General features: G+C 49.7%; 3 protein-coding genes across 9 annotated transcripts; 1 reads left to right on the top strand and 2 right to left on the bottom strand.

Annotated features, from left to right (window-relative positions):
- Positions 1-43,340: 43,340 nt before the first annotated feature.
- CHRD (chordin) lies at positions 43,341-52,580 on the bottom strand. Of its 5 annotated transcripts, none has more exons than XM_082750905.1 (23): positions 52,065-52,579; positions 51,717-51,820; positions 51,100-51,232; positions 50,826-50,954; positions 50,634-50,733; positions 50,423-50,510; positions 49,920-50,061; positions 49,661-49,801; positions 49,493-49,575; positions 49,269-49,416; positions 49,011-49,117; positions 48,768-48,887; positions 47,995-48,151; positions 47,451-47,671; positions 46,854-46,967; positions 46,258-46,530; positions 46,074-46,167; positions 45,902-45,958; positions 45,510-45,613; positions 44,954-45,056; positions 44,341-44,495; positions 44,071-44,170; positions 43,341-43,810 (listed from the first exon to the last, which is right to left on the bottom strand). In XM_082750905.1, the coding sequence occupies exons 1-23, from the start codon at positions 52,210-52,212 to the stop codon at positions 43,758-43,760; spliced, it is 2,874 nt and encodes a 957-aa protein (XP_082607031.1). In that variant the 5' UTR covers positions 52,213-52,579; the 3' UTR covers positions 43,341-43,757. The 5 variants fall into 5 exon arrangements, 4 of the variants coding, with proteins under 4 accessions (XP_082607031.1, XP_082607032.1, XP_082607030.1 ...); XM_082750906.1 differs by having other exon boundaries at positions 51,100-51,229; positions 52,065-52,578; XM_082750904.1 differs by having other exon boundaries at positions 48,768-49,117; positions 51,100-51,229; positions 52,065-52,580.
- Positions 52,581-54,337: 1,757 nt separating this feature from the next.
- On the top strand, positions 54,338-65,864 carry THPO (thrombopoietin). Of its 3 annotated transcripts, none has more exons than XM_082750910.1 (6): positions 54,338-54,464; positions 55,825-55,983; positions 56,219-56,346; positions 56,646-56,732; positions 58,528-58,695; positions 65,462-65,864. In XM_082750910.1, exons 2-6 carry the CDS (start codon positions 55,971-55,973, stop codon positions 65,471-65,473), a joined length of 408 nt encoding a protein of 135 aa, XP_082607036.1. In that variant the 5' UTR covers positions 54,338-54,464; positions 55,825-55,970; the 3' UTR covers positions 65,474-65,864. The 3 variants fall into 3 exon arrangements, with proteins under 3 accessions (XP_082607036.1, XP_082607035.1, XP_082607034.1); XM_082750909.1 differs by lacking the exon at positions 65,462-65,864 and adding an exon at positions 58,950-60,158; XM_082750908.1 differs by lacking the exon at positions 65,462-65,864 and adding an exon at positions 58,938-60,158.
- On the bottom strand, positions 62,982-66,914 carry POLR2H (RNA polymerase II, I and III subunit H). The gene is made up of 5 exons (XM_082750911.1): positions 66,279-66,914; positions 65,049-65,132; positions 64,872-64,965; positions 64,251-64,334; positions 62,982-63,307 (listed from the first exon to the last, which is right to left on the bottom strand). Exons 1-5 carry the CDS (start codon positions 66,349-66,351, stop codon positions 63,190-63,192), a joined length of 453 nt encoding a protein of 150 aa, XP_082607037.1. The 5' UTR covers positions 66,352-66,914; the 3' UTR covers positions 62,982-63,189.
- Between the last annotated feature and the right edge of the window lie 2,500 nt (positions 66,915-69,414).

The raw sequence follows: 69,414 nt of genomic DNA, 5'->3' as shown, positions 1-69,414 counted from the left end.
TACAAAACTTCGTTTGGAGCCCCAGCAAGCACTCACCCACAACAAGACAGCAGCCGCGGGAGAGGCTCTTCCCATCAGCCGTCAGAGTAATGCACGGGGGCGTGTGGGTCAGATGCCGGTGCCCAGTGGGCTGCCCTGGGGGGCAGGGGCAGCTGTGGCCTGAAGCCGGCTGTTGGACTGCAGCAGAGGCGTGTGCTGCGGGCATGGGCGTGGGCAGCCTGGCCAGAGGCGTAAGGGCCCCCCAGCCACAGAATGAAGGCTCAGAAGGAAGCAGCACCCCTGCGGAGCACACCGTGGCCAAACACTTAGCCACACCCCTGCCCTTGGGGACACCGAAGGACCTGAGGAAAGGCGGCTGCCCAAGGGCTCCGGCAGAGTCGGGACCTTGGCTGTGAAAGGTGGTGAGTCTGGGTTTGGGTCCGTGCAACCTGGCGCTCCAGTTGGAGCAGTGAGAAGTGATAGTAGAGTCCCGTCCATGGAGTCCTGCCAAGTCCACCCCCGGCATCCTTCCACTGCCAAGGCTGGAGGAAAGCTCGGGACTGAGGAAGGGGCAATGTCGGGGTGTGAAAGTATCGCCCTATCCTGGGGCCCCGCCTGCCGAGTCAGAGAAGAGCCAGGTGGGTCCTCAAGCCCCTGGGAGCAGGCCTGGTGCTCCAGAGAGGGCCTGCACCCTCCTGCTGCTGCGTGGGCTGCAGAGCTGGGGTCAGGGGCCCATGCTGACAGCTGACGGGGGCACGTGCCTCAGAGGCAGAATACTCATGTTGCCAGTTTCCCCCCAAGCCAACGGGTGGCTGAGGCATGGACAGTCTCATGGGACACCTGACTCCCAGACTGATCATCCATTACCCTGGGCTCTACTGTGCTGGGAAAGTGTCCCAGGCCCCAGAAGCTCCTCCTCCTCCCAATACCACTAAAGGAGCAGGGCCAGAGGTGGTAGCAGCAGGTGTGCCTGGAGGGAACCGCTTAGGTGCAAGCTGGCTCTCTGGGAGGAAGAAGGCGCACTGTGCTCTACAGCTCACCCCTCAGACCTGCTGGGGTGATTTCAGCTGCTGGTGCCAAGGCTCAACCATACTGCCTCAAACAGGAGACAGGATTTAGTGACTTGAATTGCCGAAAGCTCTAGGGCAGACAGAAGGTCCATAGGACTTTGATCCCCAGACCCCTACTCTGTTTTCCAGCATTTCTTTCCACCACCAGTGGCAATCCTTGCCACTCACATGTTGAATAGGATAACTGAAAGGGAAAACCCCTCCCTGTCTTCCAGCATTGCACGTACCCATCCAACAGCATTAGCTAGAGCTGGATCCAGGCATCTTTCCTTACTTTCTCATCTCCTGACTTTCTCTCTGGTGCTCAAAAGAAGCCAAAACCCTTGGGCGCCTGGGTGGCTCAGTGGGTTAAAACCTCTGCCTTTGGCTCAGGTCATGATCTCAGGATCCTGGGATCCAGGCCAGCATGGGGCTCTCTCTGCTCAGCAGGGAGCCTGCTTCCTCCTCTCTCTCTGCCTGCCTCTCTGCCTACCTGTGATCTCTGTCTGTCAAATAAATAAATAAAATCTTTAATAAAAAACAAAAAAGAAAGAAAGAAAAAAAAGAAGCCAAGACCCAAATGAGGTTATGAGCTATTGCCTAAAGTAAAAAAAAAAAAGTTAGTTTGTGATAATTGTCCTTAATCCTAAACATTGAGCAAAATGCTCAAATTCTATTTGTAATGATAAAAACCTGGGTGTGGCAGAAGGTTCCTTCTGACTCCTTCGGAGGCTGGAGAAATTCTCAGAGCACAGAAAAGCAGAGCAGAGCTCCTGGAGCAGAGGGAAGACAGAGTTTCACGTGACCAAGTAGATTTATTCCTCTTAGGCCTCAGCTAGCTTCCTATGGGAGCCAGTGCTTAAAGAGGAAAGATTCAGAATAGTTATTAGAGCTCATTCATTATTTATGCTTCTTAAGCATCTCTGTTTATTCTTAGAGCAACTGGGCAGAATAATTCTCAACTTAGCTTTCTTGTTATGTTTGTGAAACCCTAAATTGAAAGAACTCCACCTGAAATGCAAATTAAAATGACAATGTGATACCCCAATAGAAAGATAGATAGATCTATCTGAATATCTAAAATTAGAAGGCCGCCTTCTACCAAACACTGTACCAAGTGTCTGAATTCTCCCCAACCCTGCTCAGGACTGCCTTGGATCCCCGCCTGCCCATGCTCTTGTCCCACGTCCCCTGCCTCCTCCGGGCTGCCCTCCCTCCCTTCTCCACCAAGTGTCCCAGTGCAAGAGGCTGGCCTGATCTGTGACCCACCGTGATGCAGTAGTAAAACTAGATGATGGGCATTTAAACAACTCTTTGGGCTCTCCAGTAAGAGATTGTGGTACTTCCCACGACTGTTAGTTCCATTTTGTGGGCACATTAAAGGGGCATGAGACCAGCCAAGAGGGTGTTGGTGGTGGGCATTGTAGACCTCAAGCCAGAGAGCTTTGCCATCAGACTGACCTCTGGTGACTCGGAAGACCCTCCTGCCAATGTGGCAATTAGACGCAAAGCTGTGTTCAAAATACAAAAATTCTTGTGTATCTGAGGAACTGTCAGCCATCCCTTACTTTCCATTCATCCCGGACCAGTCATTCAGGGTGGAAATTCTTTGTGAGCACTTATATTTCAGAGTGTCTGTAAATGGACACCAACTTTTTTATTTTTACCACAGCCTTTAAGCGTCATCAACAGTTGATACCATGAAGATAAGCAGGGACCTCCAGATCACTAAGCTTGGCTGATATCACTTTAACCATGTCTGTTTCAAATTGGATCAGCTGCTACGGCTCCCCGTTAGTCTGGAGAAAGTGGCTTTGCAAGATCTGGAGACTCGAAAATAAAAACAAAAAGCAAGTTTCACTGTCTCTTCTTCCAGGGCAGTTTAAACCCCAAATGACAACATCAGACTGTGGTTTGCCTTTAGGAAGCTGTCAGAACAAAAACACTGAGCCATTATTAACAGAACAAAGTAATAAATTTATGCTGGATTTTATTCAGACTAAACTGAAAAGAAAAAAAAAACCTTATCAAATTGTACACTTTAAATATGAAGTTTATTGATTATCTGTTACACCTCAATAAAGCTGTTTGTTTAAAAAAAGAACCCCAAGGGCGCCTGGGTGGCTCAGTGGGTTAAGCCGCTGCCTTCGGCTCAGGTCATGATCTCAGGGTCCTGGGATCGAGTCCCGCAGGGAGCCGGCTTCCTCCTCTCTCTCTCTGCCTGCCTCTCTGCCTACTTGTAATCTCTCTCTGTCAAATAAATAAATAAATCTTAATTTAAAAAAAAGAACCCCAAGAGTGGGAAAAAGAGATGAGGAGTTAAAAAGTACAAACTTCCAACTATAAAATAAATGAATCATGGGGATGACATGTACAGCGTGGTGACAATAGGGAATAACATTGTCTTGAATACTTTTAAGTTGCTAAGAGTAGTTCTTAAAAGTTCCCATCACATACACGAACACACACAATTGTGTGTGTAGTTATGGATGTTAACTAGACTGGTTGTGGTGATCATTTCACAGTATATACAAATATTGAATCATGTTGTACACTTGAAACTAATATAATGTTACATGTCAACTGAATTTTTCAAAAGTTAAAAAAGAACCCCTAATGTCCACTCACTATACCTGCCCCACTTTCCCTCTTGGAACCTTGTGTTTAGGATCTTGTTTTATTCTCTTTTTAAAGATTTTATTTATTTATTTGACAGACAGAGATCACAAGTAGGCAGAGAGGCAGGTAGAGAGAGGGAGAAGCAGGCTCCCTGCTGAGCAGAGAGCCCATTGTGGGGCTGGATCTCAGGACCCTGGGATCACGACCTGAGCCGAAGGCAGAAGCTTTAAACCACGAGTCACCCAGGTGCCCCTAGGATCTTGTTTTAAATTTCCCCTTTTCTGCCCCATCGTTCCTTCAGTTTCAATAATCTGCCCAAATCAGACAGGACTCTCCTCTCTGGGCTGGGCAGTAATGTCCTTCCGTAGCAATGAGGAGACAGTTTCAAGACTCAGTGTCCAGTCACAGGATTCATACACCCTATATGTCCTCTCACGGTACCAGGCAGTACCCAGATACTAACCCCACCAATCTGGCCCTGGGCCAAATCAGTTGTGCATCTCAGAGTTTGGATGGTTCTTCTGGTGACAGTAAACAGAAAGGAGTCTTTTCTGGAGAGCATAATCAAGCTCTGAACAGCAGCCATATACCTGCTCCAAGAACAGAAAGTATTACTACACCTGATACTACTTTCCCCAGGGCAAAAATTGTGACACCTGATGGTGTATTTCTTGCATCATTCAAAGTCAAATGGAAACATGTCCCCTATTCATGAAAACTAAAAAAGTAAAGACTCCTCCTAAACAAAGATGGATTTATAATGGGGAAGTACAATATTTCCAGTATACTTCTTGCTATACACATTACAAATAGAAACAATTATCCACTCTGCTAATTCCATCCGCTTCCTATAAAAAGGACAGATTCCGAACATGTGGGTATCAGGAGCCCTCAGGTCAATGGAGGACGTTTCCCAAGGTCCACCAGAGCCCTCTCCGGGCTGGTTTTCACCTTGGCAAGTCCCCCTCCACTCAACCCGTTGCCCTCCACCGCGGGGACCTGAGCTTAGCCCTCACCCAGCCCCGCCCCGCCCCGCCCCGGCTCCTGCTAGCTTTGGCCCCGCGCCTCTGGGAAGGCAGTTTACGGAGGCCGCCGGCAACCCCAGGGCTGCTCTCGGACCTTTTCTCAGTGCGGATCCTGCGACCCTCCTGCAGTCCTCATCCTTCACCCACCTCTGCCCTTCTCCCAGTCTCCTTCCCCTCGATTCCTTATTTTATCCTAACTTGGTAAGTAGGGATAACTTCCTAAATTCTCTCCCTGGCTGGCTTTTCCTCTCTGGGTGCACAGGTTCTGAGTACCTTTTTCCTCTGCTTCAAGCTTTCTGTTATTCAAATGACTCCCAAATCTACATAGCTAACCCTAAGCTCTCTTTCTCAGCTTGAGTCACAGATGGTGGAACATAAATAAGATACATTCCTAAGAAATTAAAGACAATATATTCTTTTTAATCTGCAACTCACAGCCATGAAAGGGTCCCTTGAGGGATCAGAAGCTGGAGAATGCCTGATGGGGTCATTTGGAAGAAGGAAAACACAGAACAAAACGTGGAAAGGAGAGCACCGTGCCAGAGAAAGGGAACCAGGTCAACTCAAAAGGGGAACTTCGGAGAAGAGCGGTGTTTGGTCTCTATAAACCAACCCCTGCCCACATAAATACAATCACAGCCAGTCAGACACTCACGCATCTCCCTCCAGGCAACTTGATGTATCCGGGCTTGGGTCAGAGAGACTAGGCATTGTGCCACGCCTGCCAGAAACCAGAGTGCCCACACCCACCAGACCAGCCTCTGCCACACCCTGTTCCCAGGTCCCACCCTCCCCTTCCCCTTTGGGCTGAGGGATTCTTCTGGAAGAAGAGAAGAAGAAAAATGCAAATTAATCTATTTCAGAGATGGGGACAATAGAATTTGAAACTCTAGTATCCCTCTCATAGATGTTCCAAAGGAAGAAAATAGAAGAGAGGGGAGTTTTTATTTATTTTTATTTTTTTTAATTGTATCTATTTATTTGACAGAGAGAGACATGGGGAGAAAACGAACACAAGCAGGGGGAGTGGGAGTGGGAGAAGCAGGCTCCCCACCGAGCAGGGCTCCATCTCAGGACCTGACTGAGCCACCCAGGCACCCCAAGAGGGGAATTTTTAAAGAAATGTTAAAACTGCAAAATGGAGCAGAAAATACTGTGATACTGTGTTCCCATCAGTCAATATTGACAACTCCCACTTTTTTTTTTTTTTACCAAATGTGCTTCAAGTAATTCCTTCAAAGAAATAAAACCAAAGGTAAAGCTGATGGTCCTTCTGACACCAATTCCCCGCCCCCTCTTTGCTCCAGATGGCAGCCATCACCATCATGAATTTGTCTGTTTCTTTCCAGCCCATTATATATATACAAAATATATGAGGTTCTTGTCCATGGCTTTAATTTTACTTAAATGATAGTATGTGTACCTGAGTTTCTGCAGTACGCTGTTTTTCACTCAACAGTATGTTTTAGCCCTCTCCAGTTAATTCTCTTGGATGGCTATAGAATATTTCCTTGTATTACTGACTATACCACATTTTTTAAAAGAGTACTTTATTTATAAATGGACTTATGGGGTAGCTCCAAATTTTTACTATCATGCAACAATGAAACAATGCAATGATACGTGCTTTACACATGGGTAAGAATTTTCCAAGCCTACATCTAGAAGTAGAATTGTAGGGTCATAGGATATACACAAGCCCAATTCTACTAGATTCTGTCAAATAGCTCCTCAATTTATACTCCAACAAGCAGCATATGGCCGTCCCCATTTTCTGTCAATCTCACCAAGACTTAATATTTTCAGACTTTAATTTTACTGGTCTGATGGATGAGAAATCACACCTCATCAAAGTTTGTATTTGCATGGCCCTGATTTCTAGTAAGTTTGACCATCCTTTCATAGCCTATTGGCCATTCGAGATTCCTCTTCCATTATTTGTCTCTTTGAATCTTTTTTTTTTTTTTGAGCCATTACTGTCATATAACATATTAGATTCAGGGATACAATTAGTGATTTGATATTTATATATTATAAACTGATCACCACCCTAGGTCTAGTTAATATCTGTCATCACACAGTTACAAATATTTTTTTCTTGTGTTGGGAACTTCCAAGATCTACTCTCTTAGCAGCTTTCAAATAGGCAGTTCAGTATTAATTATGGTGGCTCTGCCGTACGTGACATCCCAGCAACTTATTTATAGCTGGAAGTCAGTACGTTTTGACCACCTTCACCCATCCTCTCCACCCACCCTTCACCCCCCTGAATCATTTTTCTATTCTATTTATAGTGGGGGGATTTTGATACAAAAGTTTCTAATTTTAATCTAGTCAGATTTTTTCAATCTGATGCGAGATACTTTAAAAAAAAATGGAGGAGTATTCGTCAGACCTGAAAAGCTCAAGTCCTCCGACCTGAGAGGCTACCCAGAGCCCTAAGCAAGGTGATAACAATAAATGTCCATGTAGTTGGACACAAGGCAATCTTCTAAATATGATCATAGGAGGGTGTTGTGTTTGGGGTGGGAAGGGCCTGTGGTCTGTACCAGTGTTTGCGCTGAGACCAAGGAGCAAGAGGGAGCTCTCTGGGTACCAGGAGATCTTGCGCAGTGACTAGTTTGGAGCTGTCTGTGGGCCGGCTGGCCTTTGAGCCAGTCCTGCAAACAGAATTCTAGAGATTCATTAGGGAACATGCATGGAAGGCTTCTGTTTTGTTTAACACAATAACTAACAATTTAGAGTTCACAAAATATTGTTTACATATTAGGGCGAACCATCTGAAATTGCCATTTTTGGACAGTAAGAAATGATCGAATGTTAGGTATTTCCTAGGATTCCATCAAATGCACGATTTCCTTTCATACTCTCAACTCTGTGAGATGCACACTATTATTAACTTGTTTTACACATGAGCAACCAGTGGGGCAGGGACCTTAAGTCTGCCTGTGAGGACCTTGTAAGACCTAATGGCCCAGGTTAGTTAGTCAGCCTGGCTGCATGCCAGTCTTGCATGCAGGACTCTGAGCAGCACTGCCCCCATCTGGGCAATAGGAAAAACACTTCATGTGCTCGCCCCCAGGAAGATGGCCATCTTTCTTCTAGGGAGGTAGGCTCAAGATAATGGGTGGCAAGAACTGGCTTTCGCCAAGAGAAGTTGGCCCTGACATTCTGACAGCCTGCTTCAGGCATAACATACGAGCTGGAGAGGTGTGTCCAGGCCAGAGAGCCCGGTGCACCAGAGACCATCCCATGAGTGAGTGGGGAAGAGGGGGGATGGCTGTGTGTGTCCCACGGCCAACCACTGTGCTCAGAGCCCTAAGTGACTGGTGTACTGTTTCCTTGCACCAAGAGCCTTCCGGGAGGGACCCTTCCGCCTGGATGACAACTCCAGCAGGCCCGATGTTTTCCTTCTTAGGAGAGGGTCCGTGGTCACTTTGGGTTGCAAACACAGACTCAGTTCAGAAACGAGAATGCTAATGCCAGGTATTCATCAAAACCCTGGACTTATTTTTACCTTCTGTGCTCTCCTCCCCCAGCCCGGGCCTGCCCAGCTGGGAGCCTGACATGGGGACAACGTAGAGAACTTGGCTTCTTCTCTCTTTTTCCAGCGGCCTCCCTAGCCAGTTGCCATGGCTACGGCTGCTGGCGGGCTCTGGGAGCAGTCGGGGAAGGGGCAGCAACAGCTGTATATTGACTTCAGGCTTTTTTGCCAGACAGATGTTAAGCTCTGCCTCTCTCTCACCGCGTGCTTGAATGCCCTCCCCTGAGCCTCCCCACTTGGCTCTTTCTCCAGGAGCTCGCTCAAACCCGGGGATGTGTCTGAAGTTCAGTCTCATTTCCGGGGGTCATCTGAGACCCTTTCCTCAGCCCCCAGGCATGCGGCTCCAGCCTTTAGCTAGTTCCTGTACCCCATGCTTGTTGCATCCCCCAGAACTCTGGGTAGTAGGCTGGTCCCCACGTGATAACAGCCGCCCTACCAAAGCAGCTAGTGAGAGCACCTTCCAGATCTCCCAGATGGGACCAGAGCCAGGGCAACCCCACCTCAGCTGCAGGGGTCACACATTTGGCTCTTGGAATAGCACTGCTGTCGACACTCACCCTCCCTAGATCTGAGGTGTGGGACCAGGAACTCGTGGTGTCCAAGATGGCAGCCCGATCAGCTTTCTTCAAGGAAATGCTCCTGCCTCCTCTATCTCTACCTTCTCAGAGTCTCAATGTGAACAGGGGGTTTCAAAAGTCTTGGGACAGAGTCTTGCTATTTCCTTAGAAAAATCTCTCCATGGGGTGACTTGGCATCCCACTTTGGATTTTCACCACCATAATACATATTAGTGCCTTATGAAGATTTTAGTTTTAAGGCCCTGTTACATTTCTATACATTGATTCTTTGTGTTTATAAGTACAGATAGCATTTTCCATTTTAAAGATGAGGAAAACTCATCTCTAGGGCTTAAAGATGGAATGCCAAGGTCACCCCAGCGGTCAGTGATGGACAACCAGGTCTGACCGGTGTCATCTGGGAGGTGTGTGCTCACTGGCCCCAAGCCCAAGCCCAGATGAAGGATTTGGAGACACGGAGGGGAGTGTTCCTTCATTTAGGCCCCAGGCCCCAAGTCACCACAAGAGGCTCCTAACTACTATAGGAGGTCAGCTCCTGTGGCCTGGCCCCGCACCCATCCCTACAGGACACATTCTGGGACCTAGTTTCAGAGAGAGGGCTGGGAGGACTTGGGTTGTGGGAGAGACCGGTAATTGTACTGATCTGGCAACTACCCCATCTCAATGTGACTTCGACTCGAAGTAGGGAGCCGGAAGAGCTGACTCACCTAGTCTAGCATCCAAGCCAAACACTGTGAGGAAAGGGCCCAGCTCAGCCAAGACTGTAACTGCGGGAGGACGGGGCTCTGTGCTGGGATCCCAGCCATGCCTCTGCCTCAGTGTTTTCTCAGTTTGCTTGGGCCTCCTTTTCTCAGTGATTCTCTGAGACTCAGAGCCAGGCATGCTGAGACTTCAACAGGTGGTCCAGAACCACACAGAAGGTGTTGAGAGGCGAGCGTTGGCGGGACTGACTTAGCTGGTCCTTATAGGAGCAGGAGGAGGCAGCCCGGGCCACCTCCCAGGATGGGCTCCATTTGGTCTCCAAGGAGGTTCAGTCTGTTGGGAGTTTCCAGGGCAGGGGGCTAGTTCCTAAGCCACTGTCCACCCGCAATGAAGTGGTGACTGAACACGATGACATAGAGCACTGAATAATTTGGAAAGATATTTACAGTATATTATTCAGTGAGAACTATGTAGAGCAGGATACTACCTATATCAAAGCAGACTTCTTGGGCACCTGGGAGGCTCAGCCAGTTAAGGGTCCACCTTTGGCTCAGGTCATGATCCCAGGATCCTGGGCTCGAGCCCCGCATCAGGCTCCCTGCTCAACGGAGAGCCTGCTTCTCTCTCTGCCCCTCCTCCCACTCATTCTTTCATTGTCTCTCTCTCAAATAAATAAATAAAATTTTATCAGAAAGAAAGAGAGAGAGAAAAGAAAGAAAGATGGATGGATGGATGGATGGATGGACATAAAAGCGGCCTTCTTGCTTGAACAAGGACTTCTGAAGGACCAGCCGGAAATGTGCAGTTTGGGTGCTGGGCTCCATTGATCACTCTCCTTACTTATCCTCAGGCTGACCCAAAGTGTAGGGTTGAGACATGGTCCAGCCCCTTCCACGTCCTAGATTCAGAGCCACTCACCTTCATTGCCCCTCCGTCCTCTGCCAGGGATCTATTGGCCAGTCTCCTACACCCTCCAGATACAAAGGGGATTGTCATATCTGGCGCCATTGCCCCAGACAACTGGGCCACTCACTGGGCATCCATCAGTTGGATGCTCCCTTTGGTGATTCCAGGAAGCCCCATTCAATCTCACCCTCACATCTGCTGGGGACTACATCCCTGAAGCCAGAATCTGTTTTGATACTTCCTCAATGAAGTAAAGTCACACACACACACACACACACACACACACACACACTCACACACACATGCGCGCGCGCTTGCGCTTAAACTAGGGCAATCCACCTTTAAACAAAACAAAACAAAACCACGCGTATAAATATTGTTTTGTCTTTGTTTCTACATGCAATTGGCTCGTAATAGGTATGTTACTCTGCCACTAAGATTAAGCTTAATTCATACTTAGATCTGAAACATTTCTCCAAGGAAACGATCCACAGATCTGCATTTCTGCTGCCTTCCTGCAGAGGTGACCTTCCAATACTCAGTGCAAGTCAGCCTGGCTTCTTCTAGCCACAACCTGGGCATGCCAGAAGAGGGGCGAGGTGGGGCTCACATCACTAAAAACCTGTAGGGAGATTTCCCAGCCGAGGGGAGAGAGGTCAAACCGCTATCTACTCTTTACAGAACTGTTCTGATTGTAACTCCAAAATTACAGGGTTTGGATTCTGTTGGGTGTGTTTATTTTGACTCTTATTCTCCTCATCAGAAGGAAGGACTGACTTCCCCCAGATATGTATTTAAGCCTGTATACGTATGCTTAGAAAACATTTTGGAAGGAAACACAACGAAATGCCTAAAGTAGTTACAGCAAGGCCTTAGGATTCTTATTTTATTGTTACCTGTGTTTTCCACAACGAATGTGTTCCTCCTCTACTTTGCCAAAGAAATCGAGCCCATTGGCCTGAACGGCCTTGAACTCCTGTTGACTTCTCTCCTCGATATCCACAACCATCCCTGTGTCCACATCCCCCTCCCCCCACTTCTCCCCAAAATCAGAGACCAAGGGGGAACTCTCTTGCTGTGTCCTTACTGTCTCTGTGTTCTTACTAAACCTACTATGTAGAACTGACCTATTAATATATTACAAAACTGTGGTCAACAGCAATACTCCTGATAAATAAAAATAGCTCAAGAAATGGTAATGAAATGGTTTGGCCTTCTAGTGCCTCAGTTCCCTCATCTGTGAAATGGGGTCATGATCGTACCTCCCTCACAGAATTGCGGTAAGCATTAAATGAGTTAGAGTTATGTTAAGCACTTAGAAGAGCATCTTGCATGTATTAGGTACTCTATAAATGTTTGCTAGTATCAGTATTCCTAGTACCAATTAGTATTATTGGTATTAGTATTAGTACATTCCTACATTTCTTTTTTTTTTTTTTAAGATTTTATTTATTTATTTGACAGAGATCACAAGTAGGCAGAGAGGCGGGCAGAGAGAGAGGGGGAAGCAGGCTCCCCGCTGAGCAGAGAGCCCATATGGGGCTCGAGCCCAGGACCCTGAGATCATGACCTGAGCCGAAGGCAGAGGCCTTAACCCACTGAGCTACCCAGGCACCCCTCATTCCTACACTTCTACAGAATCCTTGATTCATTAATTATGACCCCCTCTCTCCTACACGTTAAACCTCTCTCTCTTCAGATTCCCTCCCTGAGTTTATTCAGAGACAACTCTGTCCAAACCCCAACCCAGCCTGTGATTTCGGTGACCTGTCTCTCCCCACCCTTCAAGTCCAGGCACCTGGGAAAAGCGGGCTTTGAGATTGTCTCCATATTTGCTCACTACCAGCTCACCGTGGCTAGGATACAGTGCAATCTGTGTCCCCCCCCCACCTCCCCAATGACCACAATTATCCTTCTTTGACCAAATTCAAAGGACCCTATTCAGTTTATATCTTCCCAGACCCTTCTTCCTTATCTGACCCACTCTCTTTCCTAAACTTACTGCCTCACCTCTCCTGTTCACTCCCTTCTCTGGACTCGTCTCAGCCTCCCTGGCTGGATTCTTTCTCTCTACTCAGTCTTTCCATGTTTGGTCCTCCCAAAGGTCTGTCTGCAGCCTCCAGACCTCCTCATTCTTCAGGTCTTCCCCAGGGAAGCCTATACACTGTCACACTATGCACTGTCTTTCTCCTACACAACTAAATCCACACTGTGGCCCTCTTGGCCTCACTTCTAAGCCATAGACCCAGATATCCTAGTACAAACTGGATAATTATGCCTGGAGGTTTCACAACACTGTCTAACATTAAACGCAACACCTTCTCAAGTCGATGTGTCCTTCAGGGAGCCCTTTCTAGACACATCAAATGTCAGGTGGTGACTCACCAGCCCCATCCCCCAGGGGGAGCGACTTGGGAAACATCCTTGGCTTTTCCCTCCAGTCATGCCTCAAGTCCAGCTGGGTTCCTTCCTATTCCTGGCTTTTCTGAAGTCGAGCTACTTCTCTCCACAGGAGACCACATCAGATGCAAGCAGTCAAAGCATTGTCTTGGTCTCTCCATCCATCCTCCTCCCAACCTTCCTCCTTTCGCACTCCCCTCTTTCTCCTTTTACACATTCAGTCCATCAGTCAGTCAGTCAGTCAACAAACAGTTGAACATCGACTCTATGCTAGGCCTGAGGAATATAAAAAAGGAAAAAGACAATACCCCTGAGGGAGCTCAGGATTTAGGGGGGGGCCCCAGCATCATGAAATACGCACACACAAGGAACTCTGAGTCATCCTATCTGAACCGACAGTCACGTAGATCTGTATTATTGTGATTTTTTACTGTAACAGTTCCAACAAAGAAGTAAAGACACTAACATATCTTACTTTCAAGACCCCAACCCCCAGTTCTATGGAATTCTGATATTTATCTTTCCCTTGTATGTTTATACTCTATAATATATATGTGTAACTATATATAATATCCATGTTTTCAATCTCATGTAAAATTTATCACACTCTGTATGTCATTTGACAAAGTGGGATTTTTTTCCTCAGCGTTACATTTTTGAGATTTTTCCATGTTGATACATGTAGCATTTTCGCTACTCTGTAGTATCCCCTTTAATTTATTCGTTCTCCCGTTGAAGGATACACAGACGATTTCCATTTTTTCCCTAATATGAGCAATGTTGTAATGAATTCTCACCCATATATTATACATTCCTCCCTGTGCGCACGTGAGGATTTCTCTAGAAATTGAACAGCTGAGGGACAAGCCCATCTGAAGTTTCTTAGACATTGCCAAATTGTTCTTCAAAGTAATCACACCCGTTTACTCTCCCTCCAGCAGCCTGTGAGAATTTCTGTTTATGTCCTCTACATCCTTGTAAATGCATGTAGTATCCCTTTTTTATTGTTGTCAATCTACTGGGTGTGTAATGGCATCCCAGGTAGTTTAAATTTATATTTCCTCACTTATTAGTGAAGCTGTCCATTCAGACCTCCTCTTCTCTTCATTGCCTCTTCATATTCTAGGCATATTTTTCTGTTGTATTGTTGATCTCTTTCCTATATGATTTGTAGGCTGTCTTTAGAAATTCTAGATACTAATTTTTTGTCAGTTCTTTGTGTGGCAAATACCTTCCCCGCCCACCCCACCCACCTCCCACACCCCCCACCTCAGGCTTATCTTTGAGTTTATTTAAGATGTCTTTTTTGAAAAGACAATGTTTGTTTGTTTGTTTGTTTGTTTGTTTTAGCGAGAGGAAGAAAGGGGGAGGGGCAGAGGGAGAGGGAGAAATAGAATCTCAAGCAGGCTCCACTCCCAGCACGGAGCCTGAGGTGGGGCTGGATCCCACAACCCTGAGCTCTTGAACTGAGCCGAAATCAGTCGGACACTTAAGTCTCCGAGCCACCCAGGGGCCCCCAAAAGACGTTGTTTATTTAAAGCAGGTAAAATGTGATTCATTCCTTTTATGATTTATGTTTGTCTCCTATTTAAGAAATCATTACCTGCCCAACGGTCGTAAAGAACTCTCCATATTTCTTCTAAAAGTTTTAAAGATGCGCTTTCTGGTTATTTATTTTGACTAGGAATCTAGTTTGATGTTTTTCTGTATGGATAATCAATTTTCCAAGCATTACTTATTTTTAAAAGTAATTTATTTCTCCTGTGGATTTGAAATGCCAGCTAGTATTTCCATATGTGCGTGGGTCTCTTCCTGGGCTCTCTGTTCTGATCACCACCCCACTCTCTAATTACTATTCCCTTGTAACACCAAGTCTAGGTTAAGCCTTCCTTCCATCCCACCTCCTTGTGTTCTTTTCCAAAATTATCTACTTCTTGTTCTTCATATGAATTTTAAGATGGGTTTGTCAAGTACATAAAAAAAAAAAAAAACTTCATTGGGATTTTAATGGAAATTTGGTTGAATTTATAGATTATTTGGGAGACATTGGAATATTTAGGCCACTGAATCTTCAGATCCATGAACATAAGTCTCTTCGTTTATTTTCAGGTCTTCTTTTGTATTCTTCCCACAATGCTTTATAATTTCCTCCATAAAATTCTCCTGTCTTCTGTTGGATTAATCACTGGGTACTTCATACTTTATCTCCATTATGAATGAGATCTTTTTCCCATTACATTTTCCAACTGGTCATGATTGATGAACAGGAATACCACTGATTTTTCTCTGTTGACCCCGTGTTCAACAATATTGCTGAATTCATTTAATACTTCTACTAGTTTACCTGTAAATTATTTTTGAATTATCTATGTAGACAACTGCAGTCTGTAAAAGAGAATACTTGGCATTTCTTCTTTTCAATTCTTACACCTCTTCTTTTTTTTCTTTGACTGCTGCATAAGCTAGGCTCTCCCATGTGGAGAAGGAGTGAGGAGAGCAAGCACCTTTGTTTTATTCCTGAGTTGACAAGAAATGCTTCTGAAATTTTGCCATGTGAGTATACTTGCTGTGGATTATTGGTGGATAACTTTTATCATGTTCAAATAGCATCCTTCTATTCCCAATTTGGTAAGTTTGATCATGAATGGGTATAAAATTTTATCAAATTTATCAAATTTTCTCTGCCTCTGTTAAGACAGTTGTATATTATCTCCTTTAATTTTTTAATACAGCAAATCACATTAATAAACTCTCCTAGGTTAAACATTCTTACGTTCTGGGATAAACTCTAACTATACTTAATTCATCTTCCTAGTATTTTATTTATGACTTTTGCATCCAGGTTCTTAAGTGATGATATCAGTTCTGTGTCATTGCATAGCCGTTATTTCAAATTAACTTATTAAAACTATAAGCACTTATTATCTCTCAGTTTCTGTGGCTCAGGAATATGGGAACAACTTAGCCAGTGGTTCTGTCTTGGGGGTCTCTCATGAGGTTGCAGTTAAGATGGTTGGCCAGTGCTGCCGTCATCTGAAGCTTTGACTATGGCTGGAGGATCCACTTCTAAGATGACCCACGCACATGAACAGCAAATTGGTGCTGGCTGTTGGCAAAAGTCTCAGTTCCTCACTATGTGGCTCTCTCTATAGGGATATTTGAATATGTTCATGACACAAACTTTCGCAAGGCAGAGAGACTGGAATGTTTTTGGTTTTGGTTTTTTTTCATGAATTAGCCTCCAAAGTTACACACTATCACTTCCATCATGTCCTGTAGGCACACAGACAAGCCATGATTCAGGGTAGTGGAGTACTACAGAAGGATATGATGACCGGGAGTGAAGGTCATTGGGAACCATCTTGGAGGTTGGCTACCAGTGAGATTGGTTTATCATTTTCTTTTCTTGACCGGACCTTGTTCGGTTAGTATCAAGAATATAATCAACTCAAAAAATAAAATCCCTGGTTTAATTCTCTGAAGCAGTTCTTTGCAGCTTCAGGGAAGGAAACCTTCCTATATAATTCATGTCTTTTGAAGGGGGAGATGTTTGATTAATATATAATTATTATTGGTTATTTCAAACTTTCTATTTCTTCTTGGGTAAAGTTTGATATTCACCTTTTTTTATTATGTTCAGTTAACCAGCATGTAATACATCATATGTTTTTGATGTGGTGTTGAAGATTATTCCCATTTTTTTCAAAAAGTATCCATTTCCTCCATGTTTTCACTTCCATTGACATAAAGTTGTTCCACCCTTCTCCCACTACTTTTTTAAATTTCTATTTTTGATTAGGCCAATTTTTGTTTCTCATATTGTCTATTTGTGACTGTTTCCTCTTCTTCCTTGACAAGTCTTGCTGAAAGTTTATCTTTTTGTTATTTTTTTTCTTTTCTAATGACCCACAATTTGGGTTTTGTTTCTTTGTTTTCTATTTCATTAACTTACGTTATTTTTTACTATTCTCCCCACTCTCCGTAGGTTAACTCTGTTATACTCTTCTAGCTCATTATACCAATTGCTTAATTAATTCTAAATCTGTCATTTGTATAAATGCCTTAAAATTTAGAAATACTTCTGTTTTATCCTACAAGGTTTGACATGTAGTACTTTTGTTATCATTTACTTCTGAATATTTGGTTATTTCCATTGTGGTATCTTAACTCATTTATTTAGGAGTGACTTTTTACAGTTCTAAACATGTGGGAGATCTCATACTATTTTTTATCATTAATCTCTGATTTACTTTAATTTACAAGGAACACAATTTGCATGATGTTGACTGACATCCTCTCTCGTGTGGGTATGCAGTTATTAGTTCATAATTTTTCCATGAGTACCTTAAGAATATATATGCTTTAAGTTTGTTGCACATATTAAGTTAAGCTTAATAATTTTGTGGGGAAAATCATCCATACACTTATTAGATTTTTGCCTAACAGATGAAGCAAATGTATTCAAATCTCCTGTTATGAATAAAAAAGAAAGAGGAAAAAATAACAAAGAATTACATTTAGAAAAAGATGGGGCGCCTGGATGGCTCAGTGGGTTAAGCCTCTGCCTTCAGCTCAGGTCATGATCCCAGGGTCCTGGGATCAAGCCCTGCATCGGGGTCTCTGATCAGGAGAGAGCCTGCTTCTTCCTCTGTCTCTGCCTGTCTATCTGCCTACTTGTGATCTCTGTCTGTCAAATAAATAAATAAAATTTTTTAAAAAAAAAATTTAGAAAAAGAAAAGCAAAAACAAAACCAAAATAAAATAAAATAAGATACCTGTTATGAAATGTGTTCATTTCTCTTCATAATTCCATCAATCTTTGCTGTACTGTTAAGAGCATAAAGGTTCATGATTGTCATTTCTGCCTGGTTAATTGTTTCTTTCCTTATTGTATAATAGGGAAAAAATAATGTCCTTTTATTCCTTCACTAATTGTGCTCTTTGCCTTTATTTTGTCTGATATTAGCATGGCTACACCATGCTAATAATATTTAGAATAATATTTGCACAGTACATGTTTGTTCATCATATTATTTTTAACCTTTCTATTTGGTTCTGTTTTGACAGGAGTCTTATAGAATATTCTTTTTTTTTTTAAGATTTATTTATTTATTTATTTGACAGAGAGAGAGAGAGAGAGATCACAAGTAGGCAGAGAGAGAGAGAAGAGGAAGCAGGCTCCCTGCTGAGCAGAGAGCCCGATGCGGGACTCAATCCCAGGACCCTGAGATCATGACCTGAGCCAAAGGCAACAGCTTAACCCACTGAGCCACCCAGGCGCCCTTGACATGAGTCTTATAAACAGCATATGTTTGTTTCATCAGCTTTTACCCATTCTGATCATCTCTGAATTTAATTGGTCAAATTAATCTGTTTATATAAAAAGTGGTTACCTAAGTATTTTAATGTATTAATATCTTTTATTTTGTTTCTATTTAATAACTTTTTCTCCTTTTCCACTTCAAAAATTTTTGTTGTTTTCTGCTAGACTGATGAAGTTTTTTATATTCTCTTATTTTTCTTCTTTTGTTTGGAAGATATATATTGTATTTTAATTCTTTCAGGTCATCTTTAATTCTTAATTTTTATATCTAATCATAATTTATTCTAACAAATCTAAAGTTGTTCCATTTTCTTCTTCCTGTACATCAAGAACATTTTCACACTTTACCTGATTATTACACATATCCTTAATATTTTGTCATCTAGAACAGAGTTTTCGTATAGAAATAAAAAACAATCCATATATGTAATTTTATATTTTATAGAAGCCACATTTTATTTTATTTTAAAGATTTTATTTATTTATTTGACAGAAAGCAAGAGAGCACAAGCAGAGGAAGCAGCAGAGGGAGAGGGAGAAGCAGGCTCCCCACTGAGCAGGGAGCCCAATGTGGGCTCAATCCCAGGATCCTGGAATCGTGACCTCAGCCAAAGACAGATGCTTAACCAACTGAGCCACTCTGGTGCCCATAGAAGCCACATTTTAAATAGTTTAAAAAAAAAAAAAAAGTTACTGGGGTGCCTGGGTGGCTCAGTGGGTTAAGCCACTGCCTTCGGCTCAGGTCATGATCCCAGGGTCCTGGGATCGAGTCCCACGTTGGGCTCTCTGCTCAGCAGGGAGCCTGCTTCCTCCTCTCTCTCTGCCTGCCTCTCTGCCTACTTGTGATCTCTCTCTCTGTGTCAAATAAATAAATAAAATCTTTAAAAAAAAATTTGGAATCTGAAAATCTGAGTAGCAAACCCAATACGCTAGAAGAAGCTGACACCAAAGCCAACCATATAGGAAATGCGGGAGCAAACTGAAACAGTGTGCATGATCCTGAAAAGTCCTAGGAACTGTGGACAGTAGGTGTCCCTGAGAGTAGGGATGTGGGTGCAACTAAATATAGGATGACTAGTTTAAAAATCTGTATGAGAGGGATTATCCCAGTGGGCTCCCAGAACACGGCAAGCAGGCTGACATCTAGAAGACTTCCTCTCTGGGGAATCTGCCCAACCACAGAGAAAAGATTTGCATATTGACATTTGGGGGCCCATAGGAAAATGGCCCATGCAGACATTCTAGAATGAGACCCGCACAGATAAACCCCATCCATGTACACATTGCCTCCATTCAGCTGTTCAGTGCTTTATCCTAGATATTGACAAGCAAGGATTACCAGACATTTGAGCTTCCTCTGTAAAGACATATACATACATACATACATAAATGGAATTTGGGGAAATAAGAGCAATTGGGAACGGGGGGGGGACTGCTTTAAAAATCCATAATTCGGGGTGCTAGGGTGGCTCAGTGGGTTAAAGCCTCTGCCTTCAGCTCAGGTCATGATCCCAGAGTCCTGGGATTGAGCCCCGCATCGGGCTCTCTGCTCAGTGGAAAGCCTGCTTCCCCACCCCCCACTCTCTCTGCCTGTCTCTCTATCTACTTGTGATCTCTGTTTGTGAAATAAATAAATAAAATATTTTTAAAAAAATAAATAAATAATTTTAAAATCCTTAATTAAGATCCTTAGGAAGATAAGCAGAGATAAGTAAGTAATAAAAATATAAGAGAAAAAAATGAAAAATTCAGGAGTTTTGAAAATAAAGCCAAGGAATCTCCATGGAAGTAGAACAGAGAGAGCAAGAGAGAAAGATTAAAAATAGGAGAGAAAAAATAAAATCTTTGAATGATCAATCCAGAACATCCAATATCCAGATTATTAGAAATTTACAAGCAGAAGATGTAAGGAGAAAAGTATCAAAGAATTAATTCAACTTCTAAGAAGAAAGAATATGTATATTTAGAGTAAAAGTCTCCATGCTCTCAGGACAATTAATTTTAAAAAAGACCTCACCAAAGTTTATAATCATTACATATCAAAACAACAGGAATAAAAGAAAAAGCCTAGAATTTTTCCAGGAGGGAAAAAAGTATCCTACACAGAAAATCTGGAATCAGGGTGCCTGGGTGGCTCAGTCCATTAAGCATCTGCCTTTGGCTCAGGTTATGGTCCCAGGGTGCTGGGCAGGGAGTCTGCTTCTCCCTCTCCCTCTGCCTGCCACTCCACCTGCTTGTGCTCTCTCTCTCTCCCTCAAACAAATTAATTAAATCTTTTTTTAAAAAATCTGGAATCAAAATAGCAATGAATTTCTTAACAGTAACACCAGAAGCTAAAAGATAAAGGAGCAGTGTCTTCAAATTCTGAGAAAATTATTTCTGACCCAGAATTACATTTACAGCTGAACTGTCACTCAAGTGTGACCATGGACTAGACATTTTAGAGATGAAAGCTCTCAAAAAAACGTGCTTAGGTCTTATGCACCCTTGGTCAGAAGGCCACCGGAGAATATGCTCCATCAAAATGAGGGACTAAACCCAACAAACAGGAAGACACAAGACACAGGATGTAGGCTAAGGGATTCCCCAAGGTGATAGGGAACGGATGTTCCAGTAAGACAGCTGTACAGCAGACCTAGAGTGTAGCCAGCCCGGACAGAAGCAGAACATACTGTTCTAGGAGATGTCCCCAAGAAAAAGAGGAAGTTCATACATTACCTGACATGTTCAGGCATATTGAGAGGAAATGAGTCACTCGTGAAATCTAAACAAATGAAAAGATAGACCATTATTATCACCAGAGAAAACAAAAAGTTATACAAGAAAAGAATTGCTACCGTAACAGAATACAAGGTTTACAGATAGTATTGATATGGTTATACCAGTATGAGCACTGAAAAACTAAAAAGTATGAAGGAATTACCTTGCACAGCAAAGTGTAGGGGACTTGGGAGGGAGAAAAATAACGTCATCTTCCATAATAGGAAATCAATATATAGTATCTAAAATGGAAAAATAGGATGCCTGGGTGGCTCAGTCAGTTAAGCATCTGCCTTCAGCTCAGGTTCAGAGTCCTAGGATCAAGCGCTGCTTTGGGCTTCCCGCTCAGCAAGGAGTCTGCTTCTCCCTCTCCCTCAGCTTCTGCCCGCCTCCATTCTGCTCATGCTCTTTCTCTCCTCTCTCAAATAAATAATATCTTTTAAAAATACAATACAATACAATGCAAAATGGCTCAGTCCATTGAGTTTTGGCTCTTGGTTTCAGCTTGAGTGGTGAACTTGGGGTCATGGGATCGAACCCCATGTCAGGCTCTATGCTCAGCACTGAGCCTGCTTGAGATTCTCTCTCTCCCTCTCCCTCAGACCCTCCCCAACTCTCTCTCTCTCAATAAATACATAAATAAATTCTTCTTAAAATTTCATTAAAAACCAAAATGAAAAATAAGAAAAATATAAATAAGATACATAGAAATAAATAGAGGCAAATAACAACAAAATACTAGTTAAAGAGCTAAAACTGTTTGCCTTTAGGAGTTGGGAACTGGGGTAGGGTAAGATGGGATGGGGGCTGCAGTTTTTCACTCTAAGCTGTTTTAATCATCTATTGTTGTATAACAAAACCCCCAAAGCTAATCAGCTTAAAATAACAACAAACATTTGTTATCTCACTCAGTTTTTGTGAGTCAGAAATTCAAGAGCTCAGCTAGGTGGTTCTGGCTCAGAATGTCTCCTAGGATGGCCAAGGCTATAATCATCTGAAAGCCTGACAGAGGCTGAAGAGCCCCTTTCGAAAATGGTCCACTAACATACCTGGCAATTAGTGCTGATTGTTAGCATAAGGCCTCAGGCCCTTGCCATACAGACCTCTCCTTGGAGTTTCCTGGAGGCCCTTACCACATGGCAGCTGCCTTCCATCAGAGAAACTGAGACTAGAGGAAACCAGGTGGACGCAGCAATGCCTTTCATCATTTAACCTCAGATGTCACACACCTGTGATATCCAATAAGCAATATGTTCTGGGATAGCCTATGGATCACACAGGTCAGCCTCACTCTGTGTGAGAGGTACAACACAAGGGCATGACTACCAGGAGACAAGGATCACTGGGGGCCATCCTTAGAGAGTGAAGCAACTTTTTAGAATGTGTTTATCTTTAATAAAAATGAGAATGTTTTTTGTTTACAATCTATGCTCATTTAGATTTATCAACATATTTTTATCAAGTTCTGTACTTAACATTGTTCTTGTATTCTTTCTTTTCTCTCTGGGTTTATTTTTCTTCTTGAAGAACATCCTATAATAATTCCTTCAATGAAGGTCTGTACTTTTATGAATGGAATGTCTCTTTCTGCTTTTCATTTTAGCTATAAATTAGCTGGGTATAAAAGTCTGGTTGGCACTTCGAAGTTAACGACTCCAACAGCTCTGGCCTTGGATTTGGCTGAGGCCAGGAGTTCCTCTGTAAGTAATCTGTCTTTTCTCTCAGGTCTATCACAAGGTCTTTTTCTCTTTGCCTTTGATTTTCTGGAATTTTCCAAAGAAAATTTCTCTTCTACTTCTTCCTCATATACTGCTTCACTGAGATTCCTTTCATTTTCTTCTTCTGAAACTCCTGTTGGACATACGCTGTCTTGCCTACAAGCTATCCTTCATGTTTCATAACTGCTCTTAAATATTTTTAAGCCTTATTTCTGTGTACAGCATTAGTGTAAGCTCTTAAAGTCTTCTAAGCCACTATATCTCTCTTTGTGTTTAGTCTGCAGTTTATTCTGTCTACTGTATTGTTTATTTTATTAATTAATTAATTTTTTTGGTGATCAAAGTCTTGATTTCCAAGATTCTAATCAATTCTTTTATATCTGCTTATTCTCATTTCATTTCTATCTGCTTCCTTCATATCCTGGTAATTTCCAAAAGATGCTGAGCCTTAATTTGCCTTTTTAAGCATCCTAAGCATTATTTTCAATTCTTTATAAGACTTCCACAAAAATCATTTAATGTAGAATGTTGATTCTGTTGACTGTTTTTCTCACCAAAAGTATTTTTTCATGCATTTTGGTTTACAACCTCAGTGAACTGGAGAATTTTGTTAATTTTGTTTTTACTTCAAATTTTTGCTCTGTTTCTGTCCTGAGCTGAGACCCCAGGCCCATTTGAAAACCAGGTCCTATAATAGCATTTCAGGATCCCACTCTGTTGTGGTATGAGATCACAGATCCAGGCATATAGCCAAAGGGTGGCTTGGCTCAGCTCCTAGTCAAAAGTCTGTCTTAGTCTTCCCACATTTCAAGCCCCAGGCTATACATGGACAGCTGGCTTTTTTTTTTTTTTTTTAACTTGCTTCTTTTCACAAGCAGAGGGAGCTTTACCCCACCCCTGGCTTCAAGGAACCTGGCTGTTCTCCGTCTTGCATGGAGCATTTGAGCTCATTACCGGGAGCTATGCCTCTGGCAGCTATGGCTGCTTCTAGACCCCAGGTCCACCAGGCCCTCAAACCCCACTCACCACTTTGCATTTCTGATCTACTTCTGATATACAGAGATATCCAACTTAGTTTGGACTCAAGTATATCCTTTTGTTTATCTTTTTTTTTCTATTTTGTTTATTATTGCTATGTATTTAGAACAGAGGGAGTAGGCCAGAACATGAACTCACCATGCCATCATAGCTAGAAACTGAGAACTGAGCTGCGTTGTCGCCCTACCTACAGAGAAGTCCCATGTCTCCCTCTTTTAAATGGAAGAAAAGAGATCATCTCATAAAAATGCAGTAGGCTTTTACACATGAACTTTGCTAGGGATACTGTCTGAAAACTAGTGGTCCTGAAGGAACACATTTCTTCCTCAGGATGAAGGAGGTTCCATCCTCAGAGCAGAACCGGGCCTGGAGATAACAATAGGGAGTGGCCCTGGGACCAGTGGGCCACTGAAGGGGAACCTTTTCCTGGTGGCCACATGAGGAAGCTGCAGTATCTGCAGCTAGGGAAATACCCACAGGAGTTAAGGTTTTCCACCCACATCCCATCCAAGCTGGCCTGGGACCTGTGGAGACTGCAGAGGCAGCCCAAGTATCTCAGGTAGGCCCCAGAGTGGAATTCTCTCTGCTGTCTCCCGTGCTGTACCAGAACAGAGCCCATCCTATTCAGGGCTGTTCTGTGAAGGTGGCTACTTCCTGCCTGACCCTTTGGAGTATCAGAACTTTGACTCTAGGGGATACTGGGTCTAGAGAGCTCTTTGAATGGGTTCCTTCACTCAAATGTCCAGAACCCCCACATCAAGGCCACACAGAGGACTCTGGGAATACAATCTGTGCAGTGGTCCAAAACATGAGTTTGGGAATTGGATGGACCTGACTCTGAATACCCCCTCTGTCACTTACTAGCTGTGTGTCTCCAGGCAACTTATTTAACCTTTCTGTGTCTCTATGTCTGCATCTATAAAATAAGGGTAAGGGGTGCCTGCGTGGCTCAGTGGGTTAAAGCCTCTGCCTTCGGCTCAGGTCATGATCCCTATATATGGATCCTTGGCTTTTTTTTTTTTTTTTTTTAAACTGGGTCCTGGGATCTAGCCCTGCATCAGGCTCTCTGCTCAGCGGGGAGCCTGCTTCCTTTCCTCTCTCTCTGCCTGCCTGCCTCTGTGTCTACTTGTGATCTCTGTCTGTCAAATAAATAAATAAAATCTTTTTAAAAAAAAAGGGGGGGGTAATACTGTATGCACTTTAATGGGCTGCCGTGAGAATAGAACCAGATAATCGGACAACTCTCTGTCTCCCCTTTTGAGGCCCCTGTTTTGGAGGTGCCGGGCTCTTATGGCTCTTTCCTATCCCATTCCCGAGACCTGCTGGCTTGGATCAGGTTCCTCTGGGTCTTGGGTAGCAGGAAAGGGGGGGATTTTTGAGCAGGAGCCAGGCCCAGATGGAGCCCACGCTGCAGAGGCCTCACACAAGGGCCAAAGTCCTCCAGCCTAAAGCTGTCCCTGAGAACCGCAAACTCACAAACATACGCCTGGCTGCTGGTGCCTAGGTGGCTCCTGGTTAACTATTTCCCACTCAGGGGACGGCAGACATGCTCTCAGAGAACACACATGGAATGCTGGAGCCTCGGCCAGATACGCAACTCCGGCACAGCCAAGATGGGCGAACAGCAGGTCAATCTGTAAATTATTAGGCACCTGCCCTGTGCTGGGCACCAAGGCTCTAACGGGAAGATGACTCCTGCCTTCAGAACATTCACAGCTGGGTGGGAACAAGGACCTGCCCACTCTTCCTGTACGACTCTTTGAGAACCGCTTTAAAGAAACTCAGGGAGTACAGCAGGAGCAGAGATCGGGGCCAGCCTGGGACAGTCAGGGATGGCTTCCCCGAAGAGGGACTTCCCACTAGGCACTTGACTAGGGAATAAGAACTTGCCAAAAACAAACTTCAGCCATTCACGCAACGTGTTTTTATTCCACACCTGCGGTCCTCTCCTCCGGTTTCCGTTCCATGTGCTGGGATTCGGGGATGATGAAGAGAAAAGCAGCTCCTGGATCTTGGCCTGGCTCTCACAGCCAGGCTGTGGTGTTCTCCTGTTGAATATAAACAATTTCACAGAACATCAACATCAGACAAGGCCACTCTGTGACCGTGATGAATCTAGACAAAATCAAGCCCAAGCCCTATGGGCCCTTTCTGACATCCCAATCCTAAGCAACCCACATGCCCCATGGTCTGTGTTCTCCTTCACTGCCACCAGCCATAAATCCAGTGTGCTCCACTGCAGATGGGTTCCTGGTGGTCTTTGGGTGGAGGACATAGACAGTGATGACCCAGAGGTAGGATCTGAGGGAAGACAATGGAAGGAGGGGAAGGCCAGGTGGAGACATGGGGGAGGAACATTCCAGGCAGATAGAAAAGCGAATGCAAAGGCTCTAAGGTGAGAATATGACCAGCGTGTTTGGAAAAGAGCAAGAAGGCCAATCCAACCAGAGTAGAAAAGTCAGGGTAAGCATTCCAGACACAGGTAATAAACTGGGCCAAACTTCATGTTCAGGAGGCCATTTCCTGGCAAGTATAGGCCCTTCCATGTGGTTGAACTAGAAAGCCAATGTATTTGGCTTTGGGAAAGAGGGACAAGTCCAAAGGAAACACAGAATGAAGAGCTTTCATTGTCTTTTTGGAGAGTCTTAGTAAGATAACCATGGGTCCTAATGCTCTGCTGGACCCAGTCATGATGGCACTTTTTCTTAAGTATGGAAATAAGACAGCAGAGCCATACATTGTCTTTCTGAACACAGGCTACCAAAGGGAATGCCCCTTGTTCATCGTGACCTACTCCTGTCATCACTAAGGGAGAGAAGAAAACAGATGCCAGTTTCCGGGCCTTTTGTAGGATACCGCCAGGTCATCCCCATGTATGACCCCGATCCACCCGTGCCTCTGGCATAGGTCTACCAGGATTACCCAGGTCAAGCATTTGTGTGGTCCAATGTGATTTAGTAGTGAGAGACATTGAACAAATTTTATCACCAGCTGCAATTTATGCCCCAGAAAGAATACCAGAAAAAAAGAGTCTGCCTTCTTGTTGCTGGCAACGTAAACTGGAAATTCTCTACATCAGCTCAGGGCTGCAGTCTGCAGATGTGAACACACACACACACACACCATCCCTGAGCCCCAACCCTAGTCAGCCCAGGGCTCAGGACCACTCAACAATGAGAGTTTCCCAGAGAAAGGGGGCTGAATGTGATGAGGTTGTAGCCAGTAATGTTCTACTATTGACATTGAACGGAGAACAAGACTATTGACCACATGCCTTCCTCACCAATCTCATCCTCCTGACTTGTGATGTTTACATCCTTCACTCCAGGTCTCTTATGCCATCATGCATCTCTTCCCCCCAGTCCACCTGGTGCATGGGGCCAGGCAGGCACACAGGCACGGCATAGGCCTTGGATCCTGGGGGCGGGCAATGACCGTTCAAGGCCAAGATGAATGCAGTGGCCCACGGGGGTGAGAGGTAGGGCCTGCGGTCTCTCAGGTACTCCCCAAGGCAGGACCACCCTTACAGTATGCAGATCCTAGGCAAATAATTTTTAAGGATCCCCTGTTGATGTAAGCAGTTTGATTGTATAATGAATTACCAAAGTTCATGGGCCCACGTGAGCTATACTGATTATTGTTGGGTCAGAGTACATGAAGATTCCCCATAATATCCATGCACCAGTTCCTCCCGTCCAGCCCAGGAACCTTCTCTTGAATTTGTTCATGGTCGAAGTTGTCATTCATGGCTAACTTCACGAATCTTACTGGGAGGAAAAGATAGCAAAGCTGGTATTGCCCTCAACGCCTTGGCTCTTCAGAAGCCATTTATATTGAAACAGTATAAACCTTCCTGCCTCTGCCATTCCCTAATCCCACGTATTTAATCCCCCCTCCGTCACCACTCGTGACGCTGCATCACCCACAGCATGGCCCCGAGAGCTGGCTTCCAGTGACTCTCTCAAAGGCTGGGAATGGTGCTTCCTGGAACGTGGTCACAAATACGAGTGTCACCCAGGGCACCCAGGGTATGCAAAGAAAAAATAGGAGCAACTATGAATTTTTAGATTATGTTACATTTACCAGTGGGGACTTTATAGCATAGCCAAGAAAAGCACATCTTGCGACCATAACTTCTCTAGAATTCTTTAGGCCATATTCACTGAATTCCCAGGATCCTGTCTTTTCTCCGATTGCCCACACCTCTGCCTTTTGCAGACCATGGGAAGGCAAGGTGAGGGGCCGCATGGCCAGAGTGAAAAGAAGAGTCTCATTCACACTCACCGTAACTGTCACAGCAGGTGAAGACTTGCATGGGAAAGACCCCTTGTGGTGACCTGGTACCGGAAGTCCCTGGAGGAGAGGAGTAACACCCAGAAGACTCTGTGACATGGGATGTAGAGGCCACGGAGGGAGGGCTGGGGTGATGCCCTGATGCCATTCGAAGAGAGCCCAGGGGACATTTGCTGTGACACCCACCACATGTGGGTGCTGCAGTCCTGAGGAGGGCCTGTGACTGGGGAGCCGCTGGACAGGTGAGCCCGAGGGCAGGCAGTTCACCATCGGTAGCCCAGAGCCTTGAATTTGTCCCGTTTCCCAATGACTCAAACTCATGTAATCCCACAAAAAGATACTGTGCTGGCTAGCAGGGGCCATCCGCGCAGCAGGCTGCCCTCCTAGAAGAGGGGCCCTTAGGACAACACCATTGGTATGAGTTCTGGAGCTCTTCAGGGCCTCTGGTTCCCCCACACCTGGAGCAGAGGGTCAGAAACACCACAAAGGAGAGCAATAGGGTCCAGGGATCCTTTGCGTCCTGGTCCTGGCATGGAGTCTACCAGGATGGAAGCTCTGGCTACTCATGGTCTTCAGAGGGCAACAGGCTTCTGGATACCATGACCTACACAAGTCTAGTCCCAGCTCGGGCACCACTTCCATCCCAGATACCCAAGGAGGGGTTAAACATTCTGAGGAAGGTATTCAAAATCACTGGGCCCTCTGAGGCCCCACTAGGGGCAGGGACCTGCTTCCCCACACCTAAGGGCAGTACTGGCCAAGAAGACAGTTTACCTCCAAGCCAGGCAGCCGTGGCCTGTCTGTCCAACCTCATAGGCCCAACTCATAGCCCTTCTCCAACCCCACTCTCCCCCCTTGCAGCTTTCCATGCCAGGGTGCTGGGTTCCTCCCTTCACTTGCAGTGTCTACAACTTAGAGATTCCCCCAGGCTCTGCTCAAATGCTACCTCCTCTCAGGTGTGCTCTGTTGCCCCAGCTGGGAGCCTTTCTCCAGACCTCCACTGACTTCACATGCTGTCCTCATGGCTCCCTGCTCCGGGTAATAGGGACTTTATGCACACCTCTAGTCTCTCCTGCTAGATGATAAGAACCCAGAAGGCAGGGTCTCTACTGGGCAGAACGGTGGGTGGGGAAGAGCCCAGGAAAGGGACAGAAGAGCCCAGAGGAGGGGGACAGGAGGAAGGGGCCACAGTGAAAGACAGGCCCAGGCATCTGCAGGACAAGAGAAACCAAGGCATCCGTGATACTGCTGCCCACACAAAAATGTGCCCATCACATAAGGACACTTTGTCCCCCACCAAATACCTCTAGTGTTCCTGCCTGGCTCACAATGACCCTCTTTGCCTGCGAATTCCTCTGCCCACCTACTTCTCCACACCCCACAGAGGTGGCTCCCCAACAGCACAGCTTCCCTGTGTGACTCCATTCTCAAGCCGAACTCCCCCGGAGTGAGTTGGGGCTCCCACACAGCCAGGGAGTCTCTGAGCATGGCTGGGACTGAGTATTTATAACCGCCCCCTACCCTCCCCACCCCTCCCACAATGGTACACCACCCCGTGCTTGGAAAGGCAGCAAAGACCACTATCCAAAAGAGGGAACTGAAGCAGATGGGCCCAGATTAGGGGCCTTGGTCAAGTCTCATGCAGAAACAAGTGACAGAAACCCAGTTCAAACCAACTGGAGGAAAAGGGACACTCTGGCTTATCTGCTGGGAAGCCAAAGAAGGCTTTGCTTCAGGTGAGGCTGTGTCCATGTGACAGGGCTTTGTCTCTCTCTTCACCTTCTGACTCTGTTTGGCTCTAGTTCTTCCCCATCGGAGGTGCAAAGGCCCTGGGAAGGGCCAGGGAAAGGAGGATTCCTCCCCTCATGGCCCCAGATCCACCCACAGGAGACCCGCTGACGTAGCTGGGACCTCACACCTGCTAGGCAAAGAGGTGTGGGCCAAAGAAGGCTGGCGGACGCCCTACCCCGCATGTCCGCGAGCAACTGGGGAATGAGCGGGCAGACAGAGGTGCCCCCACGGTCACGAGAAAGGGTCAGGTCTGGGCAAGCAAGGTGAGCTGAGCCTAGCCCTGTCCAGAGCTATATGTGGCCCCTCACAGCCTCAGGAGGCCCAGCAATCCCCTTCCCCCAAGCACATCTATTCCTTTGGGTCCTTCTTACTGAGAATGGTCTCTGCTCCTTGTGACCAGAAAAGCAAGACCACCCCAATTATATACACCTACAGCACATAAGAAAGAGTCCAGACAGTTATACCAAAATCTCAACGGTAGTTATTGATGGATTCTGAGATTACAAGTAAATATTTTAGCTTCCTTCTTTATATGCCTTTAAATTTTTTCCCAGATCACATTTATTTATTTGGTATAGCAAAAAGTGTAAAGAAAAACAACAGATGTTTCTCAGCAAGAATCCCAACACTCAGAGATCATTATTATGAACATTTTGGCTTCTTACCTTACACACACACTCACACACACACATACATGCATGCTGTGGCCTGTGGAGTTAAGGGACAGCACCCAGTAGGTACCCTCGTGCCAACTAAATTGTCACAAAAATGCTCGGAGATATTGAAAGAGGTGTTTGACACCCCATGGGAAATAACTTGAACTCTAATCGCATTTAGGGTGTACATGGGGGGGGTAACACACAGGTGGGTGGGTGGTAAAGAGATCCCATAACAACAGAGGCACGTAAGTGGAACCTCAGGAAAGAAGTCACCAGGAGGGTGGAAGTGGGCCAGACCCCCCAGCATAGTGAGAAGGTCAGGGGCAATAGTGAGATCAAGGTGCCTGGGAGACTGCTCCTGAATGTTCTGTTTTCCCCTCCTGCTGGCTGGCAAGGATCTGAGATAACCACAGAGGGCGGGTATATCAGGAGGAACTACTCCGCTGTGTTACTTCAGAAAGTCACTTCTATGTACCCAGTTTTCCTCATCTGCCCAAGGGGGATGGGATGATTAATACTAACGACCTCATGGGGTTGTTTAGAGGACCTCATGTGCCTTAAGCTCTTAAAGTGCCCCTCCGTCCATGGTAAACATTCAGGAAATGGTCATGATGGTGAGTTTGAAAGAGGAGAAGGCATGCCTCATCCCAGGGACTGCAAAGTAAAACCAAGGCCAGGGGTCAGGGAGAAGAAGCCGCCAGTAGGAACTCAACCATGGGACACATACATATACTTCCCCTTCCAGATGCTAAGCTGAAGTAGGAGGATTGGGAACCCCAGAGACCTGGGGATAGGTGACAAGGCGCTCTTAGGTCTGGATGGGAGAGCAAGCATTGCCCCGTGACCCAAAGACAGAGGGTGAGGGTGTGTCTTCTGCACATGGGCACCCAGCACCAAAGGCCAGGTGCAGCAAGCCAGAGAGAGACCAGAGGTCAGAGGTGACTGGCAGCCAGCAGGGAAAGAAGCCATGGCGGGGAGGTGGGAAGAGCAGAGAGGCTGGGGAAGCAGCAACCGAGGAGCAGGAGCCTGAGGGGCAGGGGGCTGCTCGAGCCTAACTGGGACAGACGCACGGCCCTCCTGGACTCTAGGACACCTAGAGAAACATGATAAGGAGAAGGCTCTGGCCCTACCTTTGGCAGGGGATAGCAACTGACCCAGCACACAGAGCGAACGACCCAGCAGCCTTGCCCAGAAGCCCCAGGGTGTGTAGGAGACTTCTGCGGGAGCCCCCTGAGTCCTCCAGTACCACGCTAGGACGGTCTTCTCAAGGGCAAGACAACAGACTGGGACTGTTGCTTATGACCACAGCATACCCGGGTTACTGCACACGTCCCCAATGGGCTGCTGGAGGACGGCTCTGCACTGAGGAAGAGCCAGCACAGCTCCTGGCCAAGCCGCCAAGTCCTTGGCCTGCAGCACGGGCCCCTGGGGAGCTTTTGAAAACCGTTGCTGCCGGGACCCTCTCCCCCTACCCAGAGACTCTGATCATGGGGGCAGGCATAGGTGTTTCAGAAAAGCTCCCAGGTCCAAACTCCTCCTCCACATGATCCGTACCTTGCAGACATCTTGAAGACCTACAGTGAAACAGATACAACGTGCTAGAGAATGCCAGGAACCGGATGAGACCCCGTGAAGCCCTCCTCGGGGGAGACCTGGACCCTGGGCACTGAAATCCCTTGAACCCACGTTCCACAGAATTCTCGCTCAGCCACTCAAGAACAGTATATCTTTGTATGCCTTATCTAATCTCTCTAGGCCTCAGTTTCCTCTTCTGTAAGGTGGGAATGACAGTACCCACCCCAGGGCATTGTGGGTGGAATGCAGAAAGCATGGCACCGGGCAGGCACCTAATAAATGACAGCCATTGTTATTCGTTGTATCTTTACAGCATGCCAGGAAGGACAGAATGAGCATGTAACAAAGCTCCAAGCCTACCAGCAGCTCAAGAAACACAATGGCTGGGAAGTCCAATACCACTGCCTGCAATGTAGCAGTATCTGGGCCACATTGCCCCTTGGGGGCTCCCCTTTGCAGTGGTGAGCAGGGAGGCCATGCCCTGGGCCAGGAGCCGCAGCAGCTCAGACTCCAGATCCTTCACCACGCCCTGGGCCTGCGAGAGACAGGAGAGGGGGCGGGAACAAGGCGCTCTGGAGCTATGCCTCCCCTTCTCAGTTCACAGATGAGAAACTGAGACAAGGGGAGGTGAAATAAGGTCTTCCGGGAAGTGCAGCCCATTAGTGGTGGTGTGGAGCTCAGAAGCCAGGTCTCTGACTAGGTCCCCCTCAATGGGGGTGGGCTGCAGGGTCTCTGACTCCAAGTCCCCGCAGCCCACTCCCATTCGGGGAGGACCCGCTCCCCTGGAGGTTCAAGAGATCCTGCCAGAGAGGGACGTAGGAAGGAGAATGGATACTAAAAGCCTGAGTCAAACTCATAGCCAGGGCTTTCTGACTTCCCAGCCCAGGTCAGCACTGACGGGCTTGCCCTGGGTTCCTTACTCGACTCTGCCACCTCCACTAACCTTTCTCTTCTTGTTTCTCTCTCCCATCCTTACCTCTACTTTCTTCCTTCTCCTCATTTCTACCTGCTCTTGCCCGCTTTGTATCATCAAGTTTCTTGAGTTGTGTATAAACACAACAAACTAACTCTTGTCATTGTAAGCAAAACAGGAATTTCTAGGATAAGGAGGAAGAAGAAGGGACGCTCTGGAGAGCAATAAGAAGAGTGTCAAGGTCTTGGCACCAATATCCGTCCACATGCCACTGCTGTTGACGCAATGAAACTCACCTGCCACTAGCCTCAAACCTTTGGTCACATATTCTCATGAGTCAAAACCCCAGGAGAGGGGATCCAGCTGATTGAGCCCAACTCTCCTGCCCAGTCACAGCTGTTCCAAAGAGAGGGACAAGTGGTCCCTTCAGATGGCACAGTGGAGGACTGAGCAGAGAACTCAGAGATAGTGGGTGATCTCTGAGCTGAAGGATCACCCAGGCGATCTTCCCAGGAGTGAAGAGAGCTGGGGGATTTGATTGTTAAATCAATCTCTACACCACCAATTTTTTCCTCCCATTCGTATTAGAGAATGATTTACCTAAACTATAGGTAAATAAAGTTCATCCTTCCTAGTCTTCAACTCTGAGAGGTTTTGACAAATGTATACATTCAAGTCGACATTCCCACAATCAAGATATAGAATTGTTCTATCACCCCCCCCCAAAGAATTCTGCTGCATTTCTGTGTGGTCAACCTCTCCCCTAGCCCTAGGCCCTGAGAACCACTGATCTCTTTTCTGTCTGTATAATTTGTCTCTTCTAGAATGTCATACATGTAGAAGCATATAGTATGTAGCCTTTTGAGTCTGGCTCCTTTCACAAAGTATAATGAATTTGCCGTGTACAAAGCCCAGAGGTGAGTGTGCCCACCCCCTCCCCACTCTCCCCTTCTCTGGGGTGCAGAGCCCTGGGCCAGGCCAGGTCCTGAGGATGCTTGGGTGGGAGAGGGTACCCTCTCCCCAGGGACCCTGAAGGAGGACCACTGCAGCCACGGACAGTGACTTGCTGGCCATACTCCTTTCCCATGAAGTGCAGCTTCAAAAACTCGAAATCCTAACAAGCCCAGATACCTGGTAGGTTCATGCTCAGAGATTTATGTTTAAAAAAATACAACTTACGCCTCTGGATATGACCCAAAAGGGAAATAAAGAGCTCCCCTATGAAATAGTCCTGTGGAAAACCTGAACCATAATCCAGTCAAGGCTCTGTACTTAGCTTTTAGTTTACGAGAAATATAGGGGATGGAGGAACAAACTAAAAGACACTACGAGGAGGCAATAAAGAAATCTAGATTGCGGATCATTCTGTAGAGACAAATAACCTGGTGTCTCAGACAAATCAGTGGCATGAGATAAAGAAAGGGAGGGACTGCAATAAAATGAAAGGATTTGAGAAACAGAATAAAGACAAAAGATACTCAACCAGAGGCCCTTAAAGAGGAATTCCAAAGTTAAACAGAAATTATCATATGACCCAGCAATTCCACTGCTAGCTAGCTATCCAAAGAATCGAAAGCAGGGACTCAGACTGATACCTGTACGTCAAAAGCTCATAGCAGCATTATTCATAATAGCCAAAAGGTGGAAACAACCCAAATATTCATCAACAGGGGAACAGATAAACAAAATATGGAATACACCTGCAGTGGAAATCTTTCAAATTTTACGCTAAGTGAGATAAGCCCCACCCAGAAGGCAGATATTGTACAATTCCGCTTCTACGAGGTGCCCAGAATAGGCAAAGCCAGAGACAGAAGTATAATTAAGGTCATCAGGGACTAGGGGGTTAAATGGGGAGTTATTTTTTAACAGGTACAAAACTTCTGTTTGGGATGATGAAAAAGTTCTGGAAGTGAATAGTGGTGGCGGTTGTACAACACTGTGAGTGTACTTAATACCACTTAAAAGTGGCTAAAATGATCAATTTTATGTTAAATATTTTCTACCACAAAAGAGGAATTCCATTTCTTATTCACACCTTGAAAACTATGAAAGGCCACCCGTAAGCACAGCTGACGGTGACGTGTCAGAGTCTCTGCTCTGCTGTACTCACACACTTCTCAACCCTTCCCACCTCCAGCCCTGCAGCCTTCACCCCGGCACCCCGCTTCTCCACCATGTGATCAGGCAGATGGGCTTAGCCTCACTCCCAGCGAGAAGGAATGCCGCCTCTCTGGGCTGGGAGGGGGAATGAGGAATAGGCCGGCTGTGAAGGACTCTCTTTGACAGAGGAAAGGCTGTGATCACACCCACAGTAGTAAGTTTTGTCCCTTCACTTAATGGACACCTGAGCACTCAGTTTCCTCCACCCCAGAATAAGCTCACCCTTTCTCGGGCACACGGAACCCTTGACACCTCCCTGATGATTCTCACACCCCTCAGATCCAGCCACAGTGTTGTCACTCAGCGTCGTCACGCAGCGTCAATTCTGTGCCAAACTCATTACATACCTTTCCACAGTCCTTTTAATGATCAGGGAGCTAGCCATTATTATCACCATTTTGCAGGACTGAGGCTCAGTCCAATGTCAAATGACTTGCCCAAGGTTCACACAGCCAGAAAATGGCAGGCCTCGGATTCAAGCCACTATACCTAGCTGCTGCTAGTTCAAGACTAACCGTGTATTCCTGATAAGTTTTCACAAACAAATACGCTGAGGTGAATGAGATCAAGTGACCAAAAGGGTCATCAACAGAGCGGACTTTCCTTACACTGCAGGTCCCTCCTCCCTGTGCCATCTTCCCACAAGTGCCTCCCTTCTCCTCACGAAATGTCATCTACTGAGCCCAAATCCACTCAGCTGAGTCTTCTTGGCAACCAAAATGAATACACATGTTGCAAACTATTAAGGTAACCACAGCTATGTGGAGAGAGCTGGTCTGGCTTTGGAGCAGCTTCTGACTGACCTCAGGGGGAGCGGCCCCTCCTCCCCCGGCTTCACATCCTGACTCCCTCTCACTGCTGCTCTCCAGCTCCTCACAGCCCCCAGCCTCCTGTCCCCCACTGTGGTTCATTGTAGGTGTCCCAACTCATTCCTTCTTCAAGTAGCTGCCCATCCTTACCCTGAAAGGCAAAAGAGAGCCAACTTGGTCCCACCAAGATGTCACTCAGGCCTCAGCCACCAGCTCCGGCTTCACACAGATGGGGAAAAACCGGCATTGTCTCAAAAGCCTGACAATCCGAGTCAAAGCTCATGAGATGTGTGATAACAGGGCCAAGCGAAGAAAAGAGGGATATAAAAATATAAACACAGGGCAAACTCAACAAAACAGATACAAGGAAGAAAAGACCAAAAAACTCTGTAGGCTCTACAAAGTTTTTTCCCAGGCTTTTCTTTAACCGAATTTTCTACTTCAAGCAACCTTATTTTTATAATTAAAAAAGATGGTTCACTAGAAATACCATCTGCGGCACTCAAATAAATCATGGTTTACTAAGTTCAGAAAAAAAAAAAAATAAGGAAAAAAAATCAAAGGTAAATGAGGATTATTTCTGAGTTGGCATTTTAATTTTATTAAGCAACTGACATTAAATTTCCTTCATTTTATGTTGTTCAGTTTGCCAAAACCTTTCCAGGGAAGAATCATTACATTTATAACCAGACAAAAATAAAACACTACTTTTGTTTGTTTGTTTGTTTTATCCTGTCAAGAATTCCCCTCATTCATCTATCTCTGGAGGAAGGAGGGAAAATTAAAAAACCACTTCTGAAGGTCTCCGATGGTGCCACTTTCATTGGTACCTCAGTTGGAATCTATGAGAAAAAAGTTCCTTCGTAATGACCTCAGCCTTGCTTAAAAAAAAAAAAAAAAAAGCCTCTAAAACTCATGAAAAACATAGTTGATGTGAATCATATGTCTGAGTGGCGAAGTTCCCGCTAAGCGGGGAGAGTGCACAGATGTGCAAGACAGAAATCCCCCCCCCCCCCCGCCAGCAACTGTTCCTCTGCAGAGCACCTAAAGGTAAATAGCCCTCACCCTTGTCACTGTCCCCACCCCACCCAGGGCTGCCTATCAAGTCCCTGTTGCCCTCCCTCCCCACCCTCCAGTCATCCATCCTCTACCTTTTTTCTAACCCTCTCCTTGCTAAAAAGGAACAGGATCTGACCACAATCATTTGTATTTGTTGACTGGTAGATTAGACTCTAGCAGATGACCTAATACCTTAACCAGTCGTTTGCATTTTAAAATTCCCATCTTCCAGTCGTGGAAAGAAAAACATGGACTAAAGGATTTCAAGCATCAGCCAGCAGGTGCAGTAATGTTTGTGTCAAGGGGAGAGGAGGACGATAAGTCCTGAGAGTAGCTCTGGGTTAGACCTCCTGGGACCTGGTGGGGGTGGTCGGAAGGAAAGGTGCTAGCCCTCTCCCCAGGTGGGCTCCTCATTCCCCTGGGAGGACAAGCTGGCTCAGGTCTCATTCCAGCTGCTGGAGCTGCTGGGGGAGAACGAGGCATTTTTTTGTCCTCCAGCATCTGGAGTCTGCCCTGCTAAGAGGAATCTACCTGGTACCTCCCTCACCCTCCCCCAACCCCGCCATCTTTCTTTTGCTCTCTTCTTTCACATTAGCCCCTTTCGTCCGGGTTTCCGGGAGCCCATTTCTGTTTTCTGGCATGGAACTTCTTTAGGTGGCATTCAGTGAGACTTTCGAACTCCAGCCTGCCTTGTCTGCCAACCTGGAAACCTCTCTATGTTTCATGTGACATTTTGGCCTCTAACATTTCCAACCACAAAATATGTGCTTAAATCACAACCTCTGGCTTGGTAGAGATTTTACTGTGAGGTTCCTTTTCCTGAGTAGAACCTCCTCCCTTCTTCCTTCTTTTCCAGATTCGCCACTGCCTGGGTGGGTGGTATCTTGTCAGCAAACTCATGCAGGCATAATTGACCCACTAATGTATGTGACCTAATGGTACCTGTTGATAGATATTTCTTTAACTCACAACTCATATCTCGTCTTTACATAGTATATAATTCAAGCCTTAGAAGAGATTTGATACAATTGTATAAAGAACCTATCCTCTATTCTTGTAGCAGTCCAGTTCTCTCCGTAATATTCCAAGGGACTTTTTTTTCCCCAGCATCCCCCTTCGCTTGGAGTTTAAAGATCAACAGACACATAGATTTCACATATATTTCACAATTATGGCTGGTCTCTTCCCTTCTCTCCTGATAAGGAACTTAGCTCCATTCATAATTTTATAAAAATCTTTACATAGCCTCATGGTTCATTCCTTCCCTTCTTTCACGTCTTTATTCAAATGTCAACTTCACCAGAGCATTCTGCCACCGTCCTTATCCAAGTAACCCTCAGAGCTTCCTCCCACACTTTCCCTTCACCTACTCTATTTTTTTCCCATAGCACAAATTTCCCATTTCCTTCTGACGCACTGTATATTTGACCCATTTATTGCACTTATTGACTGCCTTCCCGAACTGGATTATAAACTCCACCCGGGCAGGGCTTTTTTGTCAGTGTAATTCCCTGCTGAGTCCCCAGTGCCTAGAACAGTGACCGGCACAAGAAAGATGCTGAGTGAATATACAGTGCTCTGAGACAGTGGCAGCAGGGCAGACTGCTGAAAATGCGGCATGATGGACCCGTCTACATCCAAGTCTACATCCTTGCGACTTACAGAGTGCTCTGGACCAACAGCAGAAACAGAAGTGCGGCCTGGGAGCTTGTCAGCAATGCTGAATCCCAGGCCCCACCGCAGACCTCCATAATCAGAACCTGCATTTAAACAAGGTCCCCAGGCGATCCATATGCACATTAAAGTTTGAAAAGTACTGGTCGGTATCACAACAATGCAAACAACTGAAACTTGGATCTTACACAGCTGTGTTCTTAAAAGACTTTCTCATATGCAAGAAATAGGCAACAGTAGGGCTCTGGGGAGGGGACCAGTTGGTTGCCTGGGGAATGAGGATGGTAGGAAGAAACTATCCCCTAGGAATCAGTTTGTGCCTTTTGCATGCAATTAGTAGCTACTTAAGAGTGAGTAAATTGATTATTTGTAAGATAGAATACATAATTAACGACCTTCTGCTACTTCTCCATGGGATGCTTCTCCCTGGCCTCCTTTCTCTGTGGACTCTTGTGTTGCTGCTCACCGTCCCCCGACTCCCTGTCCAGATCGTTACAAAGAAGAGACCTCTACTGCTACCAGTTAGCAGGCAGAAGGACTAAGAAGGTCTGGGTTTTAAAGAATGAGCTCCTCGCTTTTTTAGATCCATGGAAGGCAGAATGGAAGAGAAACAAAAGGCAACTGAAGATTCAGTGTTCAAACAAACACAGACAGAAATGACAAATGCAGCATGGATGCTTCACTCTCCCTCATAACACGCTTCAGTCATGTGTGTATGTGTGTGTGCGTGTGTGTGTGCACCCACACACGTACATACACATCCCTCCACTTCCCAAAAGTACCCAAAAAGATCCAGCTCGCCCCTGCTTCCCTCATCACCCCTTATCATAGAGGCTGGTCAGGAGGTCCTGAAAACGGACCAGGACCTTCATGGTCAGCACCCAGGCCACCAAGAGCTACCAGGAAGAACAACAGCGGCAGCAGGCAGTGAACATGGCTCCCCAGGGTGCCATCACCATGAGTATAGAAAGTCACAGCCATGGCCACCGGTGCCGGTCTCTAATGCTGCTTCACCAGCCATGCCAGGCTCAGCTGGTCCACTAGCTACAGAGCTGGAAGAACCTGACTGTGGCAGAGCCATCTTCCTAGCACCCAAGCTGAACACAGATGCAGATCCGCCCCCATCCTCCCCCTCCGTGGAGAGTGACTCAGTGGCAGCTCCCCTTCCACTATTACCTGTTACCTTCCCCCTTCCCCTACCGCCCTGGTCCCACCACACAAATGAAGAGTGAGGAGTCTCTGTCCCTGCAGGAGGACCAAGGAGTCAGCCAGGCACAGGGCACTCCAAAAGAGGAGGAGGCTATGTCTCAGCCAAGAAGCCAGCCCAGCCAAGGCAAGAGAACAAGAAAACATGGGGAATGACTCCTCCCCAGGGACAGCTGGGGCCCTGGCCAGCCAGGAGACAGATCCACTGGCCAAACTCCGCTGCCCACATGAGGATGGGATAGCCTTCAGACCCACTCAGTACCCATCTGCTGACGAGCTGGGACCCCACTGGTGGGCTCTAATCAATGTGCTGAAGATCAAACCACCCAATGCCAATTTGCCAAGTTCTCTGAGTTGATGAGGATTTTTTTTCAGAATTTCTGGTGTTTTTGCCTCCCCTGGCATTTTAAATGCAAAGGGTCATATTTCCCTTGAATACAATTTCCTGCTTTCCCTATTTGTGCAAATTTAGTTGTGCTCCAGCTCCAGAGGTCATCATACAAATACCCTCCACTGGGTTAAAAACAGTCATCAGTCACTTCACAAATGGCGACAGACGTGCTGCAGGGATGGGACCCAGGGAGGACGCAGGGCAAACTAAAACTTAAAAAACACCCGGGAGGATTTTTAAAGAGAAGTTACCCAGGGGTTGAAATTCTTTCTAACAGGCGACTTTTTCTTTCTTCCTTGCATATATATGTGTTACCATGATTGTTCCCAATGATTTACTTCTGTGATGAATAAGAGTAATTCTGGCAGCTCCTTTTGTTCATGGAAACACATATCAAAGACCAACAGGGTCATAAGAGCGCGGTTCCACCCTCAGAGCATAATCATTACACAGTCCCTTCAGAATTCCTGCCCCGTGTGTTGTTTTCTTTTTAATTGAATTATAACTGGTACATGACATTCTATCCGCTTCAGGTGTACGATCCTTTCGACATCTTTAACAATCCATTTCTGATAGTCCGTGTGTACTCCTGTGCTTTTTTCCTGCGCACACTGCCTCTGACTACCTAGAATATGATGAGCTAAACTGGGCCCCTTCTGACCCACCCGCTGAGCTCCCTCCTCATCCCGACTTTATGACTTATGAACCCTCCCCCTCTGCCACTTTCAGTGTGTCAGAAGAGTCACATTTTTTCTGTTTCCCATTATCTTTATAAAAAGAGGTGGAACGCATTAAAACGGTTGTTCTGAAACTTTTTTTGAAGGCAACCAGTTCTTCTCTGGAATGAGGGCTTTCACAGAAATGGTGCCCAAATGGAAGGAGAGTAGGTCCCAGACGCCCCATGCCCAGGAGGCGCTGCTCCGCCCTCCGGGGTACCAAGACACCTTCAAGCGTCCACTGGCAGGGCTCGGAAACTGGGTTCCTAAGTCATCACCATTAATTATTCAAATACCTGCATAGACACTCCTCAGAGACTTGGCCCCAAAGAGGAGCGGCAGCTGCCGGCAGTGCCACCATGCGCTTAGTTCCAAGGGGCTTTCCTCACCTGACCCCAAAATCTGGATGTGACACAAAAAGATGCCAGATGGTGTCACCACAGCCGGCACAAGCCACCATTCAAGTCCAGTTGAAAGCGGAAGTCAGAAGTGGAAAAGTGGAGGGCTGTCCATTTTCTCCTCACAAAACAGATGTGTCCAAACCACGTCCATCCCTCCCCTGGCCACGCAGAGCACCCCCCACCCCACAACCAGGTACAACCTTCATCTCTTGTTAGCCCCGGGGCCCTATCAAACCCTCCGCAAAGCAGAAGGCCTGACTGACCCATGGTGAGAGATCAAACTGTAAATCCTACCAGCAGCTGTTCTGAAACACGGACACACAGGCTAACCAGAAAAATGGGCCTCTCCCCAGGTGTTATAGTTTGAAAGACAAAGGGCTCTGAGTTTGTGCGGTTGCCTAAAGGGGAATGGCTGGGGTGCCCTCTTGAGGTCTCTGCAGGTCAGGGCTTCCCGTCTGCCTGCGGCGTTCCTCAGACACAGGGCTGGCCTTCCGTGGTCACCACACCACCTTCCTGGGTCAGGAAGGCCTGGGAACTAGCCAGGCTTGGGGAGAACACAGGTTATGATAGAAGGGGTGCCTCAGAAACTGCTGCCTGAGGAGAACACTGCTCGGCCTGGGCCCCCGGCTGCCAACCCGTGACACGGCTCTGAAGCCCTGATGGGTCCTGCGGGTCAGGGTCCCTGGGGCAAGCCCATGGAGCCACCCTATGGATGTTCACTGCCTCTGCCCTCCCTCGGGTCTTGTGAGCATCCGTAGCAAACTCATGTCAAATCAAAGGATCAAAATTTCCTTTCAACCTTTCTTTCCTCAAGACTCCCTTTCCACGGAGAACAATACCGTCAGCACACCTGTTTCCGGGCCAAATGCCTCCGTCCCACCACGCCTGGCCCCATGCTTTGTTCCCTGTGTTCAGCCCCATGCCAACCCTGCTGCTTTGTCTTCCCGATCTGACCCTCACAATCCCCCTGTGACCCATGCCTGGGATAGCCAGGGCTCTTGCCTGAGACCAGTTTTCCCCCATCCTTATCGTCCCTTCGTCTCCCACCAGCCTCCCCCACCCCCTGAGCATTCAGCAGAATATCTCATAATTGAAACCCTTAACCACACTCTTCCCCAGATTTCTCCCTGCCTTCCAGGCCAGCTCCAGGAACCCTACCTCAGACACAGTGCCTTTCCTGCTAATGTTCGCCGGGCACAGAGCTGCGGGAGTCACAGGCTCTGATCGAATCCTGCGAGGGAGAGAGCACTTTTACAGAAAGGAAACAAGGACTCCTGAAGGTTCGGTAACTCAGCTAGTTAACAGAACTGGAGCTTCCCTGGGTGAAGACAATAATTCCTTAAGCACATAGGGTATGCCTCACCCTGGACAAGAAGGCTATGATCGCCCTTTCCCAATACCCAACTAGATCATAAAATGCCATACTCACTTTATCCCGCATCGTTTATATAGAAGAGAGATCTGCAGATACCTGCATTGCTTGCTCTCTATCCTGACACCCTTTGTTCCCTCCCCCCAGCTCTGCAGGCACCTCTGGTTGGCAACGGCAGGAAGGGGAGGCGGCGGGGAGGGGTCCTATCCTACTCTACAGCACTTGGTCCCAAGATAAGCTCAGCCAAGAACAAGGCCAGGCTGACTCCAGTCCATTCTGATGAAGATTTGCCCCCGAACTGGTCTGGAACACCATTCATTTCCAGAAAAGAATAACAGGGTCGTGGCTGCCTCCCTTGAGACAAAGAAGATAGAGGCTGGTGGTACTTTTGTTTCTCTCTTTGGAGCCACTTTAAACACGGGGTCAGCAAAATGCCATCTACAGGTAGGCCGGGGAAACCACATTTGTGTCTGCCTGAGTTCTTGAGGCTCTGGTCCGTCTCAGCAACAGTCCCAAGCCCCACTGGGGCATCTGGGCCAGCCAGCGACTGCACCCCCCCCTCTGATCTCTTCATGCTCCCCAAGACTCAGAGGGAAGCCCCTGGAGCCAGGGCTCCCACTCTCAGACCTTCTCCACTCAGGTCCCTGGTCACAAAGAAACGACTTTTACCCTGAGACTGAAAAAAAAATAATAATAATAAGTTTTAATAAATACAAAAATCTCCAATAATGACTCTGCTCAGCTCAGGGGCAGCAGGAGTGAAGTGGGGGGGACCCTTGGTGCTGAGTGAGGATAAATTAAAAAATCCCAACAAGCCAGTGACATTCTGTACAGAAAGAAAGGAGTTGGGTTTCCAAGGCAGAGGCTGGAGGGTAACAGGGCGGGAGTCCGAGTGGCTGTGGCCTTGGTCTGCCCTGGCTGCCCCTTCCCCTTGTGGAGGTGTGGTTACCAGAGGTAGTGGGGGGAGGGAGAAGAGGCAGAAAAGAGGGGCCAAAGGCACTGGGTTTCCCATGGGAGAATGCAGGGTCCTTGGCGCCAGTCCTTCCCCTAGCCCAGGCCCCGTCCTCTTGGTCAGGTGGCCTTCCGGCTGCTCCCTAGGAGCCTTCGGCTTCTTTCGCCAGCTCTGGAACTGTCCTGGTCTCTGGGGCTGCCGGAGACAGAAGGGAGTAAATTTTGGAGCTCTGTGACCTTGGTCTACCTGTCTAATTCCTCTGGGCTTCAGAAATCTCGTTTGTAAAGAAAGAGTAGTCAAGACCAAGTCCACAAGGCTGCCGTGTGGCGGGATTGAAGGGCACTGGTGAAGCAGATGGCATGGCTCCTGGCAGGGGGCAGGTGCCACCTTCCCTCCCTGGCAGGGGGCGGGTGCTGCCTTCCCTCCCCAGGCCCACCAACAGCCCCCTCACTCACGCCGCCGGGGTGCACAGTGGGAGCAGCAGCGACTCTCCTTCCCTGGACCGCAGGACAGTGGCAATGAACAGTCATCCCGCTCACAGTGGGGCACCCCTGCCTGGTGCACAACAGAGCAGATTTTGAGGGTACCCAGGGGCACAGGGACACAGCAGCCTTCAGCCTCTTCAGGGAAGCCCACTCCCAGGAGCCTGCCCTCCCCGGAAAGGTCTCCCCACCCTAGGCCAGGCCCTCCCTGCCCACCTCACACAAGGCACGCTCTCCACTCACCCCACATCTGCAGGTGATACAGCTCATCTCCCCAAAGGGGGGCACTGAGGGGTGCCAGCTCTGGCTCTCTGGGAACCACTGCCCTGCAAAACGGCAGCCCCGGGGCCCATCGGCCTGCATGGGGTCCCCCAATTGGGGGTGGACCCCTGACCCCACTGTTGAAAGGGAGAGAGAGAGAGAGGGAGGGAAGGAGGAAGAGCTCAGCAGATGTGAGTTCTGCAAGGACCACCCAGGTTTTATTTGTCTTTGAATCTCAAACACCTAGCAGTTTCTGGTACTTAGTAGGTGACAAATGTAGATGAGAAGATGGATGTATGGGGGGAAGGATGAATAGATGATTGGATAGTTGGATTGAAGCGGGGAAGGGAGGGAGGGAGGATGGATGGATGGGGCAGTAACCAGAACCCATCATACCCCACTAATAAACCCATGCACATTCTTTCCAAATGCATTTAGAGCCCTGGCCCCAGGCTAGGCACAACGCAGGGTTCAGTAACTGCTGAATTAACTGAGGAGTCCCTTCCATCCGCCTTCACCACACACGCCCTCACCCAGGACAAGGCAGTGAAGCACCTCACCTGCCAAGGAAAGACCCAGTACCCACCCCCCTCACCTGGACACTGTTTGCAACAGTCAGTGGGGTTGGCACGGACCGGCTGGGCACAGGCCAGCCGAGGACACTGCACCTTCTCACAGTGGACGTCTCCAGTGCCCCCCTGCAGGGATCCATTGAGGGAGGGTGTCAGAAAGGAAGGGGAGCCTCCTGCTTCCTCCCTCTCCTTCTCCATCCCTCAGATGTCATATTTCCATGGCCCTTCACTCAGAAGCCTGGACTGGTGCTTTCTACACCTGAACGCAAATGCTCACGGCAGCCCCTCAAGGCAGCCACTCTCCTATCTGCTTATAGGAATGGAAAGGGGAGTTCAGGGAGGTACAGAAAAGGCCAGGGCTCTATGGAGCGAGTCAGCGGGAAGGGCCAGAATTCACCCCCACGTCAGCCCTTCCCTTTTCCTGCAGGAAGTTGACTCTCCAAGCTCAAAGGACTTTTCTTAGTGTTTTCATCCTTGAGCCTTCCTCACCAAGGCTCGGCCTTCCTCTTTCAGCAGCCCCCTCCCCATCTCCGCAGCCCCTGCTGGGTTATGGCACCAGATAGGATTGGGCGACCATACCTTACAGGTGCAGACAGCACACTTAATTAAGCCAAATGGGGGCACGACGGGGTGCCACCGGGTACCCGCTGCCCGCCAGCTCCGGTCGCCATCAAAATAGCAGCCTGGGGGGTGTGGGGGGGGAACAGTGCCCAGCTGCCATGAGTACTGAGCTCATTGGCTGGGCCCACAATCAAGGCTGGAGTCTCGGGCCAACCCCACACTAATCTGACCCCAGGGCCCACTTGCAAACCAACTACTCTAATGAAGCCTGCCAGATGTCCTTTGGAATCTGCGCCCCTCAGCCTCCCTCTACTCACTCCCATTCATGTTCTCACTTTTTAGCACCCCTCCTGGTCCCACCCATCAGCTCTACTGGATTTCCCCATCCCTGCACCAGACTCCCAGCTCACCCTCTCCGGGGTCTCTGGTCCGGGAGAGCCCAGGGAGGTCTCTGACATCTTGTTTCTCTGTGGGGCCAAAGAAATAGTGAAGGCCAAGAATGGCCAACTCCTTCCCTCCCCAGAGGCCTCATCCCTCACGGTGAACCTTCCGCTACCCCTTCCACTCAGGTGGGACACTCACCCGGGCACACAGGGCAGCACTGGTCCAGTGCCTGCACCGGGCTGGAACAGCTGGGTGGCGGGCACACCACGGGGTCACAGATCACTGTGCGTCTCTGCAAAGAGAGGGTTGGGTGGGGGGACTGACCGGGACTTGGCTTGCCCCAGAACCCAGACCTCTCAGTGCGCCCTTGGCTGCGTCCTACCTGGCAGGTGCATAGCGAGCAGAGCGGGTCATAGTTAGGCGCCCAGCGAGCCCCATGGGGGCGCTGCTGCCCCTCAAAGTAGCAGGTGTTGGGGTCTCGCGGGCGCCCGGGGCCTCCTGGTTTGGCTGGCACGGGAGTGTCGGGGCCAAGCACAGCGGGCAGTGGGGGCAGTGCCGGGGCTGCTGCATCAGGAGCCCCGGCCGCCCACACTCCTTCAGTCCCCTCAGCTGCCAGGCGCAGGCCGCCTACCTCGCACTGGTTGGCGATGTGCACCTGGGAGGAGAGGTGAGTTGAGGAAGCGCCTGGGCTCCCCCTCGCATCTCCACCGGTGGCCAGCCCACCTGCCCAAGCCACCTCGACCTCTGAGTACTCCTGGGAAGATGCTGTTAGCACCAGAAATCTCCCCCCAGCGACCAGGGACAGGGTAAGCTGCTGCCAGCCTTGTCGTTGACACTTGTCAGACTTCATCCTCCCAACCAGCCAGGGAATGTGACACCACCACCCCCCAGGACTCAGAGAGAGTGAGTGACTCAGGCAAGAATACACAGTGCCCGCCCAACTCTGACCCACCCCAGCGGCCCACGCTGCCTGCCCACCTGCCCCCGGAGCTCCCCTTGGGGACTCCCCTTGGTGGTGATCAGCAAGGAGGCCTTGCCCTGGGCCAGGAACCGCAGCAGCTCAGGCTCCAGATCCTTCACCACGCCCTGGGCCTGCGAGAGACAGGAGAGGGGGTGGGAACAAGGCGCTCTGGAGCTATGCCTCCCCTTCTCAGTTCACAGATGAGAAACTGAGACAAGGGGAGGTGAAATAAGGTCTTCTGGGAAGTGCAGCCCATTAGCGGTGGTGTGGAGCTCAGAAGTCAGGTCTCTGACTAGGTCCCCCTCAATGGGGGTGGGCTGCAGGGTCTCTGACTCCAAGTCCCCGCAGCCCACCCCCATTCAGGGAGGACCCGCTCCCCTGGAGGTTCAAGAGATCCTGCCAGAGAGGGACATAGGAAGGAGAATGGATACTAAAAGGCTGAATCAAACTCATAGACAGGGCTTTCTGACTTCCCAGCCCAGGTCGGCTCTGCCATACCAGGCTACACGCTCTCCACCCCCCACACTAGCCACAGGCCTGCACAACCCTCCATGCTTTAAAAAAAAAAAAAAAAAAAAACCGCAGATCCTTTCGATCCCCCACCAGGTCCTCACCTCTGGGCCATAGAATCCCTTCAGCAGCCGCCGGGGCCCTGGCATCCCAGGAGGCCCGAGAAGGTGGGCAGTGACAGTGCCCTGTTCAGAGCCACCAAGCCCAGCCAGCAGCACTTCATAGTGCAGGTGACAATGGGTGTCCAGGGAGAGCCAGGCATGTCCTGCTGCCTGGCTCTGCACAGGAGGTAACACCAGGGCTCCTGCCAGGGGCACGGGCAGTGCTGGATCCAGACAGAGGAGAGGTGAGCGATGAGGAGGTAGCCTAGAGCAGCCACTCCCTTCGTCCCTGTCTTCCCCTGAAGCTCATTCCACACGTTGGCAGACACTGTCCATAGGCTCAGGGCTGGGGGGCAGCAAGTTTTAGACCCCTGCGCCCTGGCCATGGAGAGGGTCTCCCTGCAGAGGCACCATCTATACCCCCACCTTCTCCAGATGCCAGCCAGGGGCTCAGGCACAGATAAAGACACACCAGGCTCTGGCCCCCTGGCACCCAAGTCCCAGATTTGAGCATACCAGAGGGCAGGCGAAGCCCTGGGGCACTCACTCTCATGGCGGGCGCTGTGTCCACTATAAGGCAGGGCAGATACATGACCCCGCAGTTCTCCATCTGGGAAGTCCTTGGTGCCCACGTTCAGGAACAGCTCATTCTGCAGCAGCATATGAGCCCCTCGGGCACCGAGTCCAGGGCAGACACCCACAGCCTGCGAGGGGAAGGATGAGAGCCCTAGCTACAGCCTGCCAGGTTCCAAATGAAGCCCTCCTCAGCTTTCACACAAGCCCGAGATTCTGAATGCCTTTCCATGTTTTGTGTCCCATGTTCCACCCAACATACATGCGTAACTGGATAAGCACCTCGTGAGCCCGGGTTCGAGTCCCTCCTCTGCCACTTCCTACCTATGTAAAAGTCTTAAAGAGTTATTTAACCTCTCTGATCCTTCACTTCATCATCTGTAAAATGGGAACCGTGAGAATCAAAAATCATACAAGGAAGGCAATCAGTGCTGTATATGGCACAGAGAAAGCCTCGGTAAGTGGCACTCATTATCACATTTCTAATGATATGATCTCCCTAGCCAACTCTGCCTCCCATCTGATGTGACATGGCTGAGGACAGGGGCACATCTGATTTTCTTTGTATCCCAGTCCCTAGCCTGAGGCTCCCTAAAAATGCACCCAGGGAATGAATACTTCCATGAAAGAAACGTGTTAGTGAGTGACTGACTCTCAACCTCCCTGCTCATCCAACCTGGCTTTGCACACCCCTGCGCTGTTAGCTCCGGGCACGGCCCTCGGCCTGGCTCTGCAGACAGCACTCACTGTGTGTCCTCCCAGCTGGAGTCCAGCCATGTGGCACAGGACAGTGCGCTGGTTTCTCCGCTGAGGCTTGGTCTCCAAGGTCAAGGCCACCACCTCACTGCCTGTACCTACCACCTGCACCTGGGGGGGCACAGTAGGGGAGGGCACACTGGAGTGGCAGAGAAGGCTGGAGGTCTGAACCGTGTAGGCCGAAGCCCCACCCTGCCCTGCTGCCCTCCATCTTGAGCAGCTGCTGACTCTTACCTGGTAGATCAGGGAGCCATTTCCCAGCAGTGTAAGCCTGGCTGAGCCGGCTGCCCCTGTCTGAACTGGGATCAGGGCGTCAGCCCCACAAAGGACGCTTTGCAGGACTGCAGGGGGGACCAGAAAGGTGGAGGCTGGCTTGCCCCACGGTCATTCATCCCTCCCCAGCCCCCAGGATTCCTCCCATACCCACCCTGGCCATGTGTCTGTGCCTGTCAGTGGCGTGTGCCCGGGGTGCCATGGCCCACCCCGCCTCACCATCGCAGCTCTGCCTGGCAGCGATGTGTCCACTGATGCGCAGCCCTGGCACGCCCACCCTCTCCAGGGCCATCTGGAGCTCCCCCAGCACCAGCCAGTCCATCTCCTGGGCAGTCAGGTTGGGCAGTACCTCAGCAAAGCCTGGCTCCTGAGGACAGAGCAAGGTGTGGCTGGTGCAGCAAGAGGCCAGAGCAGGTGGCAGCAAGAGCCAGACCCTCACTCACCTGGACTGAGGCATTGGCCTGGAGCTCTCGCAGTAGCTGCCCCTGGTGTAGAATCTGGAGCCGCAAGGGCACCTGAGCCGGTCCTGCAAGGGCCACACATGTGAGGAGGCCTCTGAGAAATTGGTGCTCTCCCTCCACTCCTCACATGGCCTGCCCCATCCCACTCACCCCCGCTCCTGGATTCCAGCAGTCCACGGAAAAGCAGCAAGAAATGCAAGGAGTCCTCCGTGTCGCTGAGAGTGAGGAGGGCGATGCCCCCTATGCCAGGCTGTGGGGGGCCTTCTAGGGTCAGGATGGCACTGAAGGTCTCTGGGAGAGAAGGAAGGACCATGAGAGACCATCAGGAAGTCCCCTCCTCAGCCCACTCTATTCCTAGGGATACAGAAGACACAGAACTTCATGTCCAGGGGCTCTGTGCTCCCCTCACCTGCAGCCAGGGCCCGGTGCCGGATGAGAGGCCCCCAGACCTCCCCCGAGGGGTGAGTGGGTGTCACAAGCGCCACATGCAGCTGTTCTGCCCTAAGGAGCCGCAGAGACAACCGAGGCACTGCCCGCCACACCCCACAGACCTGGAGCAGAGAGACAAGAAGACCCCACTCAGACCTTACGCAACACAGGCCAGCTGAGAGACCCAGCTCTGGTGAAGAAGGAATATGCGAAGGAGCCTGGTGCCCTCCTAGGAAGCTTAAGAAGGGGCCTTGGAACCAGATGCTGGGGTCCAAATCCTGGCTCAGCGACTTACTAGCTTGTGACCTTGAGCAAAGCATATTCTGCTACTGAGCCTCAGTTTCCCTCATCTGTAAAATGGGCATCATAATGTCAGTGCCTTCCTCTCACGGGGCTGCAGTGAGAACCCAAAGAGACAATGCAGAGCATGTTCTCAGTACAGCGCCCAGACTGGATAAGCACTAGTAAATGGCATCATCTCACCAGGCCATCTTGAGTGGGGGCAGCAGGGTGTTCAAACAGGACGCTGCCGGCAGAGTCTGAGAAGCGGATTCGAGTAGGGCGGTCCAGCCTGGGAATGAGGGTCCGGTGAGCATGGGCTCTGAGCTTGGGCCAGGAACTGCTCCACCAGCCTTTCCCAACTCTCCTTCCCCAGTCCCCAGCTCACCCCTCCTCCCACCTTCCCCTTTCTCACTGTCTGTAGGAGATGGAGAAACGCAAACCGGAGCGCAGCAGAGACACCCGGGCTCTTGCCACAGCCTGCGACCTAGGTCCTGTCAGCAGCGCCACGAAGTCTGCAAGGAAAAGATGTCCGGAGTTTTGTCACCCGCTGCGGCCACGGGGCGGGGGCAACTATAGTTCCAGTTCCTGCCTGGCCCACACCTACCCGTGTGTCCATCTCCTCTCCCCCGATCCTCAGAGCCCGGCTCCCCGCGGTCACTGTAGCTGCGGTGCTCTGGGTCCCGGGGATACTCAAAGGCCAGACCCATTGGCGGCTTCTCAGGACTGCTGCGCTCTAAGCCCGGAGTGGGAAACCAGGGCTTCAGCTGGGCACGAGGAGGGCCAGTTGGCCGTTCGTCGGCTCTGTCCGCCCCAGCCACTGGCTCAGGACCAAGTATCACTGCCCGGCCACCCTCCCCTCACCAGGGAGCGGGCCTTACCCTGGGGGCAGGTCTGGCAGCAGTGTCCCGGCAGCAGCCGAGGCTGCACGCAGGCCAAAGCTGGGCACTCGGGTTTGATGTTCTTGCAGCTGACTCTGCCCGGGCCCCTTGCTCGGCGACCCCACTGAGGCTGCTTGTGGGGAAGACGGGGAAAACCGAGTGAGTGCCAGATGGGGAGGGTCGCACGATGAGAGCAAGGTCATCCCATGGAGTCAGACCGCTCTGCTTCCGCATGACCCTAGACAAACTGCCAACCGCTCTGGGCCTTAGGGTCCCTATCTGGAAAATGGGGGAAGTCATAGTGTGTATCTAGCGGGATTATTCTAGGAGTTCAGTGAGAGAGAAACCGTTGGCAAAAGAGCCTGACATATAGTGGGCAGTCAATAGCAGTCAGCACCTGAGAATTGAAGGGGGGCTTCCTCCCAACTTTCTCTGCCAGGAAAAAAAATACATATGGATATATAGATATATATCTCCATAGAGCTACATATCCCTAATACCTGCAGGCTCGCTGTTGGCTCACAGCAGCTCCGACTCCTGTGATCAGGGCGACATCCCGGGACCCCAGGGCTCCCCCACCCGCAAAGGCCCCGGCCAGGGCACTCGGGCTCACTCACCGCCTCGCAGGCGCACAGCACGCAGCGCATCACCCCGAAGGGCTCCCCTAGGTCCGGGTGCCACGTCTCGTCCAAGGCATAGACCTTCCCGCCGAAGGAGCAGCCTGCGGGGACGGGCTTGGCTGGCGGCCGCTGTCCCGCTCCTGCGGTGTGCCAGCCCTGGGCGCTGCCGGCCGGGCCCTGGGTCCCCCCCACCAAACCCCCCCACGACGCGCCTCGCGACCCCCGCCCAACCCTCCTGGCCGCCCGCCGTGCTGAGCCACCTGCTCCCGGCGCCCCCTCCGGGCGGGCGCAGACTTGCCCGGAGCCGGACTCTGTGCCCGCGCGTCCCCCGGGGCGCCCACCTACCTGCCGCTCCCCGAATGGGCAGCGGCTCCTTCTCGGGCCGGATGGGCAGCGCGGGGGACTCGGGGCCGGTGCCGTGGGCCGGTCGGCAGCCGAGCAGCAGCAGCCCCAGGAGCAGCAGCGGGGCCGGCGGGGCCGGGAGGCTCGGCATGACGCGAACGGGACAGCTGGGGAGGCGGGAGGGAGGAGGGAGCAGGAGAGGGAGGAGGGAGGTGGGAGGAGGCCGGGCCGGGGGCGGTACGGCGGGAGGGGGCCGGGGCCAGGGCCCGGGCAGTGCGGCGAGGGGCTCGTCGGGCGGCGGGAGTCGGCGCCGGGCCGGGCGGGGCGGGAGGAGCGGCCGGGAGGAGCGCGGGCGGGCGGGCGCTGACCCGGGCCGTACGCGGCTCTAGTGCCCTGGGCGCCAGCTCTGGCCCGTTTTATGCCCCGCGCCCGGCGCCCCGGCCGGGGGCCTCCTCCTCAGCAAACGGGGCGGCGGCGGCAGCTCGGCGAGGGGCCGGGCTGAGCCCGGGGGGTCCGGCCCAGCAGCAGCGGCCCGGATCGCGAGTGGGGGAGGGGAGGGAGGGGCTGGGACGGGGCAGGGGAGGAGGGAGGGGCTGGAGGGGAAGGGGGAGTGGAGGGGGGAGGGGGAGGGGAGGGACCAGGGGGCGCGAAGAGGGGAGAAGAGGCGGGTCTGGAGCCCCCCGCTGCTGGCGGCCACAGGGCGGCTGCACCAGGAGGTGCGTGTCCGGTCCAAGACGGGAGCCCCAGGCCAGGGAGGGGCCGAGGCCGGGCCTGAGGCCTGGGCCGGCCACTGGGCTAGTACTCCGTTCCTGCCGGAAAGATGAAGACTTGTCTTTTAAGGATGACAACGTGGAGAAAACGCCCATCAACTGATCTCCCCTACCGTGGGCCCACAGCACCTCTCAAACCCCACATTACCCACACTCACTGCCTGGCCTGTGGCCCTACCTCTTCTCTGAGGTCTTCCCTCACTCTGCTGTTCCCCAGGACAGGGACTTAGCCAGAAACAGAGTCCCCTTGCTGTCTGTGACAGTGTTTCCCTCCCGACGGTAACCTGTCGGTAACCTATCTGCAGGCCCATCCAACCATCATTGTCCCCACCCTGACATTCTTCCTCACCCTCTTCCCTTCACCCTGGGGACCCTCTGCCTCTCCATCCTACCCCCCAACCTCCTTTGTCTTGGTTTCCTGGTCATGACTGCCTCCCTGTCCCCTCCCACACCCATTAGCCCACCATCCTCCCAACCACCCCAGCACCCTCCTTCCTAATCTTGGGAGGCATCTCGTCTGGCTGAACTGGAGAATTCCGGGATCTAGGCCATACTCCTTAGCTGACAGCCCCATCCTTGGTAGGAGGAGCAGGAGGGGAAGAACTAGGGTTGGGGGTGATGGGAACAAGGTCAGGCCAGGAGGCCCCTGAGGACAGAGACTGTAAGGAGACTGGGATTGAGGGGAAAGCAAAGGAACTAGAGCCAGGGCCAAAGGAAGAGGGGGGCCAGCAGGAGGTATTTGCGGGGGAGGTTCAGCAGCTGTCTTTCCTAAGACAGGGACACATGGGCCTGGTTATTCCTCTTGTCACATATGGAATGGTAGGAGATGGAAGAGGGAGAAAGGGCAAGCTCAGGAGAGCTCAGGCACAGAGGTAAATGGTGTTAGCTGTCTGAGCCACTGCTCCCCCCACACACACAGAGGGGCACCTGAGCCCAGCCTAACCACCCCCTACAGGCCCCCTCACCTTGCAATCCTCTCAAATGGTCCAAACCCTTTTCCTATAACCCTGACCAATGACAGGGTCATTCCCCAACATAGGCAATACCCACATTCCCACTAGGAAAGGGGGACGAAGACTCAACCCCCACAGGGTTATAGGAGAGAAAGGCAGGAAAGCAAGAGCCCTAGGGGGTCTCAGGAGCAGGTGTGTTGTCCAGGGAAAAGAAATTTGGCCCGTCAGGAACTGTAAAGCACACCAATCTAAAACCAGAACCAGATCTCCGTGCCTCTTCCACAGGAACAAAAACCGTCCTGCCAGATTTTTCCTGGGAAAAAAAGACCTCCCAGCCAGGTCCCAGGTTTCCCATCTCCTAGGAAAAGATGGATCTCCCTGTTGAAATCCTTCCTGTGGTGTGTGTGGGTGGAGGAGCTGGGCTCTGCTAGTGGACCATGGTCCAGGCAGGGGTTCCACGTTCAGTGCAGGTGGGAGGAGAAGGCGTCACTTCCGGGGGCCTTCAGCCTTCGCCGGTATCTGGTGGCTCCCTGCTCTCTGATTGGACAGAAGTGTCCGGGGCAGGCTTGTGACCCTACTGCTGTGGAGGGGCTGTGCCCAACACTACGTGTCTTCCTACCCATCGGCTCCCCAGAGTGCTGCCTGCTGTGCACCTGGGTCCTGGAGCCCTTCTCCACCCGGTGAGTGGCAAGCAGAGTTTGGAATTAATAGAGAGTAGGAAGGACAGGAAAGAGGAATTGGGCTCTCAGCTGGGGGAGGGGCAGGCAAACTGGAACCTACAGGCACTGACCTTTGTCGAGAAGAGTGTAGCCTTCCCAGAATGGGAGGAGCAGGACTGAGCAGGACTGAGCAGGGGTAGGGGGTGGGGTGCTGGGTTCTGAGGGACTGATCACAGACTTGGAGGAATATAGCACTGTTCTGGCTGGCCCTAAGGAAAGGGGACATGTGCCCAGGGAGAAGATAAGAAAGGTGGTGCGTTTAGGGCTTACGGCCTGTAGCATCAAACTGGACACGGGCCCAATCTCCATTCTTACCCAGTCGTTCCTGGTTAGTTTAAGGCTCTGAATCTTGGGGCTGGGGAAGCTGGGCCTAAGGAGAGGGTAGTGGGAGGAGGGCTCATGCATGTTGACAGACCTACAGGAAATCCCAATATTGAATCAGGTGCAGGCCTCTTTGCACAACTTGTCAAAGAAGGAGGAGCCCATGTGGGGGGTCCTGTGAAGGAACTAGAAGGGGTCTGCAAAGGGGGCAGGGAGGAAGATGTGGGCTAGGGGATGGTTATGGTAACACCGGTGTCCAAGGCGAGGTCAGCCATGAGAGGTGGGTGTCTCACTCAGCAGGTGCCCATTGCTGGGCAACTTTACCTCGGGTGGGAAGTGCCAGGACTGTTAGCCCCTTTCTCTGCCTCAGATAACCCAGTATTTTAGAACTGGGAGTGCAAAGAAAAACTTCAAGAGGCTTATGGGGGGAAGTAAATGGAGAGAGAACGAGCAGTTAATTGCTCCCATACCACCTTCTCATAATCTTGCAATCACCAACCCCTAGTAGTCCTTTTTGTTTTCCCCCAAGTCCCCTCCTCAGCCCCACTCCCCCAGCTAACCCTCAATGCTGTGCATGTCTGCTAGCTCCTCATCCTGACCCTATTTCCCACTTTCCAACCTCTCCTCCCAGGCTTATGCCACAATAACTCCTGGCTCCCTCTCCCCATCCCAGATTTTCTTCAACCAAACAACTACGGTTGCTCAGAATTTGAGGCCAGTTACAACGTGTGTGTGTCTGTGTGTGTGTGTGTGTGTGTGTGTGTCCGTGTCCATATTCTGTCCTGTTCCTCTCAGCAGGGGCAGCAGCCCTACCTCAGGTCCACTGAGGAACCCTGACAAAGAGACACCATACCCTGTAGTCGCAAGGACCTGGGAGTAGGCAGAGCGTTAACAGTTTGAGGCTGGTCCGCATCTCATGCCCTCCCAGCAGCTGTTCCCCCAGCCAGGCAGTCTTTTCCTTGACACCTGACTAAATGTTCATTATTCCTGGCACTTGCAGGATAGATTCCAGACCCTCTTCCTCAGCCCACCTGTGCCCCCACCGTGCAAGAAGTGCCAGAGCCCAAGCCGCCTCCATGGCCCCAGGAAGGATTCAGGGGAGAGGCCCCATCCAGGGAGCTGCTCCTACCAGACAGCCTGGCCAGAATGGAGCTGACTGGTAAGAAAACTCCTGCGGGATCTCAGGCCAAATCAAAGCAGGGTTTTCGAGAGAAGAGAAGGGAGATGTGTTGCCAGGGTGGAGGGCTGCGGGAACCCAATCCACCAGGATTAAGGCTTCTGAAAGGTAAATTCCCTGGATTTCAGGTCTGGGTCCTAATTAGGAATTTCTGGACTACCACCTAACAATGATTTCTTCCTTATCCACCCTTCAACCTCACTTCTCCTCATCTCAGAACTGCTCCTCGTGGTCATGCTTCTCCTAAATGCAAGACTGGATCTGTGCCTCCCGGCTCCTCCTGCCTGTGACCCCCGTCTCCTAAATAAACTGCTTCGTGACTCCCATGCCCTTCACAGCAGACTGGTGAGAATCTCCCAGCACTCTCCCCTCTATCCATTACGTGGGTAGACACCCTCACTCCCATCACTCCCTCCCACTCCCTGATCTGATCACTGTTCTTCCCATATTGTCCTCGGTAAGACCACCACCTCCCCATCACCACTCCTTGACAAGAATGACGATTTGCAATCTAGTCTACTTTTAAAAGCTCTGGTCTGGATATCTATTACTCATGGAAGTCTATCCTAGTCACTGGGTCACCATACGCCCCCTCCTTTATTTGAGCTTTTCCACCCTACCCCACCACCAATCTTTTTCAATAGAGCCAGTGTCCAGACGTTAACCCTTTGTCCACACCTGTCCTGCTGCCTGCTGTGGACTTTAGCTTGGGAGAATGGAAAACCCAGAAGGTAAGAAAGCCATCCTTCCTTTGGTTTCCCTAACTCCTGTTTTCATCGGTTTTCTACTGCTTCCCACGATTTCTTCAAAATCCCTGAGCTCCCTAAAAATCTCCCACCTTTGGCTTGGCCACCCTAAACTAATCTACATTCGACTGTGATGATATCCTCTGGATGACAGCTTGTGGTCCCAGTATGTGAAAATAGATTCAAAGCTGAGCACCCAGAAAAGCTGGATAGAAGTCTCTCATGGTGGGGCACCCGGGCGGCTCAGTGGGTTAAGACTCTGCCTTCAGCTCAGGTCACAATCTCAGGGTCCTGAGATCGAGCCCCGCATTGGGCTCTCTGCTCAGCTGGGAACCTGCTCTCCCCTTTCTCTCTGCCTGCCTCTCTGCCTACCTGTGATCTCTTTCTCTCTGTCAAATGATAAGTAAATCTTAAAAAAAAAAAAATCTTTAAAGATTTTTTTAAAATCTTAAGATCTTTTAAAAAGACCTTTTAAAAAAAAGAAGAAGAAGAAGAGGAAGTCTCTCATGGCCATGCTTTTGACCTGTTCCTTTGCAAACTTAAGCTGCCATGAAGAAGTAAGACTGGTCTGTCATACTCAGATGACACAAAACTGGGAAGCAGAGGTAAAATAACAAGAGACAGAATCAAGTTTCACATTGTTGAAAGGCTAGATCAAAAACAAGGTAAAACTTAGCAGAGATATACAAAAAATTCCACATTTACTCAAAGTAATCAAGGAAGGTCCTATTCCAGCTTCCAGGCCACAATGCCCCCACTTCCCCTTATATAAACTTCTGGCCCTAAAACTTACAATAAACAAGATCTGGGAGGACTGAGCTAAGCTCAGACTTAGCAGGTAACACTATTAAAGCAGCTGTTTGAAAAGCTAGTGATTCTTGGTGGCTTTAGGTGTTTAGCACCCACCCTGTGGAAATATTCCTAAAAACCTTTAAGTGGCCTGGACTTAACAGTAAGGAGTTGAGTACTGGATATCCTCCTCTAAACACATGCTAATTTATTCAGGGGGACCATATGAAACTAGCATGTGTCCAGAAGGAAGAAGCAACCTGAACAGAGAGGTTAGAAAACATGTTATGTGAGGAATGGCTAAAAAAAAGAAAAAAAAGCCTATCTGATGAGTTTGGAGAAAAGTGGTAAGTCTTGTGCTATAACTGGACCTGCTTTAGTCTAGGGCTCAGGAAACCTCCTGGGAGGGAGCACTCCTTGCAAGGTGAGCTCTTCTACCCTCAAGATCCCTAGAATCCCCTTTCTTCCTTCTCAGGTCTTCTGGGGGTGGGGGCGGTCCTGGGCCAGGGACAAAGGGCAGTTCTTAGGGATCCCTGGCAGTTCCAGTTCTGCCATTGATCAGTAAACCCCTTTCCTTCGTCTTTATGATCTTTGGGATGGTCTCATCTCTATGTTCAGTTTTTACAAAATCATATGATCCTAGGATTTTGTAGCAGAAAGAGTAGATTGGCAACACTAGAACCGAGAGGCTAAAAACTGTAATAGCACAAATTCCAACATAGTGTACGGGGCCGGGGGGGGGGGGGGGTGCTTTTCTGACTGAAATTAAATGTAGGGCCAGGCTGGGTTACCGGACACTGGAGTTATTCAAGCAGGGGCTGATGACCAATTGTCGGGAGACTGTGAAGGAATTCCTGTGCTGGGTGGGACCTTGGTCCTGTCCAATTCTCAGCTCCTATGATTCATTCCGCTGGCTACTCCTACGGGCTCCCCACCCGCTATTAGCATGCCCTTTGAAGCAGGCCGCGTCTCCCTTCCGTCTCTTTTGCAGGAGCAGACCAAGGCACAGGACGTTCTGGGAGCCGCAGCCCTTCTGCTGGAGGGAGTAATGGCAGCACGGACCCAACTGGGACCCACCTGCCTCTCATCCCTCCTGGGACAGCTTTCTGGACAGGTCCGCCTCCTCCTTGGGGCACTGCAGGGCCTCCTTGGAACCCAGGTAAGTAAGTCCCAAGTCAAGGGGACTATAGAAACTTGTCCTTTGCTGACTCCGTCCCTTTAGGAGACCTGAGGGCAGAAAGGTGAATTCTGGGAATCATGAGGGTAGCACAGCTGGCCAACTAAGGAGTGCTTGCTTCCAGCCATAAAGTCTGGGTGCTGGCACCTTATCTTTCCCTGGAGACAAGGGAGGCATGATACCTGGCCCAGGTCTCTGGCCTCAGGCCCATCCTCTGCCCTCAGTTTCCTCCACAGGGCAGGACCACAATTCACAAGGATCCCAGTGCCATATTCCTGACCTTCCAACAACTGCTCCGAGGAAAGGTGCGCTTCCTGTTGCTTGTAGTAGGGCCCACCCTCTGTGCCAAGCAGGCCCTACCCGCGACAGCTGTCCCAAGCAATACCTCTCTATTCCTCACACTGCACAAGCTCCCAAACAGGACTTCTGGACTGTTGGAGACAAACTCCAGTGTCTCCGCCAGAACTACTGGCTCTGGACTTCTGAAGAGGCTGCAGAGATTCAGAGCCAAGATTCCTGGTCTGCTGAACCAGACCTCCAGGTCCCTAGACCAAATGCCTGGACACCTAAACAGGACACATGGACCCTTGACTGGAACTCATGGACTCTTTCCTGGACCCTTACCTGCAGCCCTAGGAGCCCCAGATATCCCTCCAACAACTTCAGGCATGGACTCCCTGCCCCCTGACCTCTGGCCTGGATATTCTCCTTCCCCAGCCCATCCTCTTACTGGGCAAAACACACTCTTTTCTCCTTCACCCACCTCACCCACCCCTCCGGGGCCGGCTCCAACCTCTACCTCCTAACCCTTCTGCCACACCCAACTGGACCAGTCCTCTTCTAATTGCAGCCCACCCTCCCTTCCAGAATCTGTCTCAGGAGGAGAAAGGTGCTCTGGCCCTGCCAGCATCAGCACTGTCTCCATGTAAAGTTCCCTTTCTGGGAGCCAGGCCCTGGGAGTCATGTTATATCAGATTACCTGCTTTCACCTGAAACCCAAAGTCCTGCTAAAGGGGGCTACACCAGAAAAGGGGATCATTTTTCACTGGATATTGTAAAACTTCAGAAGCTATTTTTTTAAACTATCAATAATATTCACCAGAGTAGCTAGTTATCTTTGGTCTATTTTCTGCACAAATGTACAACTTACTAATTCTCTATGAGCTCTTTCTCATACAATTCTGCAAAGGATTCTGCATACAATTCTGAATGGAAATAGACACTAAGCTAATGTCAAAAAACAGGGGAAAAAGAACTTCAGTTTTCTACTCAGAACTAAGGTCAGTCTCTTTATCCCCTTTATTGTCATTCTCAGTGAGACTCTGATCTCCTTTTCTTAGGAGATCCTGACTCTTGAAAAATGAATGCAAGGTTGTCTCTCAGAAAGGCTGTCTCTACACAATCAACAAAATTGAGCCTAAGTAAATAAAGAAGAAATAAGAACACCCAAAAGCTAACTGAAAAGCAAGGGAAAGAGGTTCTTCAGGGAGCAATAGATCTCCCCCTTCCCTCCCCTCCAAAAATGTTAACAGGAAGCCTCCGAGAGCCTCACACCCCAGGTAAGGCTGTGCAGACAGTTCAGTCAAGACAAAACCTGGATGTGACAGCTGAGCAAACAGGGAGAGCTTCAGCAGCTCAGCGGGAAGCTTCAGCAGGCACGGGTTCCTGCCTCCCTCCTGTGGAGGTCAGGGGGAAGTGCAGGAAGTGGCAAGAGTCACTCTCCCAGGGCTCACACAGCGGGAGGGACAAGTACAAGTTGAAGGCTCATTTCCCAATTCCCAGAAGTCCACTGTATCCAAAAAGCAGCCCTATGTGACCACTATGAACTCTGCTAAGGATTCTCTAGAGAAGAAGCCAGGCTTATGGGGCCTTGCAAATAAATGCCACCCTGATGCTTACGAAAAGGTTTATATGGCCCCAAGCAAAAACTCCACGGCAAAGTTCAACCCTACCTCCAGAGGCTCCTGCAGGAAAACTCACAGAATCCTTTTCCTCTTCCTTTTCCCCAACCCCCCAGAGAGGAAAAACTACCCGGTAGGTAAAAGAGCCAAGATCCCAGAGTTCCAGACACTGCCACAAATATCCCAGGACCACTAAAGGTATTCCAAAATAGAATGAAAGCCAGTGTACCAGGAGCCTTATGTAGGTTACCTTTTATAGTGCTCACACACCTCTGTCAGGTTGGGATGCTATCAGGCTCAGAGAAGCCAGGCATGTTCAACGCTCACACAGCCTGTGAGCAAGAAAAGAAAAAACAGCCTGGGCTGACTAGAGCCCATACAGTCCCAAGTGTGGTGCACTGTCCAACAGATCATTCAGTGATTCTGTTTATTAGAAAAGATATCCAAGTTCTGATGGAGGAAATACACCAACAATTAAAAAGTTCTGAGGAGAAAACCAAAGCTCCTGGATGGGGTGACCAATTTAGATGTCTCCTCTCCCATCACTGACAGAACAGTCGCCATGGAGAAGGAATCGACAAATGTACAAAGCTCAAAAGTGTTCACATCTCAGAGGGTGTCCGTTTTTGCGTGGGAGAGAATAGCTCTTCCACACTACCAACTCTAGCATGCCATCAAGGGGGAATGTAAGTGGAAATTGCAATTTACTGAAATACCAACCTAGGCTAAATGTAATGATCAAATGAAGAACTTTGTGGCCCATGAAAGAGTCAGCAACCGGGACAAGACGAGCCAAAGGGACCAAAGGCAAAGGCTTCAGGGTTCTCACCACAGTCAGATGAGAGACAAGGACAGCAAAACTGCAGGATGTATACAGCCAGCTAAGTACCTCCAGGATTGGCATTTGACCTACTTTAGGGCAAATGCAAATAACTCATGGACTTCTTCAGTGTGAACTAAGCTGTTCCCAACCCTTCCCAAAATGTCTTCAGGCTGATTCTATCCCTTCTTCCCTGTCCACAAAATGCAAAAAACCTGTTAGAACCAGAACACCCTTCTCTCTATTCGACTGCATGCTAGTTCTCTCTTCTGCCCCTAGGGCAGCCGGGATAGTGCTCTATGCTACCCCCACAAACTATTACTATAATTAGGTTCAGACTCTGAGCAAAATCCATCCTTCTCAGACACCCCCGAAAATCTAACTCCAGGTAAAAGTTCTAGGATTCCACAAAAATTCATCCCAACCCCCAGTGTATCTTCTACCCCCCCCCCATAGTAAACTGAAGAAATACCTTTTCCTCCTCCCCTGCAGAGATCATTCATTTTCAACCCATTTCCCTAAATACAATTTCTAACACCTCATGTAAAGACCTGAAAACGATGGGGAAGGAAATAACCCTGGGCATCCCAGCAGGGGGACCAGCTCCAAGGCAAAGGCAGGAGATCAAAAGAGAGAACTGCTTAATACACACTTGCCATCTTTCTGGATTGTTATCCTGAATTTCTCAGGGGAAATGAGAGTCCAGTATACTTTCTCAGAGACCACAAAGGCCAGGCTGAAGAGCCAGCCTCATATGCTAGAGTCCTAGTAAGCATCACCACTTCCTCAATTTTGTTCTTGCCCTTAAGTTAGTGACTGTAGTCAGGCTGCTCCATTGTCCTGGGTACTGGCGCCGGACTGCCAACTTCATTGGTATTGCTGCCCTGTCCACTTCACTGGTCTGTGCAGCAGCTGCCTGTTCAGTGTCACTGGTGAGAAACGCCCTCCCCCACCCCCCACAGCCCCGCTCCACTTACCCTCCCCTCCAGGTCGCCAATGGAACGTAGAGCAGACACCTAGCTACTCCACTGTTCCTACAACCACCAAATCTGCTCTTCCTACTCTCTTCATAGTCGGGTCCCAATCCAGTATCTAAAAGCCTCCACCCAAAGCTTCTGCAAAAATGAACATTTCCAGGCTATGCAAGTGACTCATTCAAATCAACGTGATCTGACTTCCTAAGAGACTGAAAGTGTTGGAAGGACACAAGCAGGGCTCCTTGCCAATTCAAAATTCTATGCCAAATGGGTGGTATCTTCCGGGCCTGGGGTGCCCTCAAGAGCCAAAAGCACAATACTCTCTCTCCCAGATAGAAAATCACATTAGAGAATAAATGAAGATAGGCAACCAGGAGGCTGAGATAACCCTAAACCCAGATACCAAAAGGCCAGAATAGATCCTACATTGACATGTGATCATCTGGCTGTGGGCCAGAAATATACCACAGAAAAATTGGGAAAAAAAAAGATTTTAGGGTAATAGAAAAGATTTTTTTTTTAAAGAGTCTGAAAAAGTAAAGTTTAATTAAAAAATCATATACACAAAACAACTTCTGATTTGTTTTAAGCTCTCCCATTGGGTCTTTCACAGGCAAGTTGAGTCCACTGAGTCCAGACCACCTAAAGATGCACCCCCAGTGGCCATCCACTCAGCCAGCCCTTTCCTGAACAGGTGGTCAGTAGTAACTGCTCCTCAGGCTTGAATGGATGTCCAACTCCTGAGTTACTAAGCAGCAAGGTTGGCTTCCTGTGTGCTTCAGAAGGCCAGTTTCTTCATCAGCAGATAAACTCTGGAATCCACTTCAAATCCATGCAGGTTGTTGGCATCACCCTGCAGCCTCATGAGCAGGCCGCCATAGGACACATAGGCAGAGCTGAAATGGAAGGCCCCAGTCTCATGAGTTTAAGCTCTGGAGCGGCAGTGACCCAGTGGCTCTCCATCCCTTTTTTAAGAAAAGGAGGCACTCTTCTAGTGTTTGTCATTAGGAACCAAAATTCAGAGAAGGATGAAGGCAAAGATTTGTGCAAAGAGGTGTTCTTTTCTATCAACAAAAAGTGGAAATTGCTACACACCCAGGATGACAGAAATGGTTAAATGAATTAAGATATATCCATTTACTGGAATGTTATGCAGCTATTAAAATGTTTAGGAAAAGCTTTAAACAGACAAGGGGAAATGTTTTACATAACTTAAAGCTAAAAGAGCAGAATAAAACATTGTAATAAACAAGGTAATCTTAAAGAAAAAAGTACACAGGAAAAAACTAGAATATTCAAAAATGTTTATGTAAAAGATTCCCTCTGGGTATGGAATTATAGATGACTTTTTCTGCTTCTTCACATTACTTCTCTGCTTTTCAAATTTCTTACAAAGGGTACATATTGTTTTAATAAGATTTTACAGAAAAGGAAAAACATTTGGGCAGGGAAACCAAAGAAGTAGGGACTGGATTGTAGAATAGCAAAACACACACAAATAAACAAAAACAAGAAAGCCTAGCACTTTAATCCCTTACTGCTGCATCTAGTTCTTAGGGAAGCAACCTTCCTTTGCCCTTCACATAGCAAGATCACCAGTTTCTCATTTGGACCCTTGGGCCCTGAGGTCCTGACAAAGGGTCAAGTGAGCAGCCTACATTTCTGACTGGAAACTATTCCCACAACAGTTTCTTTCTGGGTCCCACCTAGATCTGAGGTGCCTTGGGGACAGAGACCAAACCCAGGAAACATGAAGCGTGGTGCAAATTTCCATAGCAGAGCTCAGATTATCAGAAGAGGGCTGGGGTGCAAGGGTTCTCACAAGACCATGGCACTTACAGACGAGTTGCTGCTTCAGTAGAAGTTTCGTCGCCCTCAATCCTGTATACTTTCCCATACATTACATACTCAAACTGGTCAGCCCTGTGGAACAGCAGTGGCAAGGTTATTCTTCAAAGTAGTTAACAATAATAAGAAGCCCTTTAAAAACGGTAACTAAGTGTCAACATTCTAACAGATGTTTTCCAAACACAATGCCATTTAGTCCTCCCAGCCACCCTATGAGCAAGGTGTGACCATCTGTACTTTACTGACAGGGAAACTGAGGCTACAAGAGGTTAAGGCTATTCAACAAGTAAGTGGTAAGCCTGAGATGTGAACTCAGTGGAACTCCAAAGCCTTTCCATTACACCAAACTCTCTCCCAAGATGCAAGATTCACACAGCCTGGATCACTGAGTGGTCATCTCTTCAGCCATCAGTAAGTTACAACCTACAGCATGTAATCACTGCCTTGGATAAACACCTGGCTGTCTGAAATCTTGAGTGCTGCAATTTCCTTATGGTTGCTCAGATTCTACTGATAATCACTTATTCCACAAATTAAATAAGGGTCCTTCTATACCACTCATCTACTTAGTCCTCAGGCATATTTCAAGTACTCCCTTCTTCATTTCCTCACCTGGAAGGTCTATCATCTGTGGGGTTGTATTCACCGTCATCCAGGGTACCATCTTCATATAAGGTACTGGCTATGACCAACCGGAACTTGTCACCTGAAAATCATGGCACTTTCTGAGGCTGAAGAACAGCTGAAATGAAAAAAAGCTTCCTGCTATTGTCTGTGTTCAATACTTACCCAAGTCTACAGGATAAATCTGAATGTTTACATCTAAGATCAGGTCCATCTTGAAAGATTCACTCTCACAATGTAGTCGAGACACTGGAGGGAAGCAGAGAAAGAGCCACATAGGTAATTGCCAAGCCCAGGGCAGACCTGGCAGACCCCACTTTGAAGGATTATATGTAACTGAACACTCATTCTAACCCAGTCTGCATCCACTAGCCTCTCATCTGCTCCCAAAGAATTGCAGACATATGCCAGGAGGACAGGGGAGAAAAGTATGGCAAGTGGACAGAATCCCAGAAAAGAATCAAAGGTCCTCTAGCAATCAATAATATCCTGGTTCTGGGCCTGCCTAGATGATTAAGAAATAAACTGACTTTGGGCAAGTTATTCATTCATCCAAAGGTTTTGTCTTTCTGTGCCAGATGCTGTGCTGAGTGGATTACCAGGGCTCTAAGAACTGGTGTTTGTGCTGAAGAACATCTCAGTCTCCAGGCAAAGGAAGAGACACCAAAGAGGAATGATTAGTGATCAAGGACAGAATAGAAAGCTGTATAGCAAGCGGTCAATTCTAAGCTAAGGTTCTTAGGACAGGGGAGCCTGGGTGGCTCAGTGGGTTAAAGCCTCTGCCTTCAGCTCGGGTCATGGTCCCAGGGTCCTGGGATCGAGCCCCACATCGGGCTCTCTGCTCCGCAGGGAGCCTGCTTCCTCCTCTCTCTCTGCCTCCCTCTCTGCCTACTGGTGATCTTAGTCTGTCAAATAAATAAATAAAATCTTTAAAAAAAAAAAAAAAGGTTCTTAGGACAATACAAGAATATAGCCTCTGAAGTCGGACTATTTCACTGTGCAGCCTTGGGTAGGTTACTTAACTTCTCGGAACAAAATGGGTAAGACACCAACTACCTCATGTTGCCTCCTGAAAGGAATAGTTAGGACAAAGTGTGTGTAAGGTGCACGGTACAGCGACTACCACAGAGTGGGAAGCGATTAGAAAGATGCACGGTCTACCAGCACCCGAGAAAAGGCCATCCAGGCACACCGCACAGCCTGTGTGAAGCCAGGCCGCGTTCGGGGTCTCCGTGTTCTCATCTATACGTGGTCTCCTAAGGGAGATTCCTGTATCAGGAACTGCCGGTAGGGGGAGGCCACGTGGGTGGGTGGGTGGACAAGGGGCCCAGGGGCGTGTCCCCGAGGAGGTTACCCCCTTCCTCTAAACCGCCCCTATGTCTCCGTACACCTTACCTCGGTCAAACTTCTTGCCCTCCGGGTCAATGTCTTTCACATCAAAAATATCCTCAAACAGGATGCCCGCCATGCTAGGGTGACCACGAGAGCAGCAGAGGGATTGGGAGCGCAACCACGCCTAGGGGTACACCCTCCCCCTCACTCGCAGTAAAGGACTGGAGACGCGAAAGATAGCGCCTCAAGAGCCGCAGCGAGGGACTAGGTCAACGCATGCGCACGGAAATTCAGCAACGCCACTACTTCCGCCGCCTGCCTTTCGGGGCTTCCTAACTTCCGCCCCGAATGAGTCCTTCCTAGAGATCTCAGGGCTTAGGGCGGGTCTCAGGGCCGGATAACTCCGCCCCTGGGGCGGAGACACGATTAGTTCCACCTCCGGCCGAGGTGGCGCCGTTTCTAGCTGTACGCCGAAGCTCTACTGCGCCCTCTTGAGAGTCCGGGTCGGGAAGACTGGAATGCACGGGGGCCTTGATCCTTGGCCCAGAGAAGCCCGGCCCAAGCCTTAACCTGCTGGTCTGCGTGCCCGACGAGGGCACAGTCCGCGCCGGGGGCGGGCAGAAGAGAACTCCGCCCCCAGCGCGCTGACCCTGCAGGGCGCAGAGCCCAGTACCCCCCAGCTGGCACTGAGGCCTCGCCCGGCCAGGACCTGACCGGCTTGGCCCTGCTGGATGTCACCCGAGCCGGGTCCGTCCAGTTTGGGAATTTGCCATGATGTCACTATGGGGAAGAGGAAAGCCTACACTTGTCCCCTCCCCTGGTACTGCTACCCTCCCTACCTGCCCTCTTCCCCTGGGCCCTACTGTCTTCCACTCCGCCCCTTCAGCCCGGCATTAACCCCATCGCACTGCTCTCCTCCTGAGCACTGCCCCTTCAGCTTGGTACTACCTGTTCCCGCACCACTGCCTTCTCCCTCTGGACGCTGGTCAATGGGCTCCTTCATGCAGGCACTGTCCTCTCCCACAGACACTGGCTCTTCCTTTCTACTGCCCCTTCCTCTTGGGTGCTGGCTCCTCTCACACTGTCCCCTTTCTGGCACTGCCTCTGCCTCCCACATGCCCCTTCATGCTGGTCCTGCGTCGTCCAGCACACTCCCTGTTTCCTGTGCACTGACCTCTCCCCCAGCACTAGCTCCTACATTGCCCATCCACCCTGTGCTCACCCCACCCTCTGCTCTATCCTCCTCCGGACCCTGAGAGAGAACGCAGAGCCCCAGCAGGCTGTTCGCCTCTGTTCCCCCACGGTGGCGAGACGTCAGGAGCTACTCGAGTTTCTCCTTGGGCCCTGCCAGGAAAAAGCGACCTCTGTACCCCCACGCCCGCCTTTCAGGAGGCCTCGCCAGCACCTAGACATCTCTTCCCTCGAGCCTCACCCCTTCACTTTCCCTCCCCACCTCCACCCGGGTACACCCGGCGGGCCGGGCTGTTCCAGGTGCGACTTCCTAGGGAGCCGCGAAAAAGAGGAGGAGGAGGGAGGAGAATGAGAGAGACCGAGCGTCTCCGTTCCGAGCATCACCTCCTCGGCCCCGGCTTCTAGGCCTAGCGAACCCCCCCTGGGTCTCCCCCACCTTTGCTTCTCACCCTCGACAGAGCAGAGGGGCCTTGCCAGGCCCGTCTGAGCCGCTGACCCCTCCGGAGAAGCCAGAGTGGGCTCCAGTCTGAGAGACAGAGCCCAGAGCCTGATTTAGACGGCCCTGCAGCCCCGGCCCCAGGCCCTACCGCCCCGGCGTCTCCAGCCCCATCAGCCCCTCCAGCCGGGACTCCCGGCGCCGCGGGCCGGGCTCGGCCCCTCCACGTGCCAGCGGCCCCGCCCCCGCTCTAGCCCCCCGCGCCCCTCTCAGTCCCAGGCCTCCGCGCAGAGCGGGAACCAGGTAGCACGTTCCAAGCTCCCCCTTCCGCCTCCCGGCAGTTCGGGAGGCGGCCCCAACGCAGACCCCCGCCCGGCTGGGCCGGCCCCCGTGGATGGGCGGGCGGGCGGAGTGGCGCGGAGGGCACCGCCCTCGGCCCGCCCGCCGAGGAGGAGACGCGAGCGGGAGGCTGAGCCAGCAGCGCCCGCCCGGGGCCCGCCGCACTCTGCACTCGGCCGCCGGGGCGGCAGGGACGGGACGGCTACCGGCGGGGGCTCTGCGGGCTGGGATCGGAGTCCGGGCCCGAGCCCGAGCCACAGCGGGAGGCCAGAGGGCTGTAGGCAGAGATGGCGGCCGCGGGGGCCGCGGCGGCGGCGGAAGGGATGGAGCCGCGGGCGCTGCAGTACGAGCAGACCCTGGTAAGCCGAGACGAGCCCTGGGGAGCACACTCGGGGACCGCTGCTCCGGGTTACCCTTGGAAGCGCGAGGCCCGGGGGCCTACCCTAACCCCGCCCTAGCCTTCTGAGCTGGGGAAACTGAGGCTCGAGGGCCTGAGAGGCTGGAAGGCTAAAGGGTGGAAAGCTGCATGCAACCGGGCGGGGGGCGGGGGCCACTGCAGAGGACAAGGACATCAGGTGCTTATCCCAGGTATCCTTCCATTTACCACCCCAACATACGCGTTTTCTTTGCTCCTCCCTCTCACCACCTGGGCTGAGGTCTCAGCATCCCACTACCCCCTTCCCAGCACCACTCACCCTTGAACTTTTTCTCTTTTCCCTCCCGTTTCCACCATCCGAGACACCCCCTCTGTCCCCACTAAGTGCTTGGCACTATGCTGAAAGTAGAAACAAGAGTGTGTAGAAAGATGTTCAGACCCAAACCCAGCCCCAGCCCTTACCCCTGTGGGGGCTGGCAACCCAGCATTGGCAGGAACCCCTCCGGATTCTCCGGGGGAAGAGGTGACCTGCCATCCGGGGTACAGGAACTTTAGGGAGGATGTGTCAAGCAGGAATGGGTGTGGGAATGGGGACCTTTGTCCATGCTGACTCAGAAGCAGGGGTCCTGGGGCTGTGAGCTGATTATGGTCACCCTTGTAACTTATTGTTTCCAAAGCCTTTTGCCCCTTCTTGTGTCACAGGGCAGAGGACCCAGTCTCGAGGGAAGAGAGTGGGCCCTGTGGCTCCTTTTTACCAGCTTGGGTTGGAATTTGCCCAGGAAGGAGGCAGGGAGGGAATGTCTCCAGGAGGAGAGGTCCTGGGGCTGGGAGGTGCCCGTTATGAGAAAGACTGGATG

Source organism: Mustela nivalis (genome assembly GCF_964662115.1).
Source record: "Mustela nivalis genome assembly, contig: HAP1_SCAFFOLD_2078, whole genome shotgun sequence".
In the NCBI taxonomy this organism is placed as follows: domain Eukaryota; kingdom Metazoa; phylum Chordata; class Mammalia; order Carnivora; family Mustelidae; genus Mustela; species Mustela nivalis.
Note: the sequence above shows the minus strand (reverse complement) of the source record. Positions and strands in the feature narration are given on the sequence as shown.

Excerpts from the sequence above, each read along its gene's own strand:
- CHRD (XM_082750904.1), bottom strand. The coding sequence starts at position 52,212 with ATGCCGAGCCTCCCGGCCCCGCCGGCCCCGCTGCTGCTCCTGGGGCTG. Across the intron at positions 50,734-50,825 it reads GAGAGGAGATGGACACACGG|ACTTCGTGGCGCTGCTGACA; the intron begins GTAGGTGTGGGC and ends TTTTCCTTGCAG. Across the intron at positions 49,802-49,919 it reads GCACCGGGCCCTGGCTGCAG|AGACCTTCAGTGCCATCCTG; the intron begins GTGAGGGGAGCA and ends CTTCTCTCCCAG.
- THPO (XM_082750908.1), top strand. Across the intron at positions 56,733-58,527 it reads GAGAATGGAAAACCCAGAAG|GAGCAGACCAAGGCACAGGA; the intron begins GTAAGAAAGCCA and ends TCTCTTTTGCAG. Across the intron at positions 58,696-58,937 it reads AGGGCCTCCTTGGAACCCAG|TTTCCTCCACAGGGCAGGAC; the intron begins GTAAGTAAGTCC and ends CTCTGCCCTCAG.
- POLR2H (XM_082750911.1), bottom strand. The coding sequence starts at position 66,351 with ATGGCGGGCATCCTGTTTGAGGATATTTTTGATGTGAAAGACATTGAC. Across the intron at positions 64,335-64,871 it reads ACAGATGATAGACCTTCCAG|GGCTGACCAGTTTGAGTATG; the intron begins GTGAGGAAATGA and ends GCTGTTCCACAG. Across the intron at positions 63,308-64,250 it reads ACTGAAGCAGCAACTCGTCT|CTCTGCCTATGTGTCCTATG; the intron begins GTAAGTGCCATG and ends CTTCCATTTCAG.